General features: G+C 36.6%; 1 pseudogene; it reads right to left on the bottom strand.

The window, feature by feature from the left end:
* Positions 1-39,244: 39,244 nt before the first annotated feature.
* On the bottom strand, positions 39,245-46,063 carry LOC131750378 (17S U2 SnRNP complex component HTATSF1 pseudogene; annotated as a pseudogene).
* Positions 46,064-72,089: the final 26,026 nt, after the last annotated feature.

Raw genomic sequence — 72,089 nt, 5'->3', positions numbered from 1 at the left:
AGATTCTTCTTCATAGTCAGCTAAGACAACCTGACTGAGTGAGACCTTAGCTCTGCCACATTCCTGGCACTAGTTCATTCATTAATTGGGAATAATTTGGGCTATGAAATTCTAGTACTTAAAAAACTCAGTCAGGGCTTCCCTGGTGGCGCAGTGGTTGAGAATCCGCCTGCCGTTGCAGGGGACACAGGTTCGTGCCCCAGTCCGGGAAGATCCCACATGCCGTGGAGCGGCTGGGCCCGTGAGCCATGGCCGCTGAGCCTGTGCGTCCGGAGCCTATGCTCCGCAACGGGAGAGGCCACAACAGTGAGAGGCCCGTGTACCGCAAAAAAAAACCAACCAAACAAACAAAAAACAACAACAAAAAACTCAGTCAAATGTCTAGCCATAGAGATCTTAATTTGTTTGACCAAGATCTCACCTTGTAGCCAATTTCTTGCAAGGATTTTACTATTTTAATTCTCCCAGTCTTTTTTTTTTTAACATCTTTATTGGAGTATAATTGCTTTACAATGGTGTGTTAGTTTCTGCTTTATAACAAAGTGAATCAGTTATACATATACATATGTTCCCATATCTCTTCCCTCTTGCGTCTCCCTCCCTCCCACCCTCCCTATCCCACCCCTCTAAGTGGTCACAAACCACCTAGCTGATCTCCCTGTGCTATGTGGCTACTTCCCACTAGCTATGTGTTTTACGTTTGGTAGTGTATATATGTCCATGCCACTCTCTCACTTTGTCACAGCTTACCCTTACCCCTCCTCATATCCTCAAGTCTATGCTCTAGTAGGTCTGTCTTTATTCTTGTCTTACCCCTAGGTTCTTCATGACCTTTTTTTTTTTTTCCTTAGATTCCATTCTTCCAGTCTTTTTTTTTTTTTTTTTTTTTTTTTTTCCGGTATGCGGGCCTCTCACTGTTGTGGCCTCTCCCACTGCGGAGCACAGGCTCCGGACATGCAGGCCCAGCGGCCACGGCTCATGGGCTCAGTTGCTCCGCAGCATGTGGGATCCTCCCGGACCAGGGCACGAACCCGTGTCCCCTGCATCGGCAGGCGGACTCTCAACCACTGCGCCACCAGGGAAGCCCCTTCCAGTCTTTTTACCTAATATCTTTTAGGCTAGCCTCTACTTTGTTCTAAAGTTTTCCTCCCTAGAGCTAGAATTCTGTTTTTACTCTGTGAACTGTACTTGAGACTCCAATTCGTGGACACTCCATATATGACTGTTTCCAGAATCTCTGTCATCTTGTTCCCTTGTATCTGTCAGGACACTACTAATATCATGTACTCAAGTTTTCTGAAGTCAACCACCTACTTTGATTAGCATCTCCTCTATTGCAATGCCCTGAATTCTAGCTTTAGGCCACCACAGAAATTTTGTGTTATGGTACCTGCAATATGCTGACTGACGAATCCAGATGTAGGTAATTCGTCATCACCCAGATGAATCATTGGTGCTTTTATTTTTTTCTGGTGGGGGGGGAAGCATTTTTAAGCTTATCATTTTAAACAGAATGTTTCTTTTTTTTGACCATATGTGTATCTTTCTCCTCCAGCTTAAAATTCCTTCCTTTGATTCTGCCTCATAAACAAATTTCCACACACTCTCTATCCCTCCCTAGGACCAGGAATACTGACTGGTAAGGCAAGAGAGGAGCCTGGTGCACCAAATTTAAGGAAGCACACTCACTGGCAGGGTTTTGCACATGCAGTGTCGCTCTTTCACAACACTGAGATTGAGTGTCTCCTTAAATTTTGCATGCTGGGCTTCTCTCTTGCCTTACACTAGTCCAGTCCAGGGGTTAACCTTCAAATTTAATGAAAATTATTATTAAATCTTTACTATATCTACTCAGTGCATCATTTGTCATTATAGGAAGAGAGGGAAAAAAAAAAGAACTATACTGTGTCCTACAAAAGAAGGAGAGATCTCTTAACATATTCTTCAAATGAGAGCATGATCTGTCAGCTGTGACCTCTCCCACCATGATTCATCAACTCCATATTCTTCTGCCATGACTTCTCCACCTCTGCCTATCACACCCTGACTCATCAAATCAACTTCTCCTGTCACGACCCATCACATCACCTTCTCACACCACAACCCGCCAATCCTTCTCCAACATGATCTTCCAACTTCTCCTACCATGATCTTTCATCCCTGACTTCACCCATTATGACCTCCAAATATTTCTACCAAAGATTTTCTGCATTTTCTTTAGAAAAGTTTCTTGCGAACACTGAAATTATATTGTCTTAACTTGTTCTTTGGCTGGCTGCATTTGAGATTTCATGGATGGGAGAAGAGAAGACTATCATCAATTTTAATTCCCCCAGAACTTGGAAAGAGAGGATAGAAAGCTAGTCTTTCCATACCTTCCTCCATCTAGGTGGCTTCCTCCATTCTATTCTATAATACATCTCCTTCTTAGGTCCCTGCTCTATTAGACTTAGGCAGTTCTCTCCATTTTTCAGGCTCTTTTTTTTTTTTATTCTTCTCCTGACATTAATTGACTCCAGTAAAATTTGGGGGGCTTTTATGCTTATAGAATTATTTACACAGAACACCCAGAGACCCAAAATGTTGCCTGTCTGTAAGATTTTCCCCAGGGTCATGATATCCTAAATTTTATATTCGTTTCTTTTTTACTGAAATAAAAGTAGATACTTTTATTTAGGTCAATCAGTAGTGTAAGGAGAGTAGCCTATTTTTAAAATTTCAGGATCATTTTAATGATTTTTATTATCATGGAAATATTTCAATTATTGACTATTTATATCTTATTTACATCCTTCAGGTATGACTTCTCTCAGTTAGGAGCTTGAAATTGTTTTGTTTTTTTACTCAAACATTAAATGTCATAAGTTTATCACATAGTAACTTATAAAAATGGTGAGATATCTTTACAAGTAAAATTACTTATTAATATATCCAAAATTCATTTTTCTTTTTTATTTTCCTTGCGTAGTTTGAATGTCAAGCTTTATGCTCATAAACTGACATGACCTGATTTCATAGACTCTTATTTTTCTGGTCTTGTCAATTTTTAAATAACGTTAAAACAGCAGTTTTTCCTAAGTAATCTAGGGGGTAAAAAAGGTCATGTTCTTTCTTCAAAATTACTTCCTTAAGTGTTTTTACAAATGCAAAGAGAAAGAAAGAAAGGGAAGAAAATGAAGAGGGAAAGAAGGAAAGAAAAAGGAACAGCAACTCTCTTGTTGGGAAAAGAGATCTTTCATATTCAGAGGAGATGCTTCTAAAACTAACTGCTCATGTATAAAGAAAATAAACTATATTTGATGGTTATCTTTTTAAAGATTTTCTCTTTTTGATATTATTTTAAGTGTTTTGGAGAAAGTCTCAATGAGACATTAGTCTATATTTAACACATTTGCGTCTGTCAGAGTTTAGTCAGGGAAGCATGGCTACTGAGTATGAATACGTGACTTGCGAAAGAAATACGAGATTGCATAAGATAGAAGAAGCTGGAAAAGTAAACATTTGGATGGTGGAATTGGAGAATGAGAGAAAGGGTCACTAGTCCATCCTTCACTGAAGAACCAACACAGGTGAATGAGCCTGAACTTTCAGCAAAAGTCAAGGAGCCAAGTACACTGCTGCCAAAGGGGGATAATAGAAGGTGAGCTTGTGCAGAGGTCTTTGGAAATGTTGCCTCTATGAGATGTACGACTTCCACAGGTCCTCAGCCAAGCATCTGGGGTGACCCTGGAGCCATAGCTGGCCAGCAGGAAGAAGAGACACAGATGAGAAGGACAAGAAAAGCTGGGGCCCACTTGGCACCTCTGCATTCACTTGTAATTGCATCTGATGGAAAAGACCTTCCAAGAATAATGATTGCTGCTTCTTTTCTGCCTTCCAAAGCTTATGCAAATTTCGCTTTCAGCTAATGTTAACCCGAGCACAAGGGAATGGGGGTCCAGGGAAAAATGGTTCCCAGTTTAACAGGTTATAATAGCACCATCCCTCACACCTCCCTCTCATTCCCTAGTCCTTGTTGATTAGAGAGTGCACCCACAGAGAGGTGTAACAGCAGGCACTTGCAGGCCATCGGTTGACTGGAAGGGCATCAGGAGAAGTTGAACCCCTGAATGCTTTTAGAGACAAAAGTAAATTGAACCCAAATATCTTGAATTTATTAATAATTTCATGAAAGGATTTAGTCATGTTTGCCACTTTCTGTGTGATGTTGAGTTAATCTATAAACTCTCTGAATCTCAGTTTTTCTTTTTTAAAATGGACTTACTATTAAAACTATCCATCTTGGGATAGGTTCCCTGGAAGTAGATATTGAGGTGAGTTTTTGTACAAAAGTGATTTATGAGGAAGTAGTCCCAGGAAAATATGGCAAGGAAGTGGAGAAGGGAAGGAAATCAGATACACATGAGTTATCAATATAGTAAAGAGAAGGCTTTGCTTCAGTCCCACAGGGGAACTCTGATGACAATGGAGGCTTTAGCTCACAGTTGACAGGGGTACAAGGGAACTGGGGAATTTATGCTCCACACCACTGTCATGAGCTAAGGCTATCCTAGGGGAATGTCCTAAGAACTTGACTCTCCACGTGCTCAGGCAAAGTAGTCTGGCAACGTGAGGTTGGTTCTATCACAAAGAGACACAAATTTTGGCTATTGGTAATGATCACAGGGAAGGCAGTGCCAGAAAATGGTAGGAAAACCCAATGGGATATACTTAGAGTGCTTGATATCTGCTACAATCAAAAAGTTTTGTGCAGGGCTTCCCTGGTGGCGCAGTGGTTGAGAGTCCACCTGCCGATGCAGGGGACACGGGTTCGTGCCCCGGTCCGGGAAGATCCCACATGCTGCGGAGTGGCTGGGCCCGTGAGCCATGGCCACTGAGCCTGTGTTTCCAGAGCCTGCGCTCCGCAATGGGAGAGGCCACAACAGTGAGAGGCCCACATACCACAAAAAAAAAAAAAAAAAAAAGAAAGAAAAAAAAAGTTTTGTGCAAAGTTCATAAGAAAATATATTCAAAATATGTGGAAAGTCAGCTGAGTAAACCACCCAATAATATGTAGCCAGTAGTAGTAGAAGCAGCAGTAGAGGCATTGCTGAGTGGAGGGCGACCCAAGTAAGCCATCTCATCTAAGAAAGGGAAATTATCAGTGATGAGACTAGCTTTGGCAAAAATAAAATTGAGGTTGGTAAATCTATGAATACTCAATGAAAACTTGACAATCCAGGGGCAAAGTTGGTTCTGGCCCTGCAAATTTTCAAAATACACTGTATAGCTATTGTAATTTAAAGAGTAGTGTTACCATGGAAACTGACAAATAGATAAATAGAACACAAGGCATTGAAAAGCAGACCAGAAAATAAATAGTGGTATATTATATGATAAAGGAGGCACTTCAAAATGATGAAGAAAGGATGTTATTCAATAAATGGTCTTGGAATTATTGGCAAGTAAAATCCATTTGCAAGTAAAAATTAAATTTTGATTTTTATTTCACACATGTATGGAAATAAATCTCAAATGTAATTGGGATAAAGATACTTAAAGCAAAATATGACAATATTGTCATAAGGTCTTCTAGAGTATAACAAAAATCTAGATGCCATCATAAACATTCATTGCAGATTCAACAACTAATTTTTTTAAATAAAGGACAAAATAACACACTGGGATAAATATTTGAAGCATATATAGCAGAAAGAGGATTAATATCCAAAATGTATAATAAATTCACAGTAAGAAATGAGAAAATCAATGGAAGATGAGAAATAAACATACAATGCTCAAATTCTATCAGAGTAATAAAAAATTATAGATATAATTTGTCACCATCAGATGGGCAAAATAATAAAAAAGCTTATTAAGATTCAGTAGTGGCTAGAATGTAGGGAATAGGTGCTCATACACTTTTAGTGGGACTGAAAATTGGTATGGGATTTGGGAGAAAATTTGTTATTGTTTATCAAAATGCAGAGTAGTTTAATCAGCAATTCCCCATGTAGTGAAAGTGCACACACAACTGTAAAAAGAAACACAGAGATATTTCATGGCAGCATGGCTTTTAGTAATGATATTTGGAAGTAATCTAAATACATTAAAAGAGAATTGGCAGCAGTCTCTTCAATAAGTGGTGCTTGGAAAACTGGACAGCTACATGTTAAAGAATGAAATGAGAACATTTTCTCATATACATATACCATATACAAAAATAAACTCAAAATGGATTAAAAACCTAAAGGTAAGATGTAAAACCACAAACCTCCTAGAAGAAAACAGGCAGAACACTCTTTGACATGAATTATAGCAATAATTTTTTAGGTCTGTCTCCTAAGATAAGGAAACAAAAACAAAAATAAACAAATGGGACCTAATTAAACTTAAAAGCTTTTGCACAGCAAGGGAAACCATCAACAAAATGAAAAGACAACCTACTGAATGGGAGAAAATATTTGCAAACGATATGACTGATAAAGGGTAAATATCCAAAAAAATATGAACAGCTCATAAAACTCAACATAAAAAATCAAACAACCTGATTAAAACATGGGCAGAAGACTTGAATAGACATTTTTCCATAAAAGGCATACAGGTGGCCAATAGGCACATGAAAAGATGCTTAGCATCAGAGCATCTGATCATCAGAGAAATGCAAATCAAAACCACAATGAGATATCACCTCATACCTGTCAGAATGACTATCATCAAAAAGAATGTTGGTGAGGATGTGGAGAAAAGGGAACCCTTACACAGTGTTGGCAGGAATGTAAATTGGTGCAGCCACTGTGGAAAATAGTATGGAGGTTCCTCAAAAAACTGAAAATAAAACTACCATATGATCCAACAATTCCACTTCTGTTTATATATCCAAAAGTAAAAACACTAATTCAAAAAGTACAGGCACCCCATGGCATATAGATCATAGCAGCATTATTTATAATAACCAAGATATGGAAGCAATCTAAGTGTCCATCAACAGATGAATAGATAAAGAAGATGTGGTATATATGCACAATGGAATACTACTCAGTCATTAAATAGAATGAAATTTTGCCATTTGCAACGGTATGAATGAATTTGGAAGATATTGTGCTTACTGAAATAAGTCAGAGAAAGACAAACACTATATGGTATCGCTTATATGATGAATATAAAAAATAAAACAAACTGGTGAATATAACAAAAAAGCAACAGATTCATAGATATAGAAAAAAAACTAGTGGTTACCAGTGGGGAGAGAGAAGGGGGGAGGCGTTAGATAAAGAGAGAGGGGATTAAGAGGTGCAAACTACTCTGTATAAAATAAACTACAAGGATATATTGTATAGCACAGGGAATTATAACAAGTATTTTATAATAACTATAAATGGAGTATAATTTTTCTTTTGCTTTGGACATTTTCTTTTTTTTAACATCTTTATTGGAGTATAATTGCTTTACAATGGTGTGTTAGTTTCTGCTTTATAACAAAGTGAATCAGTTATACATATACATATGTTCCCATATCTCTTCCCTCTTGCATCTCCCTCCCTCCCACCCTCCCTATCCCACCCCTCTAGGTGGTCACAAAGCACCAAGCTGACCTCCCTGTGCTATGGGGCTGCTTCCCACTAGCTATCTATTTTATGTTTGGTAGTGTATATATGTCCATGCCACTCTCTCACTTTGTCACAGTATACCCTTCTCCCTTCCCATATCCTCAAGTCCATTCTCTAGTAGGTCTCTGTCTTTATTCCTGTCTTACCCCTAGGTTCTTCATGACCTTTTTTTTTTTCTTAGATTCCATATATATGTGTTAGCATACGGTATTTGTTTTTCTCTTTCTGACTTACATCACTCTGTATGACAGACTCCAGGTCCATCCACCTCACTACAAATAACTCAATATCCTTTCTTTTTATGGCTGAGTAATATTCCAATGTATATATGTGCCACATCTTCTTTATCCATTCATCTGTTGATGGACACTTAGGGTGCTTCCATGTCCTGGCTATTGTAAGTAGAGCAGCCATGAACATTTTGGTACATGACTCTTTTTGAATTATGTTTTTCTCAGGATATATGCCCAGTAGTGGGATTGCTAGGTCGTATGGTAGTTCTATTTGTAGTTTTTTAAGGAACCTCCGTACTGTTCTCCATAGTGACTGTATCAATTTACATTCCCACCAACAGTGCAAGAGGGTTCCCTTTTCTCCACACCCTCTCCAGCATTTATTGTTTGTAGATTTTTTGGTGATGGCCATTCTGAGCGGTGTGAGATGATATCTCATTGTAGTTTTGATTTGCATTTCTCTGATGATTAGTGATGTTGAACATCCTTTCATGTGTTTGTTGGCAATCAGTATATCTTCTTTGGAGAAATGTCTATTTAGGTCTTCTGCGCATTTTTTAATTGGGTTGTTTGTTTTTTTGATATTGAGCTGCCTGAGTTGCTTGTCAATTTTGGATATTAATCCTTTGTCAGTTGCTTCATTTGCAAATATTTTCTCCTATTCTTAGGGTTGTCTTTTCGTCTTGTTTATGGTTTCCTTTGCTGTACAAAAGCTTTTAAGTTTCATTAGGTCCCATTTGTTTATTTTTGTTTTTATTTCCATTTCTCTAGCAGGTGGGTGAAAAAGGATCTTGCTGTGATCTATGTCATAGAGTGTTCTGCCTGTGTTTTCCTCTAAGAGTTTGATAGTGTCTGGCCTTACATTTAGGCTTTATTTCATTTTGAGTTTTTGTGTATGGTGTTAGGGAGTGTTCTAATTTCATACTTTTACATGTAGCTGTCCAGTTTTCCCAGCACCACTTATTGAAGAGGCTGTCTTTTCTCCACTGTATATTCTTGCCTCCTTTATCAAAGATAAGGTGACCATATGTGTGTGGGTTTATCTCTGGGTTTTCTATACTGTTCCATTGATCTATATTTCTGTTTTTGTGCCAGTACCATACTATCTTGATTACTGTAGCTTTGTAGTATAGTCTGAAGTCAGGGAGCCTGATTCCTCCAGCTCCTTTTTCTTTCTCAAGATTGCTTTGGCTATTTGGGGTCTTTTGTGTTTCCATACAAACTGTGAAATTTTTTGTTCTAGTTCTGTGAAAAATGCCATTGGTAGTTTGATAGGGATTGCATTGAATTTGTGGATTGCTTTGGGTAGTAGAGTCATTTTCACATTGTTGATTCTTCCAATCCAAGAACATAGTATATCTGTCCATCGATTTGTATCATCTCTAATTTCTTTCATCAGTATAATTTTCTTCATACAGGTCTTTTGTCTCCTTAGGTAGGTTTATTCCTAGATATTTTATTCTTTTTGTTGCAATGGTAAATTGGAGTACAATCTTAAAAAATTGCGTATCACTGTGTTGTATACCTGAAACTTATATAATATTGTAAATCAACTTTACCCTCAATTTTTAAAAAAAGGGGAATTGGCAAAACAATGTATGGTATATCCATAGGAAGGAATATAAACCATGGTTAGTGTAACAAGCATACTTCTTCATATACTAACATAAAATGATCCCCAAACATATTATTAACTGTAAAAAGGGAACTTTTAAAAATATTAAGTACAAAATTATTCATTTATTAAAACAACCATAAATTTTGTTCATCTGTATATATAGCAACATATGCTCTGCTCAAAGCACTCACCAAACTGTTAGTGTTTAAAGAAAGAAACAACTTAGGATCTCAATAATTTTGCTGATTTGGGCCTTATGATAGAATTTGATAAATGATGGCTATTGGTTCATATCTGGAGGCCAAATGAATTTTGGCCATCACATTGTTTTGTTTGTTTGATTTTTAAATTGAGCAATTATTAAATAAAACATGAGAGTCACATTAAAAAAAACCCAGAATTACCAGCCTCTCTTAAAAATTAGATTTGGCAGCAGTAGATTGAAATTCTGCAAGGCAGGCTGTACCTTCAAGCCCACCACAATATTTATTGATCCCTTTACACATTTCCATTATCTCCGTGGCACCTGTACATTTGTGAGTTTTATGTCTTTGCCTGTTTTCATTACCACTATATTTAATATCTAAAAGCCTTGACTTAGTACACTTTCTTGGATGCTAATGTACTGCTAGCACTAATGGCACATCTGGAAAATGATGAAGTAAACTTTTTCTAGTACTCCCTGATGGTGTTTTTCTTTTATATATATTATTGACTCCAGCTTCCATCCCAGAGTGCCAGGCACATCAGGGAGTGTCAATGAATGAATAAATGAATGAAAAAGTAAGTTAAATCGGTGGCTGTGGAATAGAATAAAGGCAGCTGGTTAGATCTTTGGTCTCATTAGCTAAATGTTATCTTTGAACTGAACATCTATAGCTATGGTTGCATGCTCTAGAGCAGTTGGTGTCTTAGGAGATAACCTAATGTGATTAAAGTTTCTTACCTCTCTGTGTGGCAACAGAAGTCTCCTTTGAGTAGCTACTTAGAAAATCATGAGTTCCTGGCTCTTGTAGATCAGAACCAGTTTGGTAGAAAAACCATAAAAGTGAAATCTACTAGTTAGGTAATCCTATGTTAAACCTAAATGAGTAGGTCAAAATCCAAGGCCATCATTCCAGTTTTCAAAGATGAGATGAAGAGTTTCTGTTATTTTCTCTCATTCTGGGAAGTCTTTAGGTTTAACTTCAGAAGTGAATGAATTTGAAATAAAGCTGTAGGCTAACATACCACTGTCTCAAGTGACTCTACAAATCAGTTGAGTACTCTGACAATGGAGGTGTTTCCCTTCAATTAGATCTAATTGAAAACCCATGTATCTCTTAATTTGCCTTAGACATTTCCTATATGTAAGGTATTATTAACTTGGGAAATGAATATACAGAAAATCAGGATCCATTCATTAAATTTAAACTTTTATCAGATTCCATTTCTAAATACAAAGAAAGCAACTTAAAGTATGTAATTTATATTTTAACATTTTCATTCGATCTGTCACTTTTTCTTTGAGCTAAATGGCCCCAGCATACACACAGGGAGACAGCAAGAAAGTGAAGTCTTACTTTTTAATTAGAGCAGATGTGTTAAATGGATATAAAGTAATTTGAATACAGCAGAGACCTCTTAAATCTCTATCAATAAATCTGGAACTGCAGCAGGTCTGTCTCTGCACCATAGATTTAGTTAAAGTTGGGTTTGAATTACAACAGTGAAATGAATATGTAACTAATGCAATCAAGTGTCAATAATTCATGAGAAAGTAATTCCTTAATGTTCATGACTCACTTAATAATTTAAGATTTTTTAAACTTGATAATAGGACCAATGAGGTCTTCATAGGTGAAAAAATAAGGAATTTCAGTACCTGTTCCATGTATTGTTATTTCTTGAGTTCATCTAATTTTCCTGCTATTTATTTTGTGGGAAAAAAAGAGTTGTTTTGGTAATGGTCTGTTTCTATTTGGTGTTTCTATAGATTCCACACAAAAATTATTTCCTACATAATTAATGATCAGTTTGGTTCTGATTACATATTAAACGTTTAAGTAAAATTTTCAATCATCCAGCTAGTTGGATGTTCATCATCTATAACACAGATTTATTACATGTGGGGATTTATTTTGAGAAGCAATGATAAGTGTAAAAGGATATAGTCAGGGTTTTATAAATATCCATTTTGGCTTTTTCTATTTTATAGGCAACATTTTTTTCTAGAGACATTTATTTGAAAATGCTAACCAATCTATATTATCTATGCTACAAAGGGGAAAAATAATTTGGTAAGATATAAAAGGGTAAAAACGTGTTTTATTTCAACTTGACATTTCACTATATACTCTTTGCTAGAAAATGTAAAGAAAGACCAGTAAAATCCGTGTGTTTTCATCTCTTTTTACATACTTTTCAGTCACCATTGTTTTTATTTCTCCTTAATCCAGTGTTCCATGTGTTACAAGAGTTCTGTCCAACACTATAAAAGTGTCCTTATTTGCATCACTTTTCATATTAGATGTTCAAGAGTCCTTTGAAAAAATTTAAAATGATTTGTATCTGCTAGAGTCTCTTACCTACATGTTTATTTCACCTCCTTAGAAAATTCTAACAGTTTTTCCCTCACTCAGAAATAATTTTGGCTTTTATCCTTTAAATTGTTATTTAAGTTACATGAAACATGCTGAATTTAGCAATGTGCTTAGAGGGAGAAGAGAAGGTTGTCTATCTTAAGCCAAGCTAAATTCCAAGTGCAAAGCACTCCAAGACAATACTGGATTACCCAAGGTAAATAAAAGGTATCGAGTTACCCAGGAGAGTAACCCTTACAGAAGTTTTAGTGTCATTAGTGTTATACCTTGTCTTTATCTAGTCTGGGTTGAAGACCAGCAGTAGTTTTCAAATATTACAGAAGCTGAAGCTGTCCTCTGTGCACTCTTTCTGTATCCCTAGTACTGTACCATTTCTCACAGTGTGGTCTGTGGCTAACTTGTTTTAGACTGTCTCACCTAGAATGCTTGTTTAAAATGTTTGTTATCAGGTATCCTTCAGACCCAGTAAATCACTCATCCATGTCCAAGATCAGACCTGGGAACTTTCATTTTAAGAAGCTTCTAAGGTGGTTTTTAGACACCCCAAATTTTAGAAACACTTCATACAGTCTTCTCTGATAGCTAAAATCTTTTCAGCAAATTTTAAAGCTGTGAGTCAGGATGTAAGCCAGAGGAGTTGGAAATAAATCCTCGATATGTCAATGTCTTTAATTTTGAGATTTGAGTAATGAGGGAGTAATGAGGAAATGATGTCAGTGTCACTGAAAAGTTTTGATAACGCTCTGCATCCTGAAGAATGACAATACTACACAAATTCTATGTGTCTGAATAAAAAAGTGTCTATGGGTAAAATATGAAGGTACTTAAGTTTTTGACTATATCTCTAGGTTCACAATGTGCTACTACTCAAAGGATCTGTTGCATCATTTATACTTGTAAATTGCGAAATTGCGGACTCATTTACTTTTTCAGGTTAAAAATTAAGTCAGTGTGTTTTCTTTACATTTTGATATTTTGATTTCTGTACTTTATCACTAATTATGAAATATGAGGATTTGATATTTTTTATTAAAATAAATTTAAGCATCAGCATAGAGCTGAACAAAAATTCTCACTCTGCTGTTTATCCCTAAATTAAAATCGATTTAGCATTATTCTGGTATACAAATTGTATGGGAGTGAGCCATCAGAATAGAATTTTTAGGATCTTTCTCCAATTTTTTTTTTTTTACTAATTCCAGTCTTCCTTGGGGTCAGTGGGCTGTAGGCAGCTTGGATGGGGCTGCTCAAAGGTAGGTTCTGGGAACTGATGAGAGCAGAATAGTCAATTCTTATCATTACTACTTCATTCCTGAAATCTGCCTTGTTTTGGTAGACGTACTAGGAGAAACAGTTTATCATTCCCTCCCACAATCAGAGTGTGGTGGCGTTTAATCTTCCAAATCCCAGAGTACCTGAGACCAGCCCAAAATATCTGCAGGCCATGAAGATATAAAAAAGGAAAATTATTCTATCCAGGTCTTTAATCGACTCGTCTATATGACTGTCAGCGGGTTTGTACACAAGGCCTCAGATAAGAACATTGCTTTCAGCAAATTTAACAAATTAAGTGAGATTGAGATTCAACTTTACAAATATTATTCCAATTTATAGCTATTTGGAGAAAGTATTTTATTCTTAATGCCTCAAAGCCACAAAATATCATAGAATGTCTATTGCTAAATGTGTCAGATTATTATGTGTGTTTGCAGTACAACATCCTTAATTAAGAAACAGCTTATCAGATGTCAAATCCCAGTGCCACAATTTATTACCTATCTGACTTTTGTAAAGAATTGATGAGGATCAGAATATGCCACCCCAAAATATCCTTCTTTGGTGTAAGGATTATTTTGAGCTGAAGGCAACTGAGGAGCAGCAGGTGAAGGAAAAACTAAAAGGAGAGCATAAGCTTCCCTTTTTAAAGGAAATTAACATTTATAAGGGAAATTTCCATTTGTAAAGTTGTCTCTGGCTCCTCTATCAGGAAGGGGGAGGACTCTTAACAACTCTTAACACTGGAGAAGGCACTGATTTAAATCTGCATTACCATCCTTAATAAATAACCCTTGTTTAACATTTTTTTGATAACTTTTCTGGTCTCTTTCCTGTAACTTATCTCCCCTTCTCCAGAAACCCCAAACCCTTTTTGTCATTGTCTACCCTAAGATGGTATATATATTAGGGGAACGACTGACCTAAAATGCCCACCCTTGCCAGGCATGATAGTAACCACTTGCATGAGTTATGTTACAACAGGAAGTCCTGGTAAGGAACACGGAACTAACAAGCTACCACCAACTGGAAGAATTCGGGAAAGGTCAAAAGGAGAGAGGAGGTGCCAACCTCTGTGTCCTACCAACCTCTCAGAATCCATCTCTCTGGAACCCATCTTGGCTGAGCAATGCATGCACCACCAGGAATGACCCTGAGTCAGAATGATTGGCCAGAGACAACCCGGAAACTAACCCCATTACCATAAAACCTGAGACTGCAAGCCACGTGGCAGAGCAGTTCTTCTGGCTTCCTTTGCCCTATTGCTGTCTGCCCAGGTGCCCCTTCACAGTAAAGTCTCTTGCTATGTCAGCACATTTGTCTCCTCAGACAATTCATTTCCAAGTGTTAGACAATGCCCACTCTCGGGCCCTGGAAAGGGTCCCCCTTCCTGCAACATATGTACCCCTCAAATTCTGACTTTCTCCTTGAATCACATTTCCTTGTGAATTCCTGTGTGTATGCACATGCTTAAATCTGTTTTTTTCTCGTTATCTATTTTTATCACTTTGATGTCCCAGCCATTGAAATTGGAAAGGTAGAGGAAGAGTTTTCTTTCTTCCCTTATAGTACATTAACATTTCTAAAACTTAGCTTTTTTTTTTTTCTTTTTTTTCTTTTTTTTTTTTGCTGTACGTGGGCCTCTCACTGTTGTGACCTCTCCCGTTGCGGAGCACAGGCTCCGGACGCGCAGGCTCAGTGGCCATGGCTCACGGGCCCAGCCGCTCCGCGGCATGTGGGATCTTCCCCGACCGGGGCACGAACCCGTGTCCCCTGCATCGGCAGGCGGACTCTCAACCACTGCGCCACCAGGGAAGCCCTAAAACTTAGCTTTTTATTAGAATAAAATTTTTATCTACCTCTTAGGGCATGTGTAAGAATTAAGATTGTTACCAAACTAAACTCAGGTCAGCTCTCCTGATGTGCTGCAAAGCCAATCTACTGACACCAGGTTGTAGTGAAGGAAAGTACAGCATATTTTGCAGGGTACCAGGCAAGGAGAACAGGCAGCTCATGCTCAAAAGACCTAACTCCCTGATGGCTTTCAGGCAGGGGAACATTTCAGGCAACATTAGGGCTGAGGGTCCATGATCAGCTCATGGACATTCTTCATTGGTTTGTGATGAGGTAATAGGGTGATGTTTTGGAAATCTTAATCATCAACCTTCTGGTTCCAACCAGTCTGGGGCCTATGTGCTGTGCTGTGGTCAGCATGTAGTCAACATTCTCCACTGGGTGGGCATCTTAGCTTCTGCAAAACAACTCAAAGGTATATGTCAGATTGTTATGTATATCTCTGGGGGGGAATTAGGAGTTCTGTGACTCTGCTTTACCACTGAACTGTTTAAGCTATCATTACTTTTCTTGCTTAACTATTTTTCTTTTGTGTCTGCATTCCTTCATTTCTCTAATTAGTAACTGCTTGAGTCTGCTCTTTGGAACTCAGGGAAGGCCTAAGAGACTAAAGCCTTTTTTCTACAAACAAGAAACAGGGGACATGGGGGTGCTTTTGTACCTGGGACAGGGTCCTGCTCAGTTTCAATTCCCCCTTTTCTTTGATAATTCTCAATCCTGAGGGGAACAGGGACTGGACAAGAAAGGGAATAAAGTTTTGGACAGAGAGGTTAATCATAAACTAGGTAGGGGAACTCAGCTTTAGGGAGATTTGGTTTCAAAATTGAAATACATCCAAAACTTTTAACACAGTATCTAACTGATAAATTAAAGCTTAATATAAAATGACTATTATTGTTATCATCATTATTAGAGTAATGCAGTGATAACAGTTTGTTCTCTACCACAAAATCAGGTTAGGTTGGCACTTTCATTGGTCTTTTGTTGTAGCAGTCTACACTAAGTGTTAAAAAAAATATTGGACTGTATGTCTTCTTTATATGTTAGAGTTTAAACTAAGAAATAATTCATCATAGGTAGAATGCTATAAAGTAGTACATGTTAATTTAAAAATTAATCTTATTTATATTTTAATTGAAAGAAACAAGAATTATGTAGCATCTTTTGAGTGTGTTAATATTTTCAGTGCAGTTCAGGTCATTCCATTTTTCTTGTATTCACCTTGATGTAAGGCATGATTAGATTAGTTTCAGAAAGCAGGCCTAGCAAATTCCCATGAATCTAAGTTATTGACTTGGAATTTTATAAAATTATGCATTTTTAAAGTGTTGACAAAAAAAATTACACAAGACGAGAGTTATGAGTTAAGTTTTATCTGGGGCAACATGAAGACTATAGCCTGGGAGATGGCATTTCAGATAGTTCTGAGAGACTTCCCCAAAGAGGTAGAGGGGAGGGTCAGTGTTATACATTACTTTAGTGAAGGGGGGGGTGGTACCTGCAGTCAAGCACATGTTTTGGCAGAGGCTTGCTGCTGATTACGAGGAGCACATGTCACCATTAATGATTTTAGTGCTTTTCTAGATAGAGGAGATGTGAGAATTGGGCTCATAAAATCTTCTCCTGAAAATATCTAACTATCTGAAGCCCTGTTCTGCCACTTTTTCCCAGGGCACAGAGTACCTCATTCCTGATCTCCACCCTGAACTCCTTTCAGGGGGTCTTGAAGGGGTCAGCAGCTGCAGTGGCTCATGATTTATTCCTTGTAGAGGTAGATGGCAAGTGCCAATTTGTAGTTGCAAAAGCTAAAAGGGACTCGTAGCTCCATCAATGTGGATTGTTCCTTGGATTAATATGGGACACTGAACATTTCTAAGAGAGTCAAAATATATATTAGCATATTTCAGTTGCTGAAATATCATATTGTAATGAATATATTCAACTTTATTTCCCCAGTGTTTCTCACATTTAATTATAACTCCATTCATCTCCTATATTCATTTATTTATTTTACAAAATACCTATTAACATCTTGAAGAATGCATTAATCTTGGGTAATAATTTCCTTTACAGAGAGAAAACTGAGAATTTGTTAAATTAAGAGAATTATACAAGGGCACAGTAGTTAATAAATCTGAGGGTGTGTGTGTGTGTGTATGTGTGTGTGTGTGTGTGTGTGTGTGTGTGTGTGTGTGTGTGTGTTTGGTTCTTAAATTCAATTACATAGTAGGTTCTTCTGTTCCTTATTCACCCAAGTAGCTCTGAGAATGTGAGTCATATGAAGATCATTCAGGAATGTTTAACTGGAACACTCTTAGTAGAATACAGTATAGTTATGAACTGTATGGGAGGAAGAACTTCTTCTCTGCCCTTTTAGGTTCAGTGGTTGGGGGAGGAAGGGGGCACTATGAATTAAACTGACCACAGACAGATTAATAGAAAAGACATATACAGTTATTAACTTTTAATTTTACATGCATGGGGGCATCACAAAAAGAAGTGAATAATCAAAGGAGCATTGAGATTTGAGAGCTTGTATACCATCTTATTGGGTAATGGGACAGGCAGAGGGAACTTCCGTGAGAACAAATAACTTAGAAGTGTGGGGGAAGGGCACTTATGGAAACAAAAATGAATTTTTTGAAAGATTATGTGACCTTGGAAAACAGATAGGCTCTATGATAGTTTTTTGACATTTATTTGGGTTTAGTGGTGACTTCTTTCCTTCTTATCTCCAAGGATAGAATTTTTGGAGAAGGGATTTATGACAACTGAATTCTTTGGTGAGGTTCTGCTTTTAGGAAAATAAGAGATTTTAGCAACTCAAATGCCTTCAGCTCAAAATAATTCTATTGTCAAAGTGGCATATTTTGGGGTGGCATGTCCCTGCATATCCACAGAGCCCATAGTACGTGAATAATAAATTGATACAATATTAAAAATAAATTTATTAATCAATAACTATTTGTTGATGGTTCGATTAACTTTGGAACAGTATGATAGACATTGCTAAAGAGACCTTTAGAGTTTAGTTCTAAAAAACTGTTTTTTTGTTTGTTTATTTGTTTGTTTTGTGGTATGCGGGCCTCTCACTGCTGTGGCCTCTCCTGTTGCGGAGCACAGGCTCCGGATGCACAGGCTCAGCGGCCATGGCTTACAGGCCCAGCTGCTCCGTGGCATGTGGGATCCTCCCGGACTGGGGTATGAACCCATGTCCCCTGTATCAGCAGGGGGATCCCCAACCACTGCGCCACCAGGGAAGCCCAAAAAACTGTTATTTTAACTGCACTATAGTCTCTTCTCTCCTGAGGAAAAAAATGCATTACATTGATGTAGTCAGTTGTAATTCACATTCTGTATCCTTGACCTGGGTTTAAAGTACTCTGTTTTGCATGTGGAGAGCAGGTGCTTCTGTCCTTTGTAGATGTATATGTGCATGCTCTTTGCCTTTACATTTATTGCTGAAGTTGGTGCCAAAAGAATGTTGATCAGTTCTAGTCCATGCTTGGAGTTTACTCCTGTAAATTAAACTTGACAAAATAGGGGTTGTTTGAAAACCGACTGTGTGAATTTTCAAAACCTCTTTTATCTGGCAATATAGAATAGAAAATTGAATGCTGTGTGGCCATCAGTACAGCATATTAAATACAGAATATGTTTGTGAGGGGTTGCTTTGTTTGTTACTTTGAGGCTGTAGATTTAGGATGTTATCTTGTTGAATACCTGATTTTGTAAAAATCTAGAGGAGATCAAATGGTCCAATAAATTTTCTGTGATTTTCTTTTTTAAAAATATTCTGCACTGGGGTCATTCTTGCTTTGCATTAACTAATCATATAAAACCTCAGTGGGAGCCATACAGAATTACAGTATACTGTTACAGAAAAACCTTCATTATTTCTTGACTCACTGTGTGACATTGGTGAAACCCACCAGATATAGAAAGGTGGTATACAGGCCCTCTGATCTGGTTTGTTAAGAGTTTATATTTGACTGTATGCAAAATGGCCATCAGTATAATTGAAGAAAAGAGATTTTTCTGTTCTGTAAGGTCATATAGTTTTAATCAATTGCTAAATCTGCCTGGAGGACAAGAAATACATCTGCCAACATATTACTTTGAATAGAAAAACGTAGTAAGTGTTTTTAATAATGGTGAAAAACTTGTAATAAAAATACATTTCAAGAAAATAATGTGTGTGAATGAGTGCTTGGTGTTACAAAAGGGGGTTACAAAAGGGGAACTTTCCATCAATGCTTTTTTTTTTTAAACATCTTAATTGGAGTATAACTGTTTTACAATGGTGTGTTAGTTTCTGCTTTACAACAAAGTGAATCAGTTATACATATACATATGTTCCCATATCTCTTCGGTCTTCCATCTCCCTTCCTCCCATCCTCCCTATCCCACCCCTCTAGGTGGTCACAAAGCACTGAGTTGATCTCCCTGTGCTATGCGGCTGCTTCCCACTAGCTATCAATTTTACATTTGGTAGTGTATATATGTCCATGACACTGTCTCACTTCAGCACAGCTTACCCTTCCCCCTCCCCATATCCTCAAGTCCATGCTCTAATAGGTCTGTGTTTTATTCCTGACCTACCCCTAGGCTCTTCATATTTTTTTTTCTTAGAATCCATATATATGTGTTAGCATACGGTATTTGTTTTTCTCCTTCTGACTTACTTCACTCTGTATGACAGACTCCAGGTCTATCCACATCATTAAAAATAACTCAGTTTCATTTCTTTTTATGGCTGAGTAATATTCCATTGTATATATGTGCCACATCTTCTTTATCCATCCATCTGTTGATGGACACGTAGGGTGCTTCCATATCCTGGCAATTGTAAATAGAGCTGCAATGAACATTTTGGTGCATGACTCTTTTTGAATTATGGTTTTCTCAGGGTATATGCCCAGTAGTGGGATTGATGGGTCATATGGTAGTTCTATTTGTAGTTTTTTAAGGAACCTCCATACCGTTCTCCATAGTTGCTGTATCAATTTACATTCCCACCAGCAGTGCAAGAGTGTTCCCTTTTCTCCACACCCTCTCCAGCATTTATTGTTTCTAGATTTTTTGATGATGGCCATTCTGACTGATGTGAGATGATATCTCATTACAGTTTTGATTTGCATTTCTCTAATTATTAATGATGTTGAGCATTCTTTCATGTGTTTTTTGGCAATCTGTATATCTTCTTTGGAGAAATGTCTGTTTAGTTCTTCTGTCCATTTTTGGATTGGGTTGTTTTTCTTTTTGTTATTGAGCTGCATGAGTTGCTTATAAATTTTGGAGATTAATCCTTTGTCAGTTGCTTCATTTGCAACTATTTTCTCCCATTCTAAGGGTTGTCTTTTGGTCTTGTTTATGGTATCCTTTGCTGTGCAAAAGCTTTTAAGTTTCATTAGGTCCCATTTGTTTATTTTTGTTTTTATTTCCATTTCTCTAGGGGGTGGGTCAAAAAGGATCTTGCTGTGATTTATGGCACAGAGTATTCTCTGCCTATGTTTTCCTCTAAGAGTTTGATAGTGTCTGGCCTTACATTTATATCTTTAACCCATTTTGAGTTTATTTTTGTGTGTGGTGTTAGGGAGTGTTCTAATTTCATACTTTTACAGGTACCTGTCCAGTTTTCCCAGCACCACTTATTGAGGAGGCTATCTTTTCTCCACTGTATATTCTTGCTTCCTTTATCAAAGATAAGGTGACCATATGTGTGGGGGTTTATCTCTGTGCTTTCTATCATGTTCCATTGATCTATATTTCTGTTTCTGTGCCAGTACCATATTGTCTTGATTACTGTAGCCTTGTAGTATAGTGTGAAGTCAGGGAGCCTGATTCCTCCAGCTCCATTTTTCATTCTCAAGATTGCTTTGGCTATTCGGGGTCTTTTGTATTGCCATACAAATTGTGAAATTTTTTGTTCTCGTTCTGTAAAAATTTCCAGTGGTAGTTTGATAGGGATTGCATTGAATCTGTAGATTGCTTTAGGTAGTAGAGTCATTTTCACAATGTTGATTCTTCCAATCCAAGAACATGGTATATCTCTCCATCTATTTGTATCATCTTTAATTTCTTTCATCAGTGTTTTATAATTTTCTGCATACAGGTCTTTTGTCTCCTTAGGTAGGTTTATTCCTAGATATTTTATTCTTTTTGTTGCAGTGGTAAATGGGAGTGTTTTCTTAATTTCCCTCTCGGATTTTTCATCGTTAGTGTATAAGAATGCCAGAGATTTCTGTGCTTTAATTTTGTATCCTGCTACTTTATCAAATTCATTGATTAGCTCTAGTAGTTTTCTGGTAGCATCCTTAGGATTCTCTATGTATAGTATCATGTCATCTGCAAATAGTGACAACTTTACTTCTTCTTTTCTGATTTGGATTCCTTTTATTTCTTTTTCTTCTCTGATTGCTGTGGCTAGAACTTCCAAAACTATGTTGAATAAGAGTGGTGAGAGTGGGCAACCTTGTCTTGTTCCTGATCTTAGTGGAAATGGTTTCAGTTTTTCACCATTGAGAACAATGCTGGCTATGGGTTTGTCCTATATGGCCTTTATTACGTTGAGGAAAGTTCCCTCTATGCATACTTTCTGCAGGGTTTTTATCATAAATGGGTGTTGAATTTTGTCAAAAGCTTTCTCTGCATCTATTGAGATGATCATATGGTTTTTCTCCTTCAGTTTGTTGATATGGTGTATCACGTTGATTGATTTGCGTATATTGAAGAATCCTTGCATTTCTGGAATAAATCCCACTTGATCATGGTGTATGATCCTTTTAATGTTCTGTTGGATTCTGTTTGCTAGTATTTTGTTGAGGATATTTGCATCCCTGTTCAGTTATATTGGCCTGTAGTTTTCTTTCTTTGCGACATCGTTGTCTGGTTTTGTTATCAGGGTGATGGTGGCCTCATAGAATGAGTTTGGGAGTGTTCCTCCCTCTGCTATCTTTTGGAAGAGTTTGAGAAGGATAGGTGTTAGCACTTATCTAAATGTTTAATAGAATTTTCCTGTGACACCATCTGGTCCTGGGCTTTTGTTTGTTGGAAGATTTTTAATCACAGTTTCAATTTCAGTGCTTCTCATTGGTCTGTTCATATTTTCTATTTCTTCCTGGTTCAGTCTCAGCAGGTTGTGCATTTCTAAGAATTTGTCCATTTCTTCCAGGTTGTCCATTTTATTGGCATACAGTTGCTTGTAGTAATCTCTAATGTTTTGTATTTCGGCAGTGTCCGTTATTACATCTCCTTTTTCATTTCTAATTCTTTTGCTCTGAGTCTTCTCCCTTTTTTTCTTGATGAGTCTGGCTAATGGTTTATCAATTTTGTTAATCTTCTCAAAGAACCAGCTTTTAGCTTTATTGATCTTTGCTATCGTTTCCTTCATTTCTTTTTCATTTATTTCTGATCTGATCTTTATGATTTCTTTCCTTGTGCTATATTTGGTTTTTTTTTTTTGTTCTTCTTTCTCTCATTGCTTTAGGTGCAAAGTTAGGTTGTTTATTCGAGTTGTTTTCTGTTTCTTAAGGTATGATTGTATTGCTATAAACTTCCCTCCTGGAACTGTTTTTGCTGCATCCCATAGCCTTTGGGTCGTTGTGTCTCCATTGCCATTTGTTTCTAAGTATTTTTTGATTTCCACTTTGATTTCTTCAGTGATCACTTCGTTATTAAGCAGTGTATTGTTTAGCCTCCATGTGTTTGTATTTTTTATAGATCTTTTCCTGTAATTGATATCTAGTCTCATAGCGTTGTGGTCAGAAAAGATACTTGATACGATTTCAATTTTCTTAAATTTGCCAAGGCTAGATTTGTGACCCAAGATATGATCTTTCCTGGCGAGTGTTCCATGAGCACTTGAGAAAAATGTGTATTCTGTTGTTTTTGGATGGAATGTCCTATAAATATCAATTAAGTCAATCTTGTGTAATGTATCATTTAAAGCTTATGTTTCCCTATTTATTTTCATTTTGGATGATCTGTCCATTGGTGAAAGTGGGGTGTTAAAGTCCCCTACTATGGTTGTGTTACTGTTGCTTTCCCCTTTTATGGCTGTTAGTATTTGCCTTATGTATTGAGGTGCTCCTATGTTGGGTGCATAAATATTTACAATTATTATATCTTCTTTATGGATCGATCCCTTGATCATTATGTAGTGTCCTTCTTTGTCTCTTGTATTAATTTTTATTTTAAAGTCTATTTTGTCTGATATGAGAATTGCTACTCCAGCTTTCTTCTGATTTCCATTTGCATGGAATATCTTTTTCCACCTCCTCACTTTCAGTCTGTATGTGTCCCTAGGTCTGAAGTGGGTCCCTTGTAGACAGCATATATATGTGTCTTGTTTTTGTATCCATTCAGCCAGTCTGTGTCTTTTAGTGGGAGCATTTAATCCTTTTACATTTAAGGTAATTATTGATACGTATGTTCCTATTACCATTTACTTAATTGTATCGGATTGTTCTTGCAGGTCTTTTCCTTCTCTTGTGTTTCTTGCTTAGAGAAGTTCCTTTAGCATTTGTTGTAAAGCTGGTTTGGTGGTGCCAGCTTTTGCTTGTCTGTAAAGGTTTTAATTTCTCCATCAAATCTGAATGAGATCCTTGCTGGGTAGAGTAATCTTGGTTGTAGGTTTTTCTCCTTCATCACTTTAAATATGTCCTGCCACTCCCTTCTGGCTTGCAGAGTGTCTGCTGAAAGATCAGCTGTTAACCTTATGGGGATTCCCTTGTGTGTTATTTGTTGTTTTTCCCTTGCTGCTTTTAATATGTTTTCTTTGTATTTAATTTTTGATAGTTTGATTAATATGTGTCTTGGCGTGTTTCTCCTTGGATTTATCCTGTATGGGACTCTCTGTGCTTCTTGGAGTTGATTGACTATTTCCTTTCCCATATTAGGGAAGTTTTCAACTATAATCTCTTCAAATATTTTCTTAGTCCCTTTCTTTTTCTTTTCTTCTTCTGGGAACCCTATAATTCGAATGTTGGTGCATTTAATGTTGTGCCAGAGGTCTCTGAGACTGTCCTCAGTTCTTTTCATTCTTTTATCTTTATTGTGCTCTGCAGTAGTTATTTCCACTATTTTATATTCCAGGTCACTTATCCGTTCTTCTGCCTCAGTTCTTCTGTTACTGATCCCATCTAGAGTATTTTTAATTTCTTTAATTGTGTTGCTCATTGTTGCTTGCTTCCTCTTTAGTTCTTCTAGGTCCTTGTTAAACGTTTCTTGCATTTTGTCTATTCTATTTCCAAGATTTTGGATCATCTTTACTATCGTTATACTGAAATCTTTTTCAGGTAGACTGCCTATTTCCTCTTCATTTGTTAGGTCTGGTGTGTTTTTATCTTGCTCCTTCATCTGCTGTGTGTTTTTCTGTCTTCTCATTTTGCTTATCTTACTGTGTTTTGGGTTTCCTTTTTGCAGGCTGCAGGTTCATAGTTCCCATTGTTTTTGGTGTCTGGCCCCAGTGGCTAAGGTTGGTTCAGTGGGTTGAGTAGGTTTCCTGGTTGGGTGGACTAGTGCCTATGTTGTGGTGGATGAGGCTGGATCTTGTCTTTCTGGTGGGCAGGTCCACGTCTTTGGTATGTTTTGGGATGTCTATAGGCTAATTATGATTTTAGGCAGCCTCTCTGCTAATGGATGGGTCTGTAGTCCTGTCTTGCTATTTGTTGGGCATAGGGTGTCCAGCACTGTAGGTTGCTGTCGTTGAGTGAAGCTGGGTCTTGGTGTTGAGATGGAGATCTCTGGGAGATTTTCGCCCTTTGATATTATGTGGAGCTGGGAGGTCTCTTGTGGACCAGTTTCCTGAAGTCGGTTCTCCCACCTCAGAGACACAGCCCTGACCCCTGTCTAGGGCACCAAGAGCCTTTAATCCACATGGCTCAGAATAAAAGGGAGAAAAAATAGAAAGGAAAGAAAGGAAGGAAGGAAGAAAGCAAGAAAGGAAGGAAGGCTGGAAGAATGGAAGGAAGCAAGGAAGGAAGAGAGGAAGGAAGGGAGGAAGAAAGGAAGTAAGGAAGGGAGGAAGAAAATGAGGAAGGGAGTAAGGAAGGAAGAAAGTGAGGAAGGGAGTAAGGAAGGAAGAAAGGAAGGAAGGGAGGAAGGGAGGAAGAAAGGAAGGAAGACAGGTAGAAAGGAAGCAAAAAGGAGGGAAGAAAGGAAGAAAGGATAAAATAAAGTAGGATAAAACAGTCATTAAAATAAAAAATAATTATTAAGAAGAAAAATTTTATTTTAAAAAACGGTTCGGTCAGATCCCTAGGACAAATGGTGAAAGCAAAGCTATACAGACAAAATCTCACACAGAAGCACACACATACACAGTCACAAAAAGAGAAAAAGGGGAAAATAATATATCTTGTTCCCAAAGTCCACCTCCTCAATTTGGGATGATTTGCTGTGTATTCAGGTTTTCCACAGATGAGGGCACTTCAAGCTGATGGTGGAGGTTTAATCCGCTGCTTCTGAGGCTGCTGGGAGAGACCTCCCCCTCTCCTCTTTGTTCGAACAGGTCCTGGTGTTTAGCTTTGGATTTGGCCCCGCCTCTGCACGTAGGTCATCTGAAGGCGTCTCTTCTTCGCTCACACAGGATGGGTTTAAAGGAGCAGCTGATTGGGGGCTCTGGCTCACTCATGCCGTGGGGGAGGGAGGGGCACGGATGCGGGGCGAGCCCGCAGCGGCAGAGGCCGGCGTGATGTTGCATCAGCGTGAGGCGCGTGCGCGTTCTCCCGGGGAAGCTGTCCCTGGATCACGGGACCCTGGCAGTGGCGGGGTGCACAGGCTCCTGGGAGAGGAGGTGTGGAGAGTGACCTGTGCTCGCACACAGGCCTCTTGGAGGCGGCAGCAGCAGCCCTAGCGTCCCACGCCCGTCTCTGTTGTCTGCACCGACAGCCGCGGCTCGTGCCCATTTCTGGAGCTCCGTTACGCGGTGCGGTTAACCCCCTCTCCTTGCGCCCCAGGAAGCAAAGAGGGAAGAAAAGGTCTCTTGCCTCTTTGGCAGCTCCAGACTTCTCCCGGACTCCCTCCCGGCTAGCTGTGGCGCACTAACCCCTTCAGACTGTGTTTATGCCGCCAACCACAGTCCTCTCCCGGCTTCTGACCGAAGCCCGAGCCTCAGCCCCCAGCCCCCACCCGCCCCGGCGGGTGAGCAGACAAGCCTCTCGGGCTGGTGAGTGCTGGTCTGCACGGATCTTCCGTGCGGGAATCTCTCCGCTTTGCCCCCCGCACCGCTGTTGCTGCGCTCTCCTCTGCTTCTGTGAAGCTTCCCCCTCCGCCACCCGCAGTATCCTCCCGCTAAGGGGTTTCTAGTGTGTGGGAACCTTTCGTTCTTCACAGCTCCCTCCCACTGGTGCAGGTCCCGTTCCTATTTTTTTGTGTCTGTTTATTCTTTTTTCTTTTGTCTTTTGCCCTACCCAGGTACGTGAGGTGTTTCTTGCCTTTTGGGATGTCTGAGGTCTTGTGCCAGCGTTCAGTGGGTGTTCTATAAGAGCAGTTCCAAGTGTAGATGTATTTCTGATGAATCTGTGGGGAGGAAAGTGATCTCCACGTCTTAGTCTTCCGCCCTTTTCTCGTGCCACACCCCACCAATTCTTAGATGGATTACATAGGCTGCTTTCATCTATGTCAGAAAAACACATGGCCAGTTGGGGCAGAAGTGTTTCTATAGCTTTCCACTCTCAAGCAAATATTCCTATATCTAGTCCAGATTGCCTCTTGCCCAATTAAAAATAAATGTAAGCAGTGAGCACAGAGGTATTTGCAATGTGACTGAGCTGTAAATACTGTGCAGATTTTTTTTAAAAGTTATGCTAACTGCAGCTTTCCTGGTATGAATTTCACCTGTGTCTGTCTCCCAGCTTTTCTCATTCATGTAGCTATAAAACCCTTTCATCTCATTGGCTTATCTTCCTGCAATTTTCCTTCTGCTTTCTTCCAGAATCAACTCCCTGACTGAAAGGAAGCCTACTGTCTGGAGTCAGCTTCTCCTCTCTTGTTGGCCATAGGACTTAGAAATAACTGAAGACTTGCTTTGTGGATCAAGTTGGAGACTATTTATATGGATAAAGGCTAAAGGTACGTGGAGATGTTCTAAGGCTAACTTAATTATATATATACCTGATAATGACATTAAGATTGCTTATAAACAATGAGATGCATATTAAAAATGCCTGAATCAAGATTCTTCTTGGGTTCTCTTTGAAATTATATTTTTTTCCATGGATGAAACAAGTTCTGATCAAGGATTTTTACGTCTGATCAAGGTTACCAGTGACAGTTTCCAACTAGAAATGTCAATGCTTGGTTCATAGTTAATTTTAATAAAGATTAAGGAATTAGAAGATATCAGAGCAGCACGATGCAAAACAGAGTTTCTCAGTGAGCTCTCCTCATTCCACCTACATGAAAATAACCTAAGATTCTTGGAATGAAGCTCAGAAATTTGCTTTTTACGAAACATCAGCTACTTTGTCCACTAATCTGTGACTAACCTATATAAAAAGCCTAATATGGGCTTTAGAAAAATATAGACCTGAATTAAATTTTGATTTAGCCATCTACCACTTGTAGAATCTTGGGGCTTAACTTAATTGAGTCTTTAATTTATTACTTGTAAAGTAGGAATACTTCCAAAATTTCAGGATTGATTGAGAGAATAAAATGAGATATCATGTGAAATGACCAAACAACTTCTTAAAATATTTTGTATACTCAGAGGTAATTTAAAATAAAACTCACTTGTATACAGTATATCACTTTCAGCATACTGGAATGGGCCATAGAACTGGGCTGTCATGGTTATATGTGTTTGACAAATTTTCAAAATTAAGATATTTTTGCTCCGATCATTAAGTCCACTTCTCTGTCTACTGTAACTTCTCCAGTGTTGCTTGGGTCTATAGGCATGTTTAAGATTCAATTAAGGGATGTTGAATTGAGAATACTTTTAGTTTGGGTTGAGTGAGATATATTTATGTGGTGTGCAGGTGTCTTAAGAGTAGCCTTGGCTTCCAGGAATATACCTACTTTCCACTGTGAGGACTCCTTCCAATCAAGACCCAGAAGTGTAGGGCTTGGAGTCATTATGCAATATAATAATATTCAACAGTAGCAGACACAACTGGAACTGTGTGGGAAGTAGAGATGAAATAAGATCTGAAATGTATGGAACCATAAGCTACTATGTAGATGTTTTTCTTATTATCAAATGCATAAAATTGTAAGCAAAGCATAAGGTTCTTAAAGATGCCATCTAAGAGCCTCAATTCTGTCAGGAATATGTAATTTTAATGCACACATAATTTTAAATACACAATGCATTATTTTTATTTTTGATAGGAAATCATACACAGTAGAACTTATCACAATTCATGAGTTTGTGAGCCCACATCTATAGTATTATTATAAGCACAAAGTAAGTCTGTCTGTATGGGGATTTGATGCATCCCAACTAATGATAATAATAATAATAATAAATTCAATCAGGTACTCTAGAGGAAAGGTTGAACTACATTTATAGTCTCCTCAGAAAAAAGATATTGTAAAATGATTGTCCCATCCAAAGGCAACCAAAGATTTACAGAAAAAAAAAAAAAAAAAAGTAGAAAAATGAATCTTAGAAGTATGTTAGAGACACTTTTCTGGATTTTATGCTTGCAATAAATCATAGTTTTTGTATATTTGTTTTTTTATTATATTTCTTTATCCACTCAAAATAACCCTCACATTTATATTTACTTTTTATTTATATTTTTTGTTCTTTTACTTTAATAAGACCCCATACTTATTTAAGCTTCAAGTCCCAGAAAATCTGGATCCACTTCTATGAGTATCCAACATACATGGTGGTAGAAACTATATTTGTTGTTAATAAACATCATATACAAAATTTTTAAAAAAACTAGTTCAGAATAAGACTTATATCGTCCAACATTAACATGTAACTAAGCTATAAAAGGACCTGATGAGAATTAAAACATCTCTGTATTTTATTTCAGTTAGAAAATTAATAGAGAGTGGCCAGTTTAAGATAGAGTTGGGTGGTAACTGATCTTTGAAGTTATAACAACAGGGTCAAAGCAAAGATGACACAGTAATCACTCACTTAGGATTAACTAGTTATAGGTCAGTGAGTCACGTACACAAGTGGATATGAAAGATAAACTACAACACTGGGAGATGGGGAATAGGAATAAAATAAAAGGGGGACTCAGTTGAAAAGACAGTCTTATCTCCCATTTTAACATTTCCAAATATTACCAAGATTATATCCACAATGAAAACCAGAATTTTCAGAATAAGCCCCACTAAGGTTTTTTTGTTTTTGCCATTGATTTCTTTTTCTCAAGTATCTTTCCCGTTGTTCTAAGGTGTTAAACAAAAGTTAGAATATTTGTTGCATAAGTGGACTGAGAGGTTATTAGATCTTGTGGGAAAAATGCAACTTCTTAAAAACTACTGCAGTTAGAAGCCAAGGAAGTGTTATTGAAAGCTGGCATCAAAGAGCAAAATTGTCTTGGAGATATAACTCAGATCATTGTGGAACCATTAGATACAATTACCTTAGACTCATTGTGACTCTTCTGAGGAGTGATTTTTGAGGAAGACACTGAATCGTGAAGCAATTGGAGTGGGTAACAAAGTGTAATGAGAAGTGAAAGTATGAGCTGCTAGATATCTACTATTCAGAAGTGAATTCTAAAACAATAATACAAATTATGTCACCTTGTTGAAAGCAAATGTGTAAGTGGAGTTAAAACTATTTATTCCTCATTTACGGTTTTCATTCATTTCTAAAGGCCAGATATTTGCATAAATAAAGCTCTTAGCACTTAACATTACTTTGACTCTGATCACTACCTGAACTGAATTTTAAGTCTGTCTTATTAATATTTGAGGCTTTTTAAAAAGATATACTTCAATTTTCCTTAATTGCTGTAAAACTTTTTCTCAGTATTTAGTGGTGGTTATAGTTTTCTACCATTTGTAAGAAATTGTAATAGCTTTCTAGTAGAAATAAACAGGAGAAAGTTTGAAACTAAATGTACTACTTTTTTCAAAAGCTCAGAATTGGGTAGCAATGCTTTGAAGTTTCTAGGCATACAAACTTCATGTACAAAAGAGACTTTAGCACCCTAGGGTAGGAAAATTAATTGCACCTTATAAAGTTTTTCTAGGCCTAAATTGTGAGAGTAAAAATAACACACTGGGGAAATCTAAATATATTCAGATGAGTATGTTAATGGACAACAGGCATTTCAGTTATAAATAATTAGATTTCTAATTGCATTAAAATTCTGGTGATTATTATAGTAAAAAATAATTATCATGCCACCCATCACTAGGACTGGACCTTTATCACTGCTGTTTAATCACATTAAAGCTGAATTTTATTTACACATTTAGTTAGGATTTACAGAAAACCCATAATATGCAAAATGCTGTCCTTATAAACTATGATGAAGATGTGAAATATAATTTACAGTCACTACTCCAAGGAGTTTTCAGTATTAGAAGACATGAGGCAATCAATTTAAGTTTTACATAACACAGTGAGGAAATAACACAGAGTTAGAAAGAGATGTGAGCTGAAAAAGAATAGTCAAAATTAGGTTTCAGGGAAAACTTCTAAAATTGGAAAATTGACTTTTACTTTACATAAAGGAAATTTCCTTTGTAGAGTCAGGGCTTCAACAAAAAACCTTAATAAGTAAGTAAATTAAAAAGAATTTCTGAGCACTCCTCAATCTCCAGTACTCACACAAACACTTTCCCAGTGTCAACCCAACCCCTGGTCTTTCTAATCTGGGAAATTCTTTGTTTTGTGCTTTTCTTTGACTAAGAAAATAGGAATGTCTTCAGAAACCTTGAGCCTTTTGTTGTTAGCTTCTTTGGGAGATGGTGGTAAATGCTTTGATTTAAATAATGTCCTCAACAACCTCATAGACTCTCTCCAGTTACAGTGCCACTGTTAGAGCTCTAAGGTTTCTGGTTCTCCTGAGGCTCAGTGAGAATTATCTAGTACCACGGTACCTATGAATTATATGCTAAACATACATAGTCTTTTCCTCTTAGCCCTTCAGAGAAATAAAAGCAATGCTAAGAATTTTATTATTTGTTCCTATCTCAAGATCGATTAATAATTTTCTCAACATAATACCCAAATGTGTGACATTTGATAAAAATAATTAACAAAAATACTTTATATTTGTATGTCTCTTACATATTTCATGTACATATATTTATAAAAATGTAATCATACCATACTTGGTGTTATAAACTGCTTTTGTACTCAATGACATCTTTATGAAATATCTGCTTCATTATTTTTAAGAGCATCATATATACCATTATTTAAATAAGGCAATATTATATTAACCATTCTGCTTTTTAAGGACTGTGTATTTTATTCAACCAGCATTCACTATGTGCTGACTTTATTCTGTGCACTTTATAAGTATTATAAATATTAATATTAATTATCACAACTACATGATGTAGGGCCTCTAATTTTTGGTTTTAACAAGAAAATTTTCAGTTATTTCCCCTAGACTTGTATCTTTGTACAATCTTCAGGAAAGATTCTTGGGTGTGGAATTTCTAGATTAAATAGTGATTTTAACATTGATAGTTACTGCCGAACTGCCCTATGAAAATCTTGTATCAATTCTATGATAAGAAGCATATGAAAGTGTACATTTTCCTGCTCTTGCCAACATGTACATCCTTTCTCTTTGAGTTCACTTAAGAATCAGCCAGTGTTAGTTAGGTCCTCCTGAACAGCCAGTTAGCTCTGTGAGTGACTCTTAACATAGAGGAGAAGTTAAATATCAACCACATGATAACAATGTTGGAGGTTGCTCCACACAAATAGAAGGTCTGTATCATTACCACACTTGGAATGTGTAACCCTCATTTTTAAGAGCCCCTTCTTAGTGCAAGGACAAATTTCCATCATGTTGAGGAGAATTTAGAGTACAAGTCATCAGCTTATCTACTAAGCATTAACTGTCTTACTGATGTTCTTTATCTTGATTTGTGCCTCAACTCTAGGAATTGGTATTCTGATTTGTCCTTTTATCTGTGGATAGTCTAAGAGTTCTAGCATTAATAAACTGTCCTTCTAAGGCAAGGACTGTGCCCTGTACATGTTAGTCTTCCCAGAACCTTCTTCAGAAACTCAGACCCCTGATATGAGCACTACTAACTCCTACCTGATTACTAGTGTTCAAGCTTCTCAAACTACCTGTGGTCAATCTCTCATTGCCACATACTGTCATCCTGCCAGCTACCTACCTAAACTTTTGACTCAGAAGGTCTATCTGCTTGTACAGGTGTCTGTCGCCTGCTGTGGTGCCTTCCTGTCTTCCCATCTTGCAGCTTTTTGGTTTACCTGTCTGGAACCCACCCATGGCTTGCAGCTAGTTCTGTCACAGAGCACCTGCCCATCTTATGTGGATTTCCTCTATCTGGTGCCTCGCTATGGCTGATTTGACTCATTTTGTTGCTGACAAGCAAAAGCTATTTAAAATGTCATTACAAAACCAAGTGCTAAATTGTATTCAATGGGCTTTAAGTTTAGTGCTGTAACTGGAGGATCTAACCTATGGCAGAGTCAAACATCTGGAATAGCATCTGTAGGTAAAGGGTGAACAGCTGGCATGAAATCGTACCCCAAACCCAGAGACACTTGAAAAATGAACGTGGATTTATCTTCTTCTAATACTGTTTTCCAGACAAGTGAGTAGGGATAATGGAGAACGTCATCAGCAGTTTTTAGTGAAACCCTTGATTGATGAGGTACACTGGGAACATGTTATTTGGTGCACATTCTTATGTGGCATATAGAAGGTGAATAAACACAGATGGAGAGGATGTGCACTCTGTGTTGAAGGGGGGCTCACTTGTCTAAAACTCATGTCTTACAACTAAGCATGTCCTCTGCAGTGGAAGAGCATGGAAGGAAGCTACACTAAGATGTGAGATCTCCCATTCAGCTGCTCTTTGGCTGAATGTTATTTCCTGCTTTGTATTCTTTAAAGCTAAATGAACAGATGCACACCCAGTAAGATGGGAACTTACTGGGCACTGTAACCTTTTTGTCAATTTCAAACATATGACTAATTGATAACAACTCATTGGTCATGTTGTCTAGCACATCAAATCAGGAAGTTTTCTTTTTTGTTTTTGTCTTTTATTGTGATAACATTTACCATTTTAATTGTTTTTAAGCATACAATTCAGTAGCATTAAGTATATTCACATTATTGTGAAATCATAAACATCACCCATTTTTCGGAACTATTCATCATCCCAAACTGAAACTCTATGTCTATAAACTACAATTTTTCATTTTCCCCTCCCCCCAACTCCTAGTAACTGCTATTCTACTTTCTGCCTTTATGAATTTGACTACCTAGGTACCTCACGTAAGTGGAAGCTTACAGTATGTCCTTTTGTGTCAGGCACATTTCACTTAGCATCATGTTTTCAAGATTCATCCACGTTGTAACGTGTATCAGTACTTCATTCCTTTTTATGGCTGAATAATATTCTACCATAAGGTTAAGTACATTTTGTTTATCCATTCATCTATTAATGAACATTTGGGTTGTTTCCACATTTTGGCTCTTGTGAATAGTGCTGTTATAAAAATTGCTTACAAATATCTGGTCAAGTCCCTGTTTTAACTTCTTTTGTGTATGTACCCAGAATTAGAGTTGCTGGATCATAGGGTAATACCTGCTGTAATATTTTTGAGAAATTGCCATACTGTTTTCCACAGCAGCTGCACCATTTTACATTCCCACTAGCAATGCACAGGGTTCAAATTTCTACATATGCTCATTGTTATTTTCTCTCTCCATCTCATTCTCTCCTTTCTTTCTTTTATAATAGCCATCCTCATGGGTCTGAAGTGATACCTCATTGTGGTTATTTGCATATCCGTAATGACTAGTAATGTTGTCTTCTTCGGAGAAATGTCTATTCATGTTCTTTGCCAATTTTTTCAACTGGGTGGTTTACTTGTTTTTCTGTTGTTATTTTTCTAAATTGTAGAAGTTATTTGCATATTCTGGATGTTAACCTTTTCCAGATATGCGATTTGCAAATATTTTCTCTCATTCTAAGGGTTGCCTTTTCTCCCTCTTGATAGTGTTCTTTGATGCAGAAAAGTTTTTAATTTTGATAAAGTCCAATTTTTCTAATTTTGTTGTTGTTGTTGCCTGTGCTTTTTGTGTCATATCTAAGAAATCATTGCCAAATCCAATGTCATGAAGCCTCCTATGTTTTTCTTCTAAGTGATTTAGCACTTATGTTTACATCTTTGATCCACTGATTTAATTTTGGAGTATGACATAAGGTAATGATCCAGTTTCAGACTTTTGCATGTGGATATCCATATTACCCAACACTGTTTGTGGAAAAGACTACACTTCCTGCATTGAACAGTCTTGGCATCCTGTCAAAGATCATCTGACCATGTATGCAAGGATTTATTTCTGGACTCTCTATTCTATTTCATTGGTCTGTGTGTCTGTTTTTTGTCTTTATGTCAATACCACATTGTTTTGATTATCATAGCATTATAGTAACTTTTGAAACCAGGAAATATAAATCCTCAAACTTTGTTCTTTTCCAAGATTATTTTGTCTTTTCAGGGTCTCTTGAAATTCCATAAGAATTTTAGCTTGGATTTTTGTATTTCTTCAAAAAATGCCATTGCAATTCAATTTAATTTGAATTGATACAAACTTCAATTACATTAAAAAACTCTAGTCTTACACAGCTCTTCCTTTCTCCACTTTATGGTATTGATGTCATAATACTGGCTCTTTGCTAGGGAAGTCTTCTACAGATTAGCTGGGCATGCTGTGAGCCTATGGATCAGCTCAAGGTGAAGAAAGCCTAGGGTCTTCTCAGGACTTTTGTGAGCATGCGCACATGTTTTCCATGGTTCTATAAACTTAGTTCAACCAACTTCTGATGATTTTGATGGTTCCATGGCAAAAGGAAGGCTTGGAGTTTTCCAATCTGTCATTTTGCTGACATTAACTCCAAGAAATTATTTTTAAATAAAGAATTCCTTTGGAAAAAAATTAGTCTTAATGATGGAGCCAGCGTATAAGTATACAGTATAAGCATAGGTTTAAATTATCAAATTAATAGCTATGATGAGCTGTCATAGGGAACATGGGTCTAGATCTATAATGCTTGGGTTCAAACTATGGATCCCCAATCATCATCTCTTTGTTCTTGGAAATTTGCTTAACTTTTTCATGTCTCAGTTAGTTTCTTCATCTGAAAAATTGAGATAATGATAATATATACTAGAGGATTAAAAGTGTTAATACAAGCTTTTACAATAATGCTAGTCATTTATTTAGCTGTCAGTGAAAGGTTCAATATTATTGTTCCTATATATAAAGTCTGTGCATATCAATGTTATAAAGAATATTTCTTTGTGTAATTGATCTCTTCAACAGAGTTTTTGTCCTTAATTTTATTTTATTTTTTAAAATTTATTTTTACTAAGTTGTGTTAGTTTCTGCTATACAGCAAAGTGATTCAGTTATACATATATATATATTCTTTTCATACAGTAGAACCTTGTTGTTTATCCATTCTATATATAATAGTTTGCATCTGCTAATCTCAAACTTCCAATCCATCCCTCCCCCGACCACTTGGCAACCACAGTCTTGAACAGTTTTTGTTTGTATGTTTGTGTGTTTTTTTTGCGTTATGTGGGCCTCTCACTGCTGTGGACTCTCCTGTAGTGGAGCACAGGCTCCGGACGTGCAGGCCCAGCGGCCATGGCTCACGGGCCCAGCTGCTCCATGGCACACGGGATCCTCCCAGACCGGGGCACGAACCTGCATCCCCTGCATCAGCAGGCGGACTCCCAACCACTGCGCCACCAGGGAAGCCCTTGAACAGTTTATTAAATACTTGCAAAATTCAAGTATTACAGTGACATATATGTGTCATATACTAATGAATCATGTACATGTTGCTTGAATATTTAAATATTACTTTTTTCAATATTTTATTACTATATAATCTCAAAAAAATAAAATGTATAATTCATAATGAAAACATACCTAAAAATGTTCAATTATGCCTTATATTTGTCTGTTCTTTACAACCAGCACTCTGATATACTGAAAACAGAAATAATAATAATGTCTACTGTTAATTGATGCTATTTATATACCAGGTGTCATCCTATCACTTGGTTTACAAGCATTTTACTTGCAGATACGTGTGAGGCATGTACAGTTAACATCTTCCCTTTATATTTGAACAACCTATAATTAACAAATAATTTTATCAGACTCATTATCTCCATCAGTGAAAGATTTTTTTTATAGCCATATGAGTTGGCAAAGCTAACAACCTATAGATAGAATACTGTACAACTCATTCTGTGAAAATAAGATTAATGACTGAGAGGATTTTTATTTTACCATTTTCTTCCTTGATAATTTTGCCTCATTTATTTAACCTATATATCAGAGTATAATTCAATACCTAAAGTATCATTACAAATGAGAGTTTGTCAGACATGTGAACAATATACAAAAGATTCACTGCATCTTATCATTATAATTTTTACTGTATATATGCCTGTAGTGTTCTTAAAAGAAGAAAAGTCATTCTTTTTATATGTATAAAACATTGCTTATCAAATTTTAAGGGTTTTCTAAGATTTAGTCCTTAGCAAAATATACTGTCATTTTTTTTAATGGCAGTGAACACGTCTGCCTCCCACTTTATAAAATTGGCAAATACGTACATATTAACAGGGAGTTACCTTATCTTCATTGTTCCAGTGATGTAGGCCTCACAGGCAATATTTTGGATGCCAATGACAAATCTAAGGATAGGGATAGAAATAGTGGTGATAATAATGATTTCCTGAAGGGTGAGAAAACCACCTGGGAAAAGTCTACTTCAGTCTTTCATTATAAAATTCATTTTTGCAGAAATACAGCCTTAGAGTTGAAAGCAAGTTCTGTGTCCTTCACTTTACCTTTAGTGTAAAAAAGCAAGTGAGCAAGACCCCAGCTAACATTAGGGGACTTTATTTCTTTATTTTTTTAAAGCACGTGCCTGTTTATTCTTAGGATAAATGCTCATTTACTCCTGTACTCTGCCTAATATCTCTAACACAGTATAAGTATTGCACTTTATAGTGGAAAATGAAGTGAGACTTAAATAATCATCAAGTGAAATGTAAATCATTTGAATACGCTGTGTTAAAGATGGCAGAAAAATGTATATTACGGAAAAAGATCTACATCAACTGTTTCAAGATGTTAGAGACGGTTTTTACTTTGTAAAAAAAATTAGACTATTTGAAGGGTTAAACTTAAATTCCCTTCAAAATTCACATATCTAGAAAGAATTACTTTCTCAGTACTAGTATCTTTGCAAGAATTAGCAAACATTTTCTGTAAAGGGCCAGAGAAAAAATATTTTAGGATTTTCTAGCCATCTGGTCTCTGTTGCAACTATTCAACTCTGCTGTTTTAGCATGAAAACAGCCATAGAAAATAAATGAATGAGTTGTGTTCCAATATAACCAGTTTACAACTGGTGGAGTACTGGGTTTGTTCCTTAGGTTGCAGTTTGCCAAACCTGTTCTATAAAATAATCATTGAATCTTTGGTATATCTGGGAGATTGGAACGTGTTTAAATTCAATGGCAGTGAGAAATATCTGAGAAATTTTCATTAAGGTGGAAATCTTGAAGGAGTAGTGGGCATTTCAGTGGTGCAATTTATTATTTCTTCCACTGTATTTTATTTATTGTAATACCAGCTATCTGGAAGGACCTCTAAAATATCCATTATATAGCTTATCCTAATTCTAGAATAATTTTGCTTAAATTGCAATCAGACATTAATTTGGGAGCTCTCACTTTGCTACTGGTTCCCTAGTTCATCACAGAGCCTTCAGGGGACCTAATAGAAAATGCTGTGACTTTCCTATGAGTAAGGTCACAGGGAGAGTGATAAATTCATTACTGTCATTGGAAGATAAAGATTGGTGGAGAGCTCTGTTCACAGCTCTCTAAATTTGATTAAAAACCAATGGGCTCATATCTAGTAAACATACCTTTTCAATTCCTCCGTGTAATTTAGAGATAGCAGCGTGAAAATACCCATCAATGTGCTGTTGCACAGTCTGGGGGGATGTAAAGACCTCAAGATGTATTCCAAGGCTTTCTTGACTAATGTCTACAACATGACTTGTTAATCTCTGCAATGATCAAGTGGCTATTAAAGATAAAACTGTGATAACCTTTTCAAAAATTAGAAGAGCATGACTACAAGTGAAGTGACAATGGCTTCCTGGAGAGGAATCCTTATAGGTGAAGCATCGCCCTATCCAGGCAGGAGTAATGTATGCATTATTTATACAGTGTGTTGGGGGTCTGCATGAAAGATGAAATCCCTGTCTGGGAAGTGCCTTTCTCAGCAGGAGTATTTTAGTTAAAGTGCACAACAGAACCTGCTGAATTTCCATAAGCTAAGTAGAAGTGGAGAAAATTGGTGTAATATAATTTTTTTTAATGAGAAAGCACCAATGCAGTTTATTTTAATTCTTCTGATTTATGAGAATAACTTCTTAATGCTACATCAGAAGTCAGTTCATCAATACTGAATTTGGAAAGCACAATCAAGAAAGACCCAAATTTTTATTGGGACTACACAACTTAGCATATACTAGATACCATGATTCTAGAACAAAATCAAAAGCAAAAACCTGAAATATGCATGATAAAAGTTCTTAAACTTTTATCCATAAACCACCCCAAACTGTATACAAAAGGTTGTGTAGTGCATGCATAGATTTTTCTGGGTAAAGGTCCTGTAACTTTAATCAGTTTCTAGAGGGGTAGAATTCTGATTTCCTCTGTATTTTCCATAATGGAAGCTGTGGACCTTGGAAAGTTTACTTTTGCATGTTTAAGACTCAATTTTCATGGCAAGAGGGTAGAAAAGAAAAATAAAAGTAACTTGTGAGGACTGGGCAGGCAAAAACTCCGAAGTGTTCTTTACTTCATAAGTTTTAGTAACATGTTTAGTAACATGTTAGTAACGTGCCAGTAACACTGGCATCGTCATCAAACAACTTCTCGTTGGAATCGTCATCTTTGAACATCTTTTCATCTGTGTCTTCATCTTCCTTTACATCTACATCTTCCTTATCTTCTTTTCCATCTGAATCTTCAAACACCTTTTCATCTGCTTCGTCTTCTTCGTCCTTTTCATCCACATCTTCCAGCCCCTTTTCTTCTGCATCTTCTTTGTCCTCTTTTTCATCCAACTCATCGTCAAATGCTTTTTCATACACATCTTCCTCTTCTTCCTTCTCATCTGACTCTTCGTCAAACTCCTTCTCAGAGCCCTCTTCCTCAAAACCTTTCTCAAGGCCGTTTTCTTCTAACTCTTTTTTGGAGTCGTCTTCAAACTGCTTTCCCGAGCACTCTTCAGACCTTTGTTCCGAGCTGCCATCTTCAGCTGCCTTCTGGGGGCTGGCTTCCTCCTCAGGCTCCTGCTCAAGGCCGTTCTCATCAGGATCTGTTTTGGGTCTCTTCTTTTGGGGCTCTCTTTCTGCACCAATCTCTTCAACTCTTTTTTAGGACTACCCTCTTCATGCACTTTCTCGGGGATGCGTTCTCCAGACTCTCTGTTGGGGAAGTCTTCTTCATGCTCTCTTTTGGGACAGCCTTCCTCAAACTCTCTTTTGAGGCAGCTCTCTTCAGATTCTTTATGGGGACAGCCTTCTTCAGCCTCTTTTTCAGGGCCACTTTCTTTAGCATCTTTTTCAGAAGCAACTTCTTCAAGTTCTCCCCCATCTTCTGTTTTTTCAAACTTCTTTTCATCTATAGGTTCTTCAAATGCCATTTCAGTTGCGGCTTCTTGAACATTCGTTTGAGATGTGCAAGGGTGCTCTGAAAAATGCCTAACTCTAGAAAGCCCCACCCTTTCTGGAGCCCAGACGGAATCTGAACGCTGAAGACCTGTGTTGGCTTCGGGAGTGCTGAGGAAAACCTCCCATCCTCTAAGCCTTTTCTCCCTTTCTCTTGTGGTTTCCTCCACCTTATAATCTGTAGTCCCATCCCACACTTGGACAGTGATTTGACGGCCACCAAACCACCTTCCATTGAGGGTCTGAATACAATAATCAGCTTCCTCCGGATCCCTAAAGGACACAGAGGCCACACCATCAGGGTGTCTTTCAAAGAGGAGGAGCTTCCTAACTTGTCCAAACTTCAAACATTCCACCCGAAGGTCTTCTCTGATCTCGTTCAGCACCAGTGAATCATCCTCAAAATCCATAGGATGAAACATTTCTGATGATGACAACTGGCTCGTGGTGCATTTGGGATGGGCCAGCTCTTCTCTCAGGTCTCCAATCCAACTGCTTTTGTTGCATAGACAGCTTTTTCTTGTAGTCTTTGCACTTCTTCTTTGAGGCATCATATTCCCCTTTCAGTTGAAACTTTGCCACCTCCACATGTAATTTGTAGCCTCTAATTTCATCGTCATCCAAAAGTTTTAATGCGAGATCCACAGATTCTCTCCAAATAACAGCAAAGTCCATCTTCTTTAAGATTTCCTTGATTATCTTTGTAAAGCTTGACCTTAAATTCTTCTGTTTGAGTATCTCTCATAATAATGCCAAACTTGGACATGAGCTGTATAAATTCATCCACTGTAATATCTGGAGGCAAACCTGAAACATAAATGTTTGTGTTTCTGTCTTCTTCAATATGAAACCATCGTGATTCACTCTTTCTCTTTTCTCCCCTCTTTTTGGTATCACTGGGTTCAGGGGATTTTCTTTGTGGAGGTTCCTCTGCAGTCCTAGCACTGACATCTTGGACATTCACAGTAGAACTAGATGCACCATCATTAGAAAAGCCATAAGTGGCCTGATATGTAGCAATAAAATCTTCAGTGATCTTGGGAAACCAAGCCTTCTTGTCCAGGTCCCACTAGTATGGGGTGTCAGTTGGCTGCTGCCGGAAAGAATCGTTTTCTCCACCGGGATCTTTCTCGGTGTCGCCGTCCTCAGTGCCTCTGTACAATTCTTGCATTCGCAACTGCTCATCAAACTCCTCGTTCTCATCCAAGTTGTTGCCACTCGTGTTGCCGACTTAGCCCAGCGGCAGGGTCCGGGAGAGTGAAGAGGCCGAAGTGACGCTGGCTCGCCCCGCTGAGTCTTGACACCATTGCTCGATCCACAACTCGGCGGGAGCGAGCACAAGGTGTTCTGTGCTCCCCGCCGGCCGGGTCTCAGACCAGTGTAATATAATTTATTCTTCTCTCTGGGCTTGAGTCTATGTAAAAACAAGACTAATGAATAATATAGGTGAAAATAAATGGGCTGTTTTTATATGCCATTTTTTGAAGATTACTATAGAGGAGTAACAAACAAGCACTTAAATGATTAGTTTCTTTCTCTGCACCTTCTTCTAGACTTACCTTACTTAGTGCATATTATTCTGCTCCAAAGAAAAGAAGCTTTTTTTTCCTCAAACCCAACTACTTCTGCTTTCTACCTTGTTGTAAACTTTCTTGGAGGCAATAAATCTCCATCCTTAATACCTGATGAATGGGTGAAAGGCCAGGAGAAAATTAAAAACAAATTAATTAGTTAAAATGCATTAGCATTAAAACAATTCTGCTACAGTGCTTCAGGTAGCATCTCAGGACCTCATAATCCTAAATTAATCTCTTTGATATTGTGTATCCATACTAAAATTCTCACATTTCTCTGAACCCAACTAATTTTTTTCATAATTGCATGCCCTTGAAAATGCTGTTCTCAGTGCCTAGAATAAATTTTGCCCTTTCCCACATGACAACTCAGGATCTTCCCAGTGCAGCTGTATGTGGTTCATAGTGTGCACCTGTGCATGGGTTTATGATGAATCTGGCAGCATACTCTGAATCATACTTCAAGAATTAGTTCATTGTTACTTCCTCTCTGAAGCCTTCTGTAGCTTCAAGGTTGGTGAATGCCTTTCCTGTGTTTCCACAGCTCTTTGTATATATCTCATTCCACTTTTAAATTCAGCATTTCAAATTATAATTAATGATTTTTATGTCTGTCTCATTTCAGTGGAAATAGAAAATTATATAAACCTAATCAAATCATCGTTAACTCCACCTTAGATGGAAAATGAACTGAAGGAAAAGATAGAGGCCTTAGTTAGCATTTCTTAATAAAGTGTCTAGAGGGAGACAGTCTGCAGTAAATTAAAGATAAGCACAGACTTTATTATTTTTCTTATTTAGAGTAGTTGCACTCCTCCGTTGAATTTGGCTGGTTTTATGACTTGATTCACCAAAAGAATGCAGGTTTGATGCCAAATCACAAGAAGACATGAAGCTTCTGCCTGGGCCTCTTGAAATGCTTACTTCCCAAGTTGTTTCCTTTGGAATACTTACACTTAGAATTTAGTGACCATGTTGGGAGGAAGCCTAAGCAGTTCCCGGAGTGACCCTACATGGTGAAGAATCAAACCTTCCAACTAATAGTCTGACTATCAATCAACAGCAGTACCATTTTGCCCTCTATGGGGGGAGAAGTCTTGGAAGTAGATCAAATAGCCTCAGTCAAGTTGCCCTGGCTACTGCCACAAAGAACACTGATAAGCACTGCCTAGCTTGTGGACAACTGAGAAAAAGAAATGATTGTTGTTCTAAGCTTCTAATTTTGGAATATTTTGTAATGCAGCAAAAGATAACCAGAACAATAATGACACAGATGTTTGAAAAAACAAGCCTGCCCCTAGTCATAAATATTCTTACATATGTGAGGAAATAGTAAATATTTATATGATCCTTGTCTCAAACGTATTTGATTTTTCTTTGAATGGACCTTACTCTTCGAACATAAAAAAAGTGAAGCAATTATAAATATATATATATATTTATATATAAATACACATACTACACATAAAATGGTGAAAATTAGAGAGGTGCCTGAGATCATCTACAACTTAATGGAAAAAGAAAATTCACATAATTAGGTGATTTACTCTAGGTCACAAAGATAGTGACAGAAATGATCAAGATTTGACCTTGATTCTAGGTCTGAGCTGTTGACACTTAAATACAAGTAGAAAAAAAAAAAGAAGGAAAAGATATATAGCATGTGATCAGAATTCTAGTTTCCCAAAACTCTCAAGTAGGCATAATACATCAGTTAAAGGACTTTTAAACTTAGAAGTTCTCCTGTATCAGCATCAGCCTATTATTATATCAAGACTGAGTTCAGTGACAGATGGTTGGGTCACTCAGTTACTAGGGGGATATAAATATTTCAAGACTGATTATATATGGGCCTTCAAATTAGAGGATAAAAATATTTTTATAACATAGCTTCCCTTCCATTAAGTAACTCCTCTTATACACCCATAAGCAAATGTATTCATCTAGGATATCTAGGACTATTTATCTTTCAGAGGAGTCTCACAAAATGAAAACAAAACCACTGTCACTCACTATAATAGGTGATATTTTCAAGTGTGTTTTTAGAATAAGACACTCACTTGTTGGCACGTTGCAGGTGCCTACAAGTATTCTAGCCCAATTTTATAGAACCTTCAAAATCAGTTGAGAAAATTGAGTGCAGTGAGGATGTGAGAATTGATGGCAAAACACTGGAGATTAGAATCCGTTTCCCCATCATGGGAGCTACAACATACTGAGGTAACCTGTCAGTGCGTGTCTATGTATGAGGGGGTATGGAATACAGAGAGGCTACTTCCGGTTCATGGTTAAATTTCTAGACTAAGAATCATACCAAACACATGTGTTTAGAGCTACCTCTAATCTTAATTTGCAAAGCTGATTTTCTATTATTATTGTACAATCCCAGAGTTCCATTTCTTGTTTCTGTACCTTACATAAGTTCCCACCTCCTTCCTAGGACATCTGCTCTCAGAGAGTTCACATCCTTGGTAGTGCTTTCTTCCACCTCAAAGCTCTGACCTCTCGTTAGTCTGAAACCACAATTAAGCTGTTATCAAAGACAGAAAGAACCATCATCTTAAATAAAACTCTGCTTTCAGTCTTGTAATAAACATTCTTGAGGGATGGAATAAAAAGCCTTTTTTGAAGTGGGAGGAAAGAAAAACAGAAGGACAAATACTTCCAACTACTTTTATTATAAATTACTCTTATAGTCTTGGATGTAAGTTAAGGAAAGTGGTGAGCTCAAGAATGTCTGCCACATATCTGTGATGCATGTTTGTTTGAATGGCTGAACCTCTCCTAAGGTGAAGAGTAGTGGCTATAAGCAAGATTTGGCACAAAAGATCAGTTTCATTTTGTATATGTTCAATTTGAGATGATAACTATCTAAAGGGAGATGCCAAGTTGGCAGTTGGACGATTGTGTCTGGAGCTCTGAAGAGAAATCTGGACTAGAGAAAAGTATATAGGAGGGTTGTATAATGGTGATGGTGATGCCAATGAAAGCTGTGGGAGTAGGTGAGATTATGTGGAGAGGTGGTATACAGTGAAGACTGATTTAAAGGCTTTATAAAGGAGGGTGACATGATAAAAAATGATTGACAATAAGAGTGAAGAAAGTTAGAAGAAAAATGCAAAGAGTGTGATATCAGAGAAGCTAAGAAGGATAGTGTTTCAAGGAGACAATGGTCACCAGCATCAATTATTCCTTACAAATCAAGTAAGATGAGAGCTTCAATTCTATTTCAGCCATTCTACTTTCCAGTCATACAAATTTTTAGATTCTTAAACATGCCATGATCTCCCTCACCTCTGGGCTTTCACATCTGCTGCTCAGTCTGCTTGGAGTACACTTCCTGTCCTTATCGTTGGGTTACTCATTAGTCAGCCTTTAAGGTTTTGACTTAAAAGTTATGTTCTCCGGAAAACCTTTCTGATCTCCCACAAGGTAGGTCAGTAATTTAACCTGTGAGCTCACATTACACCTTGTGCTTTATTATTATTACTTTTTTTTTTATTAACTGTTATTCCTTCCCATTGAACAGCAGTCTCCATGATGGTTGGAATCATGATTATGTTGTGTACCACTATAACCCCAGGAGAGTAATGGGACATACAGTAAATATTTATTCAATATATGCTGAATTAATAAATGAGTGAAAGAAAAGATTTTTTATTCAAAAATTTTCCATCCTGGCTTTTTTTTAAAGGCTTTCCTGATTCCTTTTTGAATGCTCCTCCTTTTCTTTTGAGGCACCTATAATCCTGCCCTTATATGTTGTTGTTCTCAGGGTTCTGTTCTTGCCCATCTTCTCTTGTTAATCTATTACTGTGCATAGATTCATGCTTTATTTACTGTATTGTGATCAATATCATATATTGATCTTTGACCCTAATCCCTCCAATGATCCTACCTATATGTCCACTATTTTCTTAAATACTTCTAGTTCAATATTAAACTGGTCCCTAGGTTCAACATAACCAGTTACATAAGAATAAACTCTCTCTAATCTATTCCTCTACCAGTATCCTGAGACACTGGCATCAGCATTCTCCTGGTCATCTAAGGAAAATATCTGGGATTCATCATAGACTACTGTGACTCTTTGCCCACCATTATCTGATCAGCCATTAATTTTCTTAGTATTTTGGAAATCTTTATTCTATTTCTCATTTTTTTAGATCAAATGGTCATTGTTTTTCAAGTAGTTTTCTGAAGAGCCTACTTAATTTCTTTATCCACAGACTCATTGCCCTTTCATTTATTCTATATATTGTTATCTTTTTAACAGGCCTGTTTCTAACTCACCTGCTTCAAACTCTTTAGTGAGATCCCATTTCATAAATCTCCCAAACAAGGCAGAAGAGGCCCTTTCTGCCATAATTCCTGCCTCCCTCTTGACATTCATGTCTTATTACACCCTCTATCATCACAAAATTGTTGTTCCCTGAACAGACATGCTTTCTTTATACCATCATGACCGTGCACATCTATTTTCTCTCCATGGAAGAGTCCTTGCTATGACTCTTGTCAAATCTTAAACAAACAAACAAAAAGTTACTTAAAACACAATCAACTATCAATCTTTTTGTGAAACATGCCATTCCCACGCTCAGACATTAATCCATTTCTGAGATACTCTTCTACTATAAGCATGTTTGTTGCTACATGTTATCATCAAATTCTAATACTTTCTTTGCCTTTGTCTTTTACTTGCTATATTGTATTTTTAGTTCAAGATACTAGAACTAACTTTCTCTTTTCAAGGACTGGTACAATGTACATGCTACGTAAAATTTTATGAGATGAAATGAAAGAGCTTCTTGAAACAGAATTGTTACGAATGTAAAACCCAGGTCTCATCCTGTTAGAATTCAGTTTTTTCTGCAATTAGTCTTGTCCTTAAGGCAACCAAGCTACTGTAATACCACATTCAAAATTAATCAGTGTTAAACTTAGATTAAGTAATGTCATTATTTCTAGTAAGATATTGGCATATAACTGGAAAGTATTTTTGTTTATGGTGGTAGTGTTACTAGTTGAATTGATTATCTTGTTAGGGAAGTATTTGAGGCATCATGCTTTTGTTAAACTAAGTCAAAATTTAGTAGCCTAGAACTTATATTACATGTAAAATGTTGAAAAATAAGAGGGTGATACTAAAACTATCAACCAGAAAGTTACTTTAGTACAGCAGCATATCATTTTTTCATGAATAAACTATAAAGTCAAGTGTGAAAAATTTTTTATAAATCTCTATGGCAATGGAGAATAGAATTAAAATTCAAGTAAAATTAAATTCTAGAAGATTAATGTTGTCTGTTATATTTTATGACAGTAAACATAATACAATTTTGTTAACTTATTGCTTTAAAATGCAAGTTGATAACCAAATGTGGTACCATTTTAGCACAAGTAACTACTTGTGTGAGTGTCCCAACAGGTAACCTGTTGTTAACACTTCAGGTAACCTGAAGTGCAGTAATGGAGAGGCACTTAACTCTAATTTTTTTATAGTATCTTAAATAAAATTAAAATTTCTTTAGGGACTGTAGTATATTCAGTGGCAACATGAAGAATGTTGTCACTTCTTTACCTACACACCTATCTACCTATCTTTATTTTTATCTTTAATTAAATATCATTTTCTACTGGGGGTATTAAGAATATATAGGTGAGTCCGCAATTACATTATAAGATCTCTTATGTGTAGGAGATACTTTTGAAGATATATTTAGCTCATAAATATTGCTCATTAAGTGGGGTGAGGGCACTAAATTTAGTGAAGAGCTGTCCCTTATCTACTTGTTGAAATCAGATAACTTTACCTTCCATTAACTTCATGATTGTGAAACTCTGGTGTGTTGGTAAGTTAACACTTTAGTCGATCTTCAGCGTATTGGTTCCCAAAACACTGTCCCCAGATCTATATCAGCATCACCTTGGAACTTGTCAGAAGTGCAAATTCATGGCCCAGCTCCAGAACTACTGAATCCATAATTCTGGAGTGGGGCCCAGCAATTGATATTTTAATAAGCCTTCTCATTGATTCTGGAAAAACTCTGCTTGAAAGTACATAGGTTCATGGAATTTTGGAGTCCAAAGGAAACTTAGTAACTCACTCTCTCATTTTCTAGATGATGCCAATAATGATTAAATGACTTGCCCAGGGCAGCTCCATAGCTAACTGCATTGTTAAACTCCTGGTTCTGTGCAAACTTATCCAAGCATAGAAGGATCCTTAAAACTGGACACACAAAACTCACATGTACATGCATAAAGTAGATCTAGTATTTACTTTTTAAAGGAGTTTCTAAAAATTTTATCGGCCTTTTAAATGAATTAGACTCTTATACTTTATAAGCAGTCATCAATGTCATTTCCTATTTTAAAAGGTAGACTTAATAAGGCTTAATATTCCATCAATGGATATGCCATATACCTGTGAAGAGCTTGGTCAGTACGAATCAAATTCATTAAATAATTTATATGTGGGAAACACTTAAGGCAGAGAGAGCAAAAAATCTTTTCTGACATAAATCATTCCCAAAAGATATTTTAAAATAAAAAATTTACATTGCAACCCATATATAATTGATTAAACTTACCTATTTAAAGCAGAAACAGATTAAAAATTTGATTCTTTTTAAAGGCTTGACTGCAATTGCAATAGGTATTTTAATGTTTATATATAATAACCTTTTTCATAGTGCAGTCAAATATAAAAGTTAGTGCTTTCCTAATTTGTGTATTTGCATGAACAGACATGCTCTTCTTCATAAATTAAATTGTTCACAGTGTGTAAGCTTTGTTTCTCTAAAGAAAAGGTAGAAGAAATGAATGGAGATAGATCCCCTATAAAGAGTTACAATTGTGCCAAAAGGAAATTGCATTTTCCCAAGAAGTTCTTGTTGATGGAGAAAACACAAGACACCGCCTAAATAAATCAAAGTCCCATGTCAGTGAGCCCATCTGAACAAAACTGCATGCCCTAGATTCATTACTTTGGAAGATAAGTCAAATCCACAGGGTTTCCCAAGGAGTTCAAATTTGATTTTCAGTCTTATTCTGATTATTAATATGTTTGGTCAACAAGGTAGTTAAAATAACTGCTTGAAAAAGAGTCATAAATATATATGCTATACTTAATTAGGCCTATCACCACCTCCTTACCCCCACTCCCCCAATCCCAATAAACAAATCAAGGTGAACAAAATATTTTGTGTTTTTACTTAACTTGCCCATTTTATATCAAGTCACGTGCAGGCAGATAGTCACATAGAATAAGTCTGATAGTTCCATAGAATTAGATTAGATACTGCTGGAACTCCCAGTAGTAAAATAATAATACAACTTCCCTGGGGCCTAAGGTGTTTTCAAAGATTAGGTTACCAGCATAAATCTGACTGTGAGAATGTTTTTCCTTGAGCACGGTTAGGACCTGTCACAATATCCTAGGATCCAGTGGCATCCCTTTAGTAAACCAAGATAGGAAAACTGTCGAAAAGTTTCCAGGAAATTGGAACCACTGTTTTCTACATCTAGCAATGCACAAGGCTATATGTATAATAATGATTTTAGTTCAAGTATGCAAGTTGAAAGTCAATCACGTCCCACTTGTAGATCAAATCTTTATGATAATAATATACTGGTCTGATCTTGGGTTAGAATTTGTTATTTTTGAGATTTATGGGACATATAATATTATAGTATCTCATGCAGTGTAGACAAACCCAACTTTGAGATAGATCTATCTCAAAGATAGTCTGTCTAGTACCTGAGAGCTGCAGATGTTTGAGCAATAAAATAGCATTTGTTAACTATTTACAGCTGAACTCTTGGAATTTATATCATGTATTAGATAGGAAACATGTGGAAAAAAAATCCAGAGATATCTCCCTCTTCAGAAAGCATGTAGTAATTTAAACTTTCTGTATTTGGTCCTGTAAAATTTATACACGAAGAAATTAAATGTATAAAATGATTTATAGGTGGATTAAGAAAGCTTGCAAGTTTGGGATTTCATACATCTTCATGAAAACAGTTATAAATCTCTGTAACCTAAATTGCTTATCCTAGCTCTAAAGAAGCAGCATAAACAGAGCAAACAATTATCTGTAATAAACTTTTTCTTTAATATTGTGGCAATCCCATTTTCTTAACACACTTGTCGTAATACATCTTGTGCTCTCCTAGAGTCAAAAACTGCATCCTAGTGGCTCCTGCTTTTGCCGTTAGGCAGACGCTGTAGCTACTGTGGGTAAGTCAACATGGTAGTAACATTGAGAGCAAATTATTAAGAGGAATGAAATTTTAGCTCTACCTTTTGAGAGCTAACACATTTTTTATAAGCCAAACATTAAAGTTTTTACTGCCTATATGGACAGTTTCAAAATAATATGTTCTGTTTATAGTTTTCAGAATATTTATAAAATAAGTTCCAGGTTCTATAAAGTACTACCCACAATTTGAGATATTTAATGAATTGAACAATATCATAAACATGAACCGCTGATGTAAATGTTCAATCTGTGTCACTAAGAATTAATAATAATCCATAATTTAAAATTTGCAATTTAAATTTAAACACATTAAATCATTAAAATGACACTAACTTTAATGCTGAAGTTCCATTGACCATCATGCAGCAGAAGTTGGAAAGTGGAGGGCTAAGCTAACCACAGACATTTATTTCAAGGAGTGTTTTAGTGATTTTTTAAGAAAATTTAAGGACATGCACAGGGTATCTCTTCAAAACTCTTTGTATCTGTTCTTTACAATTCTGTATTATCATTTTTTAAATGTTAGTACTTTATGCAGATGTACTTAGAGATAGTTGTACTGATTTCCTGGGAGGAAGTAGGAAGCAGATGAGATATAGATCTTGGAAAACAGCTTGAAAATGAATAGAATGAGGTAGAATTGTATTCCTGTTGAGATAATTGTTTCATTTCTTTAAGTTTAAAAAACAAACTAGTCCTCTTTTTTTTTCCTTTTACTATAGGCTTCCCATTAAATCTGAGTCAAGGAATACTTCTCTCTTGCATAAAATTACAAACTCACTTGCTTACAAGGACCAGGCAGGTAAAACACTTGAGTGTCAAGGGCCAGACCAGACACTGGTCTGATCCAGTCAGAGAAAGCAGCAAACAAGAGAATAAAAGAGTTGCCCACATGAGCGAGCTGATTTTCATGACCAAGTGGGTAATGACATTTGGTAATGGAGAGCCAGATTTTCCAGTATTCCAGAGAATTTAAAAATCCAAATTTAAGTAGTATCTTATGGTTATTAAATGCTGGTTTAAATAAATTAAAAAAGTATGCTGGCCTAAGAAAAAATTATCTACCTCTATTTTTCAGTCTCTAAGCTAGTCTCAATCTCTTTAGGGAATAAAAGTGAAATATTTATGGCATTGTACATTATCATGATATTCTAATGGCATTTCTCTTAGATCACTATTCATTAGTGCATTTACACTCATATTGGCCCTGAATCTGAATGTTCTTTAACAACAATAAGCACTTACTGTGCATGTGACATAATTCTTGGTGTTGTAGATGAGAATAAAGAAAGAGAAGACTTAGTATCTGACATTCAGGTAGGGAACTTTAAAACGTAAATGTGAGCCATGAATCAGTTCCTATGTTTAATGATTATAAATTATACGTGAAATGTGCCAGTATGTGCAATGACTTTGAGATGTCTTTTTTCTTGTTTCTTTATTGATATATTATCAAAACACAAAATATTCTGTAATCACACAATAATATTTACTATATACCTAGCTTTATGTGCTAGCAGCAGTATATCTATATTTAATAAAACATTTAATAAAACATTTCTGCTTCCATAATTCACAGAATAATGTAGAAGAAAAGTACAGAATTTGGGGTAAATGATTTCTGTTACGTCTCAGATTGGTGTGTGACCTTGAGCCAGTCTATTCATTTCAGAGCTTAGTTATCTAAGCTATTAGGTGAAGATCAGGATCAATCTTTCCTAATATGAGACAGTAGAGATGAATATTCTTTGTCAAATGTACAGAACTATGAAAATGCTGATTACTATCTCTAATCAATCTTCTAACAAAAACTGTAGAGAAAACAAAACATGAAATGGATGCGGCCATAGACTTTAAAAAGATCTCAGTCTGGGTTTCCCTGGTGGCGCAGTGGTTGAGAGTCCGCCTGCCGATGCAGGGGACACGGGTTCGTGCCCCGGTCTAGGAAGATCCCACATGCCGTGGAGCAGCTAGGCCCGTGAGCCATGGGTGCTGAGCCTGCGCGTCTGGAGCCTGTGCTCCTCAACGGGAGAGGCCACAGCAGTGAGAGGCCCGCGTACCGCAAAAAAAAAAAAAAAAAAAAAAAACTCAGTCTCATTGGAGAAGCACCCCAAATATTTCTGTTCAGTTTTTGATTTTTAAGTATAATTAACTCTAATCTGTCATACATCACTATTTGGGACAACTTTCTTTTCTCAATCTATCCATAATTCTTAGAGTGACTTTCTCAATATTGATTAAATAGTTTTGTGGGGCCTTCACATTTTCTAAGCTATTTTCTAAATATATTTACTGTAAGTGACCATTTTTTACATTGAAGAGAAAAAAAAACAATTTTAATTGATTCGAATATAGTAGATAATCGTTAGGCCTTTCCCTAATATATTTTTGTGACGAAGTTAATCAAGTGCTTATTTTAGTGCTTTTATAGGACCATTTTTTTCCACTTCGTGCAGTGTTATGTGTTCAGATATATGAAGCTTGTTTTTTTTTTTGTTTTTTTTTTTTTTTTTTTTTTTTTATTTATTTATTTATTTTTTTTTGTGGTACGCGGGCCTCTCACTGCTGTGGCCCCTCCCATTGCGGAGCGCAGGCTCCGGACGCGCAGGCTCAGCGGCCATGGCTCACGGGCCCAGCCGCTCCGCGGCACGTGGGATCCTCCCGGACCGGGGCACGAACCCGCGTCCCCTGCATCGGCAGGCGGACTCTCAACCACCGCGCCACCAGGGAAGCCCGAAGCTTGTTTTTAAAAGTGACATTGTACATAGGGCTATGGCTCATTCAGATGCAGCAAGATGTCAACTCAAAATCGTAACAATTTATACATCATTGGAGATGGTGTTACTGATTGCGTATGGAATTTAATAGGCCTTCACTCTTATTCCTGAAATCACAGACATTCATCTTCTCATGTTTACAACAACAACTACAACAACAAAAATTAAATTAAATAAAGGTGTTTAGAAGCATTTTTCATTCACCCAAAAGTACAGCAGAATAGAAATGGTGCGTGACAAACTTTAGGTCAACAAGAATTAAAATTGATATGTGATAAATCATTGCAGAATGGAACCTTCATCAGAAAACAGTGAAGGATTTACTATCAGCTCTTGTCTTTGTATATGTAATTAGAGGAGGAACCGATACAAGGAGTGGGTCTGGTAATTGTCAAAGTCAGTAGCTACATGACGTGAGACTATCTGGAGATGATGGATTGTGATTGCCTTTTCACTTGTAATTCAGATACGTTGGCATCAGTTAGAGAGCAACAAGAAACATTTTGAAAATATATTATGTTCTTCAGGCTAGAATTTCCTAGGTGAATCAAATCAATATTAGCAAATTGTTCAACCAAGATGCCTCTCTACTAAGTGAATGGAAATTACTAGGTGAAATCATATGGTAAATTTTAGCTATTCCCATCTGAAGAAAGCAGCGTGGCGTGATTGAAAGGGAATAGCCTTTAAAATCACACTTTCCTGGTTTGGGTTCCCAAAGCTGACATTTACCAGCTATAAAACAGTGGATAAATAATCTCTCTGATCCTAAGTTCCTTCAGTTCTAAAAGGGGAAAAAATACATATATCAATAGGCTGTTTAGGATTAATAAATTAAATTTGAAAAATATATTGTCATTTTAATTGTAGTATAGGTTATAGGGCAGTTATTATTATTATTATTATTATCATTTCCAACAGAGGTCATAATTAGAACTAGTTCCAGTATGCTCTGCATCCCAGTTTACCACAATTACCAGAAGAAGCTCAGCCTTTTCCAGTCACACTTTATCTTTATGGCTCTCTCTGTATGTCTCCTAAATTGACTCAGACTACCATGCATGAGACCCTGGCAGTAGACGTTCCATTGAGCCCTATGGAACCCATGGCCTGTCACTGGCAATATTTCCTGTATCCTCAGTATAATTAAAGTGTGACTTCACACTGACAGCTTTCAGGTCCCACACCTCCACCTTCCCCTTTTGCACCACATCTGACAAGATGATGAGAAAGCCCAGGTGCTCCATCCCTTGGCACCGGCATGGAAGTTCAAGCCATGCAAAGCCCAGGGCAGGCATGGGAGTTGTCACCCAGCAGCAACCTTTTTCCACAACATATACTAATGCCACCACCACTCTCTTCACTTAAGCTGTTAAGGATCTTGGGTGCCTGTTCAACTCTCTCCAGAAAGTCCCATTGTATGAGCAGTAAACTTTTTCATAAACTCTTGGCGCATGCATGTGTGGCATAGTCTGGGCATCCAAACTAATTTTAGATGTATGTGTTGGAAGAAGATTTGCACCCGTTCTCCAGGAGGCGTCCACACAATACTCAATGTCTTCCTTATCATTTGTTTATGTTTTTGCTCTAATTGAAACCTGGCAACTTCAAGAATCCTGATCCCCTTTATCCCTCTCAACTGGTGGCTATTCTTTGCCTCACACATGTCACTGGAGGTGGAGTTTTGTCTTGGATAATTCTCATTTCCTCTTCTAGACCATTGTTTCTTATCCTCCCTAAAGCAGAAAAACAACAAAAATACACCTCCAGGTCCTGTGGACCAAAGACTTATGACTTCACTATAACTTTGCTGTCATTTTAAAGGCACATTCCAAAGATAATTTATCTTGAATAGGTCCCCACCTCCTCCACTATCTTCAGACTCAAGCTACCTACATTTGACTTGGACTTTTGCAATAACTCTCTAAGAATTGTACTGTGGTGGTCTGAATAATGGCTCCATAGATTCATGTCCTAATTCCTGGAACATGTGAATGTTACCTCATATACCAAAAGGGACTTTACAGCTGTTATTTAATTAAGGGTCTTGAGATGGAGAGAGTATCTTTGATTATGCAAGTGGAACCTAAGTGGAATCTCAAGGGTCCTTATAGTCAAGAAGCAAGAAGTTCAAAGAAGGAAGTAGGAGACAATGAAAGCAACATTTTAGATAGATGGGAGGAAAGGGGGCCACAAGCTAAGGAGTGCAAGTGACCACAAGGAGATAGAAAAGGCAAGGAAAAAGATGTTTCCCCTTGATAGTAGGCCTGGGAAACTAATTTTGAACATCTGGTCTCTCAAACTGTAAGGTAGTTAATTTTTGATGTTTTCAAGTGCCAAGTTTGGGCAATTTTTATAGCGGCAATAGAAAACTAATTCATTTGCCTTTTGCTGCTCTTGTGCCCTTACAATCTGCTGGTGATAAGGTATACAGTGTGTTTCTTTTAAAACACAGATGAAGTCATTTCATTTTCCTGCTCAAAATGCTCCAGTGACTTCCCATTTCAGAATAAAACCTAAAGTCCACACCATGGCCTAAAGGCCTCAGTGGTTCGGTTCTGACTACCTCTGTTTCATTACTTTCCCCTCTTTCACGCCACTTCAGCCACACTGGAATCCAGTCTCTTCCTTGGACACATCAATCGTGCACCTGCCTCATTATCCCCTCACCTCATTACTATCTCAGCTCAAATGTTTTTTCCTTAGAGGGCACCTTCCTGACCACTGTACCCAAACAGTATAGCCTCCCCACTCTCTAACCTTTGCCCAGCTTTCCTTTGTATTCTTCTATTTTTTAACTTAGGTTGCTATTATATCACCTATTAATTTGCTAATTTTCTTTGTTTTCTTCTAGAATGTAAATTCCAGGAAGAGACCAGGGGCTTTATATTTTTTAACAGCTCTATCTCCAGCACTTAGAATAGTGTCTGCCTAATAATAGGCAATCAATACATATTTGTTGTATTAATTATTTAAACTCTTAGAGTAATGATATTACTGTCTATATTTTTACATACCTAACAAGCCCCTTATGATATTCTTAGCACTGCTTATATGCCTTACAAATTGAAATGCATTTAGTCTTCATGTTAACCCTACAAAGTAGGTACCTCTATTATGTAAATTTTATAGATAAGGGAACTGAGGGACAGAGAGGTTAAAAAATTTGTCCAAAGTCACAAAGCTTGTAAGTAATCGACCTCCAGAGTTCATGTGTTTAAGCAGCAGGCTGTGCTGTCTCTCTAGTAGTTGTATTAAGTAAACACATTGTACTAGCCAATTGTATTTTTTTTTCTAAATATAATGTACTTTTTTCTATTTAAATGTTTCTTTCAATTTTCTTTTTTTTAAACCTCTTTTATTCGAGTATTTACAGATTCATAGAAAGTCATAAAGATGGTACAAGAGTCCTATCCCACTTTCCCCCAGTGGTTATATCTGACATAATTAGAATACAGTATCAAGTCCAGGAATGTGACATTGGTTCAATATGTGTATAAAGTTCTATGTCATTTCATCACCTGGAGATTCCTGTAACCAGCAAACCAATCAAGATAAAAAATAATCACAATCAATACAAATATCCCTTGTGCTACTGCTTTATAATACCCATCCCCTTCCCACCACTGCCAACCCCTGGCTACCACTAATCTGTTTTCCATCTCTATAGTTTTGTTATTTCAATACTGTTATATAAATAGAACCATGCATTACGTGACCTTTTGAGTTTGACTTTATTTTTTTGGCTTAATGCCCTTGAAATTCATCTAAGCTGCCTTGTGCATCAATGGTTCATTCCTTTTTATTGCTGAGTTGTATTCCATATTTCAAATATAATTTATGATCTTTTTCTCAATATAAAATAATAGACGTCTAAGAGACCAACACATGATTAAATGCATGTTTTGAAAGGTAGAAGCAGATTCTCCTGGAAAAAAAATCTGTTCTTAAAACAGAGTCAAAATTAATAGAATTCTAATAGACATTACATAGACATGTTAACTTCAAAATATGACAGTTAACATTTTAGAAATTTAAGATTAATTTTAAATAAAGTTAATGTTCAGAAATGCATGCATATTTAAAAATAAGATCATGTTCTGTCACCTGTCATGAGACTATAAATTTGCTGTTGTGCTATTCAGGAGATCACTGGGTGCTGGCTAGAATGAGCACATACACACAACTGCCCAGATGAGCCTATGTATGTTATATAGCAGAGCATGGACAGTCATCTTCTGCATATGGAAGATGACCTCAGCCCAGATTACTTTTCTTGGCGAGGGAGGGCAGGGGTTGGAAGCCTAGGCACTGTAGGCAAGGCAGGGAGCTTCTAGAGTGCTGGGTGCTGGGGGAGGGTGCAGATTGGACAATCATTGTGTTCAGATTAGTTTGAGATGGTTTGTTGCTAGACTGGTCTTTGTGTCTGTGTCATTCCCTATGTCCAGAGATGTCAGGTTTGTGTGTAATCAGTCTCTCCACTCTGTTGTTTTGCTCAGAAAATTTGCATGCCTAGATTAAATATATCTGCCGTGAGATGATCTGTCAAGAGCATGAATTTTCATCATCTGAATGACATCATCATGCTCCTGGATGAAGCCTTGCTTCCCTTTCTAGGAGCCTGACTCCATGACAGCCATAGCCAGGAACAGGATGAGGGATCACACCCTGCTCTCGTTGCAGCTCAGGCTCCCATTGCCTCAATTCTGTCTCATCAACCTGGCTGTAAGTTTCCCAGAGTCAGCCCTAGCCATAGAGCCTTGTTTTTCTCCATAGCTGCCCAAGCTGTAGCATTGAGAAGCCACTACTATTAGAAGCTTAACAGATACAATTACTTAATAAGTCTGAGTCTCAGTTTCCTCATTTGTAAAAAGAGAGCAAATATTCTAACACTTGGTAGTTGGGGTGTGGTCAACATTAAATAACCTCTGGCATGTGAAACGTATAATCCATTGTCTTGCATGATAAAAGCATGCAAAATAGTGTTGAAAATATATTCTGTATATTCTAAATACAGAATGCTTAGCTATGTGTCCCTTAGATTCAGCTGGATGTATTTTTTTAACATGACCTAGAAACAGTTGCATTTTTGCTGGCATAAGAATCACATAAAAACCATACCAAGAGGCACCCTGGAGAAAGAAGGAAAACCACACCCAACCCAATTTGGAGGAATACATACGAATTTTTTGTGTGTAGAAGTTATCATTATTATTATTGTTACTTATGGCATTACATTGTTAGGATGTGAAAGAGTTTTTACCACAGAGTTCTAAATCTTATTAGGTTCTTAGTAGCATTCTGAATTAAATGTTGTCTCAACCTATACATTTGAACTAACATAATTCTTAAGCTATAACAGTAATTGGAAAGAGAACAAAGTAAATCCATAGCAGCAGCCAAAAGAATAAGACAGGTCCATGAGTATATTTCAACACATTAAAAAAGGCAGAAAGTTGACAGAAGCCTGATAATAAGTGAAAAAAATAGAATAATATTAATGATATGCTAGCCAGAATAATGTGGGAGGGAGTTCCAATGAATGAACTGTAGAAAGACTTCAGTCTTGGTGTCCACAGTGCTGGGTGATTAGTTGAGAAAGGGGCTGGACAAATGGAAGTTCATTGGAAAGCTGCCTATGAAACAGCTGCTCTATGGCTTTCCTCTCCTACTCTTCACCATCCCTTTCCCAGCCTCTAGTTATTCCACTAACAGCTACCAACATCCTGGTGTTTTCTCCTGAGCAAAAACCAGAAGACATTACACTAAACATATTTTGCAGACTGTGGAGAACTAAGGCTCCCACTGTTAACATAGACATCAAAGAATAAAACTCTTTATTCTACAATTTTGAGAGTAAATAATCTAATGGCTAGTTCTCTCTCTCTGCTGAATTCGTGGTGGTTATCAAACCCTGCCAACGCATATGGCATTTCCCCATCTTCTTAGTAAGAGGAGAGATTTAACAAGAGCACAAATCCTGGCACTCCACATTAGGGCTGGTTATGGGAGAATACTAGCATTAATAATGCTATTCCTATTCTTACGTGGATATCAAAGGATCACCAGTGGAATGAGAAATACCTATATAAGCCAACCAAAGAAAAAGAAACACAATTGACAGGGAAGGAAGGAGACATTTGATAGTAAATAGAAGACAACTAAAAAAAAAAAAATCCTAATTACTACCATCAAAGGGAAGAATGCTATGAAAACCAACAAAGACACAATGGAGATGATCAACACATTCAGAACCCAGTTTTTAAAAAGACCAATAAAATAGTAAAAACTCTAAAAAGTTGGATCAAGAGAAACATAGGCATGGCAAAAAAATTTTAAATACACATATGCACATAAATATACACACGCTTTGTAAATGAAAAAGAGTGGGTCCATCTCATAAAAACTAGCAAATGAAAGGAATGAGAAAATGTAAGTGTGCTAATATTTTCATCTTACATAATAGAATGCCAAGTGATAATGTGGGAAGTAAATGGAACATGAAGTAGTAATAGAGGTTTGATTATACAAGACCTCAGACAAACTATATAAATGAGGAAGAAGAGGAAAGAAAAAGGAGGTGAGACATAAGTTAAACTATCACCTTACATAGCAGGAGGGTTTTATCTAAATTAGGAAATAGTAGTTTAAGCTTATACTTTTAAATTACTGAAATAACCATCAAAGATTAAAATGGAACAGTAGTGTTGGCATCGGTGGGAAGAAGATGATGAAAGAACAAGTGTTTATTATAAGTCCTCTTGTACTATTTTTTTCACCCTGACATTTAAATATTTTAAAAACTAAAGTAAAAATGCTATTTAGATAGATTTAAAACAATAAAATCAGTTAAACTGGTTACATTTAACATGGTTTGACAAAGTGCCTACTAATCTGACATTTATCAGACTGATTTTGTCATTAAAGAGGCAGAGTAATCACATTCATAGACTGTGTAACCATAGCTCAAAGCTGTGTCTTTATTGTACATTGTGTAGTCTAATGAATATTTGCTGGTGTTTAGAGGATACTTTTTGTTGCATTTCACTTAAAACATATTACTAAAATAGAAATGCTTGTTTATTGTAGAAACTAAAAGGAAAAAAGAACAATAAAAGTTGCTTTTAATGCAATGGCTGGTCTTTTTAAATTACTGTTGTGCTGTAATACAGTTATTTTCCTGCGGAAGAATTCTCAGGAGGGAATTTGACATTTTATAGTACTCTGTGCATAAGCTCACATATTATTTAAAATAAAATTTATAATTTAGATGTATAAGTCATTCCAGCTCTAAGTTTTCAGTTATTGAATAATTTAGCCTTTTTTTTTTTTTGCTATGCAGTTTCAGAAGAGAAATATTAACTACAGCGATAGTCACACAGGAGACCTAATAAGAAAAGAAGGGAAATATTTTTTAAAAAATGATAAATGCATGTTATTTCCATTTCAGACATATATGGGTTTACTTGTTCATTTAAAAGTATAATTTCATTTTTGTCCTTGAATTTACAAAATAAAAATGAGGGAAAAATTGAAATTTAGTCTGATTCTTTGGCATTCTACTGTTAGATCATATGCCAGTTTAATAGGCCTGTGAACAATTAACAGATACATCACTGGAAATGAAAACAAAGCAATCATCATCTCAATGATATAATTTTTCCGAATTTTTCAGTGTCGATTGAGTTAGTATTTGCAATAGACCTCTTTGTCATCATAATCCTCTTCTATGAAGATTTGCTGTTTTTGAGCATATCACTTGATTTCCAGATCATCTGGATTTTTAAATCCATGAAATTCCATAAATCATGAATTGTAAGACAAGCACACTGCTGAATGCTGAAGATACAAATGTACATAAACATAGTATTTTTCCTCAATTAAAGGAAAAGCATAAATATAAATTAATGTAGAAATATCTAAATAAAATTCATATATGTTCTTAGGAGAGAGAGTTTACTGAAACCTGGTTCCCTACAAAGCTTCTTACAAGATGTTGGGAAGCAGAATGAAAAGTAGATTAGGAGAACATGCTCGGAAGAGAGAAGAGTAAGCAGCACAAGGTAGTGAGAAGGCAGATGTAACTTCCTTATATTTGCGCTGAAAAGTTTTTAAGCCTGTGCCTCTCAGAATTTTATGGAAATAAGAATCCCATGGGCTTCTGGTTAACCTGCGAGCTTGAGTCCGCCAGTGTGTGGGTGATCTGAGATTCTGTGCATGCAGCAAGCTCCCATGTGAGGTCTGTGCTGCTGGCCCCAGGACCACGATTGGTTTAGTCGAGGCCGATTCCACAGAGATTCAAAGCAAATGTTTTGAACTGTGTGCGTATTTACTGAAGCAACGGAGAAGGTCATGTGTAGGAAAATGATTCAGGGAAAAGCTCTTCCTCTCTTTGGACTCTCCAGCTTCTCAGTTGTTTGCACTTACCTTCCCTAACTGACTTCCAGGGAGCAGGTTCTGCTTAAGTACTTAAGTCCTCCTTATACACTGATGCTTGCCTTTGCCCTACCACTCACATTTCAAAAAGTGATTCTGCCAGTTTCCAGGAAACTGTGGCTTGTTTATTTTATAAGCATTTGCTTATTTCACCTCTACATACTAAAATAGGCATCACTCTCCTCCTCAACTAGTTTCAGTGCTGTTGTTTTAACAGAGCAGAACACTTCAACTTGATGGTTAATACAGCTTTTACTCTGGCTACTTCCAACCAGTCTATATGTATTGCCCGTAACCCAGACCTGAAAATATGTGATCCAACATAGGTGGTCAATTAGTTACATGTTAAGCACATTTGATGGGGTATTTCTTGATATGGTGATCTACCAGTTATGTCTTAGTGCATAAGAAAATGATTACCTTTGAAATATTTAAAATGTAGGTTTTATTGCTCTGCATTCAGAATGTAGATTTTCTTGCTCTGCATTCAAAAATTTATATTCAGTACCTGTGGTGTAAGACTGAAGAAACTGTATTTTTAATTAGCACCTAGATGAGTCTGATTTTGTGTAAACCTCTCTTAGGGAGTTAGCATTCTCTTGCAACACTAGGACATCAGGACAGTTGATGAGTATGAATAGAGATATCTGACAACTTCTCTGCAGGTAGTGATTCTTGAGAATGGGATGTTATCAATTTGAACCAATTGGAAGGACTACAATTGAGATTGCATTAATGATCTGACCATAAATCTAATGAGTTATTTTGTTATTAACAAAGAAAGAAAGGAAGAAATGGACCTTCAAATTGGGTTCATTTTGGACTGTAAGGTAGAATGTCATTCAACTAAATGCTCATTATACCTGATCCTTAGATGAAAGGTAGTTTTTCCCCAAAAGATATGAAAAACTGTTATGTTAATTTCACATGTGCAGCAATGGATAATGCTAAGATGTCAAAATGTCTCTAGAATAGGAAACTAACTAATGTGTACACTAGAAATATTGCAAATAAGAGATAATTGCCATTGGAAATTTGCATGAACCTGACTCTTAAATAGTTCTTGTGCTAAAGCTGGTCTCTAAAAATAGAAATTTGAGAACAGAGAATAGGGCCTCCATGAGGTATTATACTAAAGTAAACTAATCAATCATTAATTTTAGAAACATGGATCAAAGATAAATTCCTTATTAGAGCAATATTGAATATGGCAACTTTACGTCGCTGTGTATCAATCACTAGTTCCTCTGTAAGTGACCATTACCCAACTTAATGACCATTTACCCAATTTAAAACTATAGTTAAGAATTTTCAAGTATAGTCAATCTATGACTACATTTTTATACAATATAATGTCTAGTGATAAATTTCAAGCTTTTAAAAATATTAAGCTTTCATTAAATGAGAAATTATTGTCCTTACTCTCAGTATAGTGTAGAACAAGATGAGTAACTAGTATAAGATTTAAACAAAAAATAACATTTTTCTCCCTCCAAGTCTACTTTAGAGCTATGTTTTTCTTGTATTGAGTCCTGCAGATCAATAATATACAAATTCCAAAGTGATTGTGAAATGTATTTCATATTCTAGTTAGTTAATGGTCCAATGAGAAATTTAATGATGGGGTTTTTGTTCATTTATTTATTTTCAGAATTTTAGAAAGAAATTATTTTTAAGATAATAAAAAAAATGTTCCTATGGAGAATATGACATAAAGTATAACAAATGACATTTAACCACTTTTAAAAATACTGGGAATGCTTAATAACTACAGAAGTCAAAATTTCCCCTTTGAATTTAAATAAAATTACCAGAATGTTCCATTTGGTTATAATGTAGACTTAAGAAAATTACTGTCACTCTGAGGTACTGGAGATTTGCAGTAAAGTGATCACCAGGGAAAGAATTGCTCAGTGGGTTTCAAGGAGCTGCAAGTCAGTAAAGCAGGGCAATAAGACAATTGGAAATAAGAATAATAATACCAGTAGCTAAATGCACTGCCATTAATGTGCCCAGCATATAATAGAATATTTAGTAACATCTATAGATGAGCTCTTCTCTGTATATAATTTTTCATCTAATTTCCCAACAATCCTATTATTATCCCCATTTTACAGATTAGAAAACTGGAGCCCAAAAACATTACATAACTTTCCCAGTTCAACTACTAATCTGTGATAGAAGCAGGTGTTGACTTCAGATCCTTCTGATATGAAAAGTTTATGCTCTTAATCACTATTAGGGAATAGAGAAAATTTGTGAAGTCTGACTACTTTTGAACATCCCTTAAATCTTTCATAAAAACATGTAAAATTGGTAGTCAGAATACCACTCTTCAATATTCATAATCAGGCAGTATTTCTTATGTATTGGTTTAGACAACTGTTTATTTGGTGGTGGGTGAGGTGGGTTTTTGTTGGTCTTTATCCCAAATAGATTAGATAGACAGATATTTAACTAGTAGAATCACACTGTATAGTGAGACATTCACATTCTGGCAGGCACATGCAAACTGAGGCAAATTAGAGGAATCATAAATTTACATATGCCATCCATTGCTTGCTCTGAGGTTGAATGCTTTTTAAGGGCTTTATCAGAAGAACTCATCAGCACTAAGTAACTACTTTCCTTCTCTTGCCTATACTCTCCAAGTCCTTTTGTTCCATTGGCATACATTTTATGCACCTATGAAACACTTCTACTGAACCCTTTATTGGAAGCACGATACAAAGCACTATGAATAAGAACATAGGAGAAAAATTTCCTCCTGAGGCAGGGATCTAATTTAGCTAGCATTTGTTTGTAAAAAGCTCAACAATACATTAACCACCATCTACGGTCTGAGTAGTGACCTAGGTACTGGTGATGTAGGTAGATGGTCCCTATTTTAAGGGGAACTTAGTTCAAGTGACAGAGAGATAAAAAGATAATTTCAAGTTCAACATAATAAAGGCTATAATAGGAATCCATGCAGGGTACCAAGACAGCACAAAAGAAAATCTCTTAATCCAGGTAGAGGGAGAAGTATGACCACCCAGAGTAGAGTCTCAACATGAAAAGTAATATTTCAGAAGGGAAAGGGCCAGAGGCATGTGCTTTCTGTCTGGACAAGGACTAGTCCTGAAATTCAGGTACCTGGAGATTATACTGACTGCCCTTTAGTAGGATGGTATGTAGGTTGAAGCTGTGGATAGTATGGATGTGTAGAAGTTAGTTTTATATTTTGATTTAAAATAGATTAAAAATATTGATAAGCCAAACATAATTTTCAAGTATATAATCGTATAAAAATGTGCTATTATCTTCTGAAGCTTCTGGATTGGTCAACACATTGACGTGCTGAGAGGGTGATGCACCCACGGCAGGGCATGCCTCGTCCCATCCCCCAACATTTTTCTGTACATCTCTTCCATTTGGCTGTTCTTAATTTTTGTCCTTTATAATAAACCAATAAAGGTAAGCCAAAAACAAAAACCAAAAAACCCAAAAAAACCAACTCCCTATGTTACTTATGTGAAGTACTTCTTATTGAATTTATTTTGATTAGAAAATATTGGTATCAGTATAGACTCAAGCTACTTGCAGAAGCAGCTATAATCCTGTCTGATGACTTTTTTTTCTTCATTTAACTGTTAACATGTGTCATTGCCTGACTCATAGCAAGGTATTGTGATGCTTGAGAATGATTTAGAGTTTTAACTATTTCAGAGGAGATCATCTCTCCAAACGCCACAAGGAATGCCATTATATTAATGAAATTCCCATTAGAGGGTTCTTGGGATGATAAAGTGGCAACAAGGATTAGCATTTCCAGGATAAGCATTACATTTTCATGACAGCCATTCTCCCCTGTGTTTCAAAAGAATGGAAGGTGGTCCCCAAACAAGGAATTGTTAAGACAGGAGCCAGGCTTTCAATTTGGCTGATTGGACATGGTAATTTTCTGCCTTTTATTGGATGAGGTATTTAAAAATAAAGTTCTCTGACTATAATAACAGACTACCTTTTACTTATGTCATTGGTCTTCTATTTCATGGTTTACTTTTTACTGTATTGTGTGGATGGTAAGCTCTCTCCCAGAACATTAGATGGTATGCTGAGAGAATTCACAGCTGAATAATTTATTCTCAGGGAGTGTGGTACTAGCCCAGACAAGAGGAGTAAAAAAGAAAAACATAGTGATAGAAGTGCTTCTGTTTATTAAGGTACGAATAAGAGGAAAGTCTTAGCAAAGAAAAGTAGAATTTCCAAAAATTGTGCTATAAGAACAAAAGTCTAGTTTATGCTAAACCACAAAATTTCCTCAGCGGGTCACTGACTGGGGAAACAAATGGAAATATAGATTTCTTCTTGGCAATAAGTGCATAATTAATCAAGTTACTTGGCTGTCTTTTCTCTACTTAAATGCTACCAAACTGGCAATTGTTTATTTTTTCTATTTAAAGGTTAAGTTCAGTTGATGTTTTGGCTTGCTTTATTATTTCTTCCCTCCCTCTCCTATTCCTTCCAACCACATGTTCTTTTTGATGGACTTACTATTTTATTCTGTAGCTGAAATGGCACTATTTTTCTGCCAAAAATTTAGTTAGTAGGCACCATTTTGGACTTAAGGAGCATTCTAACTCCAAGACTAATTAAGAATTCAGTCAGTAATCAGTTTCATTCCTCCCAGAAGTGCCAATTTCCATCTCCACTGAGGCCAAAATCTTACAGAATAAATGGTCTCTTCTCTCAATGCCTTTACAGAGTTAGGAGGCAGCCCTCCCTTACCTAGACCAGTATTATCAATTAGAAACATAATGCAAGCCACATAGGAAATTTAAAATTTTTTAGTTGTCACAGTGAAAAAAAGACATAAGTGGCATAATTTTAATATTTTATTTAACCCAGTATATCCAAAATATTATCATTGCAACAAATAATCAACATAAAAATTTATCAAGATCTTTTGAGGTCTTTTTTTTTTTTAACTAAGTCTTCAAAATTCAGTGTGTATTTTATACTTCCTGTACATCTCAATTCATACTAGCCACATCTTAGGGGCTCAGTAGCCACATGTAGCTAGCGGCTACTACCATAGTGTACAACACAGGTTCCGAGGATGGTAGTATTTTCAGAGAAGAGTGTTCACATGCATTTAACAAACGCATATAATCCTATATCTTCAGATTGTCTTCCACAAAATTAATAGAATTTAATAAAACAGCAAACAAATCAGAAATATTATATTTACATGCCGATATTTATAGGGATATGTACCAAAAGGTGGTATCACTTATTTCATTAAGAGAAAAAAGGAAATTAAACAAAAAATGAAATCCAAAGTGTTATTAGTTAAAAAAATATATTATTTAAAATATATTTCGTATAAAGCAACAAAGGGAATAGAGCTATGTTATGATTTGTCAACTTCCTCTCTCAGAATATAATTACAGATGATTTCTAAATAATACATTTTTAGCTTAAAGGTTACAAGGCCATGTGCACTTCTATTAAAAAATATCCTCCCTAACCTTAAATGTATATTTTCTGCCTTTCTTGACTCTGACCCTTCTGCCACTACTACCTGTATTATCTCTCTTTTTCGCAAGCAGCAGTGTGGGCCCAGAAGATAAGGAAGACAAATTTGTAATTAAATCTTCAGTGAAATGGAGAGCCACATCTATGACAGAGAAAGGGGGAGAAATGTTTGTACAGGGTTGTTCATGGTAGTCAAAATAGATATTTTGTTTGCATTAGAATTCTCTGATAATTACTTTTTAAATGCTTGTAATTGTTTTAGAGCTGCACTGCTACTCATTCATGGAGAGTCTTCAGTAACTGCACAGGGTGCATGAAGCATCAGAGAGCTACCAGAACTAGTTAAAGAGATGCTTTTATAACATAAATCCAAAAGCTTTCTCTTCAAAACTGAAGCCATTAATCTTTCACTCCCACTGACCACTCAAGTCAGTGGGGGAAAGTCAGTTAAATTGATTCTTTGGCTGAAGGGAGTGAATGTTCATGGGCATAATTGTGGCTTCAGCTGGAAAGTGACTGACCATATTCATAGTACAGATGCTGTAAGTAAAGTGGAAAAAAGAAGCAATCAGATGGATGGTTCAGATTTGTAAATGCATTTATCTATTTGGGTAACTGCCTTAGTGTTCCCACTTAGTTATGCATATGAAGACCCAGCCTCCTATAGAGAGGTTTGGGTAGGGGCAAGGGGGTGGAGGAAGTAGCCAGGGAGCCATGAACTTCAGTGAAATAGGAACCAAAAGTCAACAAAAGAGCAGAAATGAAAACACATCAGCACAGAGAATGAAAAGCAAACAGAATGGACCAGAGTAGCTTAAATTGAAGCAAAGGATTGAGGTGATTGGTAGAAAAATAACACACCTGTTTCTCCAAATTTTTTCCTCCTCCTCTTTTTCATATTATTTCCTTTTCTATCTAAATTGTTCATAAGGACACATAAGGCAAACAATTCACATACAACCGTCAAAGCAACAATTTATACTAGAGTGATTAATGTTTACCAAGGTCTTAGTTTTATTTTGATAAAGCTGTCAAAAACAATTTTAGATAGTAATTCAGTAAGTCTCACATGTATTCTATTAATAATTAGCATATTAAGTAGCAAAAAATTACATCTATCTCTCTTATCTACCTATTTACCTACCTGCCTACGTTTCTCAACAAATGTATGTATTAGGTGATAAAGCAGCCACTTCAGAGATGCTTTATTTAAGAGAAAAGAAGAGTCTACTTTAAATAAACTGATTCTCAGTTTTGATTGCTTTGTCAAAATATTTCCCTTGGGGACCAAGCACCTAATACCACCTGTCAACCCTTAATTTTCTTCATACAGATTCTACTCTTTCATTAATATATGGCTTAAATATAAACATAGTTTATTGTTAATTTCATAATCTTAGATGAATTTTGGTTGCAAATCTCATTCTACCACTAACTAATTGTATGACCTTGGGTAGATCTTTTTTCAGTCTTTCTATGCCTCTGTTGCTTTATTTGTAAAATGGGGAAAATATCCACAATATAGAGTTGGTGTGAGGACTTAATGATACTCAGTAAAGGACAGATACAAATGCATGACTATTTACTACTCTTCAGTGCTCACAGGAAATTCCTTATACACTCTGTTCAGTGCTGTGGTTATTTATCACATGTTCCATATTCCCTACACATTAGCTTCCATAGGGCAGAGACTGCATCTCAGTGGTCTGTTTGTGCTGTCTGCCTTGTCCCGTAGTACAGTTCCATACAACATTGCATAAATGTTCCCTTGGCCTAGAATTGCCTCCCCTTACTTTGCATGTTAAAAACTCCTTTTCCTCATTCAAAAATCACGTTTAGCCCCTCTTCCATGAAAGTCTTTTGATTCCCTCAGCAACAGAAGCACTCCTTTCCCCGTGCCTCTGTTGTCCCTTGTCTATATCCCCTTTGTCTCCAGCAGCCCATATGTTTTATGGGTCCAGTTGTCCCTCAGGGAATGCACTGAGTCTTTTAAAGCTTTTTAAAAACATTTTAATATAATTAATTATAAAATTAAAAGCTAATACTTACATAGTGCTTCTAAGTATTAGGTAATATTCTAACTTCTTAACATATATTAAATTTTTTACCCCTAAGGCAACTCTGTGATATAAATATTATTACTGTCCCTATTTTACAGATGAGAAAACTGAGGATCAGAAAGATTAAGCAGCCTTCCTAAGACCACACTCTGAGTAAGTAATGGAGCTCATTCCATGGTTTGGATCAAGAGCCCATGTTTCTTACTTCTTAAATCTAATGTGTTTCTGTCTTTTATTACCTGATACATTGAATGTTTTATAGATTTTGGTTGAAAGAGTGAATTAAAACAAGGAGTTATGGGTGCACAGGCACAATCAGCTAAAGAAAATTCTGCCGTGATATAGTGAGAAAGTCCAATAAAATACACTCAGTGTGTGGTTGAAGTAGGCTTTAAAACATTCTCAGTATGTGGTTGAGACAGGGGTTAGAGACTCAACATTTTTTATCATGCCTTGCCAAACTTGTGATGGCATATTTAGGAAGCAATCATTATTTCTCTGCTGCTTACCAATATTGGATCAGACAAATGGGTAGCTCAAGAATGTCAAGTTAACGGAAGCCAGGAACCAACAGTTGTACATATAGAGGAATTCTGGCTTGTTGTTTTCATAGTATTTGGTCTGAACTGCCAATGATTTCTGGTGTGTGTGTGTGTGTCCATGTGCACACGTGTACATGTTTTACTACACAGAAGTTCTTCTGTTCTGCCTCTTAGAGACCTAAAAGAAGAATAATTTTGTCAGAAACGATTAATTAATGTGTATTGTTGCCCTAAAGGATTTTACAGTGTAACTAGGGAGAGGATACTAAATCATATGAATCAAAAAATAAGTGAAATCTTCAGCTAGCATAATGCTGGAGTCTGGTTACAAACACAAAAGGAGATCAGAGGAGAGAGGAGTCTTCACGGAGGAGAGACTCTTAAACTATTTCTTAAGGACATGTCATGTTGGGTCAGGGAGAGAGGAAGCAAGGGAGGAAATAAGTGGCATGGCTGCTTGACAAGTTTCAGAAACGAAGCAAAAGGATTCACAAAGGCAGAATTCTGTATCTGAGGGCTATAGGTATTTGAGTCTGTGTTTGACAGTTAGAAGCCAGACTGTTTTCAGGACATATTTCACAGATGTTTTGCAGAGAGAGTTGCAAAAAGGTTGTCTTTCACCACTGACAGTAATTATAATAACAATTCTTTGTACAGCCAGTGTTTTGAACCCGAGTCACTACATACTTTTTCATACATTCACTACATTTTATTTCCATCACTTCGAAACACTACCACATTTTCTTTCTCTTAAACTAAGATTTTTTTTTTAAAGCAGATATTAAATGAGCACAGATGGTGCAGGCAGGTTCCTTTGGGCTTGTTAACTAGATGGCAATTCCTAAATCTTCTCACAATCCAACCAGCCAAGGGAGAGGAGGAAACAGTTGATCAATAGTGATATAGCTTTACAGAGGGCTAAATAAGAAAAAATAGACTTAAATTGTGCTAAGACATTTATGTTAGACATACAAAGGAATTTCTTGATGACCAGGGAAATTAGATACTAAAATAGGATATCAATGCAGCTAGTGGAATCACTTTTCTGGAAAAATCATCGAACACTGAATAGACCGTATACTCTAAAGTGTTTGTTCACTGACTTGCCTGGCTCGGATGGCAGACCTCTTAGAATCCAAGCTTCTGTGGTATGACTCGATTCTGTACTTTGTCTGAGAGAATGCACTCCCTTTTACTTGTCACAGGTTCTCATATATTCTAATTTTTAAGTAGCAAGATCCATGGCTGATTGCTTTTTTTAACAAAGCTAATTCTCATATAAATATAAATGTAAATATAGACATAATGAAAAACATGTGTGTATATATGTGCACACACACATACATTTTTGAATGTACAAAGAAACAAAGTGTTCCTAACATAATAAATATGAATTCATTTAAATCATTTATCATAAAGCATAATTTCTGACACTTTGACCCTTGACTCATGTTTGAATTGATTGAATATGTTTTTAACACCCACCAAGCTCTCAGACTGGGAAAAGCCTGGTTGATAAATGAAATATGACACAGATCTTGCTTCAGAGAATGTTTTAGATCCATGCAGTGTTGAAATATGTGTAGGTCAAAATGGTTAAATGTAAGTGATTATCAGTTCGCTCAACCTCATACACCCTAATGGAGGGGAAATGAGACAAATACACCCAGAACAGTTAAATCATGGTAGAAGAGAACACATGAGTAAATGTTTTGTTGAGTATTAGAGACAAGCGTGCTCAGAAGTTCAACGAAAACAGAGATCAATGGAGACTGCAGCAGTCTGGGTAATAAATGTTCATTGATCTGAATTGACTTGAATTGTTTGTCCAGTTCTGTTGAGACAAATCTTGCCTTCCACTTTGGGGCCCTATCTCTCCCTGCTTAAGGGTCTAGATACCAAAGAGAGTAATAACATGGCACTTGATTCAGTGAATCACTCAACGGAGTATTTCCATGGCAGACACTGGTGCTAAGTACCTTGGGGAGTATGAAAAACAAATGAGGTCTGATCTCTGCCCTTGAAGAGCTTCCAATTTTGTTGATTAAATATGACTGAATACATGGAACAAAGTTAAGAAGCATATAAACACTACTGAGCGGTGTGATTCAGAGAGTCACACTAGAGTTGAATGGGGAGAGAAATCATTGTGGACTAATGTGATCCGTGAAGGCTTCCCAGAAGTTTGATTTATCTAGGTATCAAAGAATGGACATACATTTAATTGATAGAGTAAGGGCAGCAGTGCACTTGATAACTGACCACAAATCTGACAATAACTCTTTTCTGGAAATAAGCTGAACGATTTCAAACTCCATTTCTGAAAAACGGTTGCATTTTTTTCCTATGCACAGTTCCATTCAGTATTCATTCATCCAGCTATGTTGAATAAAATTAGTCTAAGTTCAGTCACACTTTTTAGTGAACATAATTTTTTTTTTTAACAGTGCTGTTTGACCATAAAAGTTCAGTTTCCAGAGAATTTGCCTTTGATGGTATCTTAAGAAGCAATTGTATAGGATTCTGAATAAAGGTTTGTAGTCAGTAATGAAAGGGAAGACGTATATTAGGGACTACCAAAAACCAGTTATGAAGCAGCAAAAGAAAATTGGACAACTGATTAGATCAGTGGTCCTGAGTCTACTGGTATCTATTCAGAGCTCAAGGTTGATACTAAGAACCTGGGTAAATTGTTAACAACTGTTATTTCTAAAGGATTCCATAATTGCCTATGTGTTACTGAGCTTAGTCAGAACATCAGTGAGACTTAAATATTCTATTACGTGATGGAACAAAACCCCAATTAAAAAACATACA

This window comes from Kogia breviceps, chromosome 2, assembly GCF_026419965.1.
Source record: "Kogia breviceps isolate mKogBre1 chromosome 2, mKogBre1 haplotype 1, whole genome shotgun sequence".
Lineage (NCBI taxonomy): Eukaryota > Metazoa > Chordata > Mammalia > Artiodactyla > Physeteridae > Kogia > Kogia breviceps.
Note: the sequence above shows the minus strand (reverse complement) of the source record. Positions and strands in the feature narration are given on the sequence as shown.